Source organism: Phocoena sinus, chromosome 17 (genome assembly GCF_008692025.1).
Source record: "Phocoena sinus isolate mPhoSin1 chromosome 17, mPhoSin1.pri, whole genome shotgun sequence".
NCBI lineage: Eukaryota > Metazoa > Chordata > Mammalia > Artiodactyla > Phocoenidae > Phocoena > Phocoena sinus.
Window position 1 is genome coordinate 65,865,885 of NC_045779.1, and position 72,089 is coordinate 65,937,973.

General features: G+C 43.5%; 1 protein-coding gene across 3 annotated transcripts; it reads right to left on the reverse strand.

Annotated features, from left to right (window-relative positions):
* Positions 1–796: 796 nt before the first annotated feature.
* LRATD2 (LRAT domain containing 2) lies at positions 797–39,046 on the reverse strand. 3 transcript variants are annotated; one of them, XR_004346522.1, is made up of 6 exons: positions 38,600–39,046; positions 36,832–38,064; positions 10,146–10,224; positions 7,331–7,450; positions 6,548–6,639; positions 797–1,169 (listed from the first exon to the last, which is right to left on the reverse strand). XR_004346522.1 is itself a non-coding variant. In XM_032610393.1 (2 exons), exon 2 carries the CDS (start codon positions 37,966–37,968, stop codon positions 37,030–37,032), a length of 939 nt encoding a protein of 312 aa, XP_032466284.1. In that variant the 5' UTR covers positions 37,969–38,064; positions 38,600–39,046; the 3' UTR covers positions 33,364–37,029. The 3 variants fall into 3 exon arrangements, 1 of the variants encoding a protein (XP_032466284.1); XR_004346521.1 differs by lacking the exon at positions 6,548–6,639; XM_032610393.1 differs by lacking the exons at positions 797–1,169; positions 6,548–6,639; positions 7,331–7,450; positions 10,146–10,224 and having other exon boundaries at positions 33,364–38,064.
* Positions 39,047–72,089: the final 33,043 nt, after the last annotated feature.

Here is a 72,089-nt window from a genome sequence, read left to right on the forward strand (position 1 = left end):
GGTCTCTCCTCCTCTTCTTAACAAGGACGTGAATCCCATTATGGAGCCCATCTTCATGCCCTCATCTAAATCCAATTAACTCACAAAGGTGCCACCTCCAAATACCATCACACTGGGAATTAAGGCTTCAACATAGGAATTTTGGGGGGACACAAACCTCCAGTCCATAACATCCTGTGTCAGGAGCTCCAGAGACCCCTTCATCACAGTCAGTAACGTGCTCCCACCTGCAGAATTGCCCCAGGCTCTGCAACTGCTCATGTTTTTACTCAGGGGAGAAAAACAAAACACAATTTTGTTTCAATAAACTTTTAATTTTGGAATAATTCTAAATTGATAGAACAGTTGTAAAGATGGTATGGAGAATACCCATATACCCTTCATCCAGGGTCCACTATCATTACCATCTTATGTTACCATGGTACATTTATCAAAACTAAGGAACAAACATTGGTACACTGTTTTTTGTTTGTTTGTTTTTATTTATTTACTTACTTATTTTTGCCTGCATTGGGTCTTCATTGCTGCACGTGGGCTTTCTCTAGTTGCGGCGAGCGGGGGCTGCTCTTTGTTGCAGTGCACGGGTTTCTCACTGCGGTGTCTTCTCTTGTTGCGGATCACAGGCTCTAGGCGCACGGGCTTCAGTAGTTGTGGCTCACGGGCTTAGTTGCTCCGTGGCATGTGGGATCTTCCTGGACCAGGGCTCCAACCCATGTCTCCTGCGTTGGCAGGTGGATTCTTAACCACCGCACCACCAGGGAAGTCCCGGTACACTGTCTTTAACTAAACTCCAGACTTTCTTTGTATTTCACCAGTTTCTCCATTAATGCCCTTTTTCTGTTCCAAGACGAAATCTAGGGTAACACATTGTATGTAGTTGTCATGTGTCTTTAGTTTCCTCTGGCTTGTAACAGTATCTCAGACTTTCCTTGTTTTTGATGACCTTGAGAGCTTTGAGGAATATGGGTCAGGTATTTTGTAGAATGTCCCTCAATTTGGATTTGTCTGATGAAAAACAGTCTTTATTCTGCAATACATGCTGGGATTTTGATTCTGCTCTGACCACGTAACCCGTACATAAATAGGGCTCTGCTTCATTTTTGTGAAGACACACCTGCTTCATGCACAGAATTTCGGTACTTGGGTAATATTCCTCAGTGCCTCCAGCACTAAAAGATGTTGGATCCAAAGGAAAGAGCATAGATATTAGAACTATAAAAATCTAGATTCAAATCTTAGCTTCATATTTACCAACTTTGATCTTAGGCAAATCATTTAATTTCTGTGAGCTTCAGTTTATTGTTTTTAAAAATGAGAATAAAATACTGAGTTTGTGGTACTGCTGTGAAAACAAAATGAGCTATGTATATAGCACTTGGAATATTATATAGCACATGTGAGTGTTTAATAAACATCAGTTTCCTTCCCCCTACATTTCTTTTTTTTCAGTCACCCCAGAGCCTGCCTCTGAATATCACCTGTTGTCACTTGTTCATAATAAGAATATATGGAAAATGGAGATGGAGGTGACTACCCAGATTGCAATCCCCCCAAGTAGCCTCATCTGTGTGATTCATTTCTTTCTTATAGTAATGGACCCTGCCTTCCTGGTTGTAGGAGGGACATGTGACCCAAGTGGACCAATAATAGGGCCCCTCTTCCCTGACGGTACTGATTGGTCCAAGTTCAGCCAATCAGAGTCCTTCCCTGGGGTTTTCCCTACTGGAGTTAAGAAGAGAAAGGTCTCAGGACTTCCCTGGTGGACATGGAAGTGGATAAGACTCCAAGCTCCCAATGCAGGGGGCTCAGGTACGATCCCTGGTCAGGGAACTAGATCCTGCAGGCATGCCACAACTAAGAGCCCGCGTGCCGCAACTCAGACCTAGCACAGCCAAAATAAATAAATAAATATTTTTTTAAAAAAGAGAAATGTCTCTTTCCTCTTGGGTCTCGTAGTTTTAAGAATGAGCTGCTTGTAGCCATGCTTCCTGCCATGTGGAGACAGCCAGCCTGAGAGCAAGAAACCAGCATGCATGCAGAAGCAAGGCTGAGAGATGGAGAGAGCATTCTACAGAATTCTATCTAGTTGGTGGGTTGAGTGACCCCTGAGGTCAGTCCATCTCAGGCCTTTCTATAGTTTGGTGACTTGAGCAAATCAATGATCCTTTTTCCTTAAGCTACTTTGGGTTGTGATTTTATAATGTACAATTTAAAAGATCTTAATAGATTGCCTTTCTGGATTTTGCTGCCTACTTCCACCTCTTCTAAGTGCCTTGCTCTACTTCTTCTTTCCCTTCTTATACTTTCCTCCCTCCTTTTATGGCATGGTTGGCATCAAAGTTGCCTCCCTCCTTGGCTCTTTTCCCAACACTCACTCTAAAGTTAAACGTATAAATTACTCTGACTCAGACAGTCTATTAAAGGAGCAAGAATCAAAAGTTCTAGGAGCAGTCTGTGAGAATGTGCTGAAAAGAAATGAAGCCATACATAATGTCACATAGTTGTTCAGAACATAGACTCTGGAGTCCATCAGCTCCAGATTCATATCCTGCCTCTGTCACTTCCTAGTTGTACAACTTCAGGGAACCTACTTAACTTCTCTGAGCCTCAGTTTTCTCGTTTAATAAATGAGGATGAGATTACCTTTTCCATGCAGCCTTTGCGTGGATTCAACAAGATAACATATGTGTGATGCCAAGCACAGTGCCTGCCACATGGTTGATGCTTAACTTTAGAATACCAATTATTAATTATAATAATTAAAGTTTTCCTTAACTAAAATTTTCCTAAGTCACTTAAATCCACGAATTAATATTTGCCTCATGAAAGGTGGGATAGTCAGGCTTGGTGTCTATCCTGAGGTACTGCAATTTGAAACACACAGCACTGCTCATGAAGTGTTCTTGCCAAAAAAAAAAAACAAAAGCTGAATCTTAATCAAATCAGTCCTCAATAGCTTTATGTATAAAAAATAGGGCATGGAATAGAGAAACAACTTAAATGAAACTACAAGGAAGCAAACAGACACATCCAGAATGTGAGACATCTCTTTTTGGAAAGATGACTTGATCTCTGCAATGAGTCAATGGCGGGACGAAGAGAGAGAGAGAAAGATATTGAGAGTGAACTATGATTATCCTATTATTATACAATATTATACTCAATTGAGTGGTACTTGAAGGAGTACTGGCTTTATGGCTAGATGACCTGAGCTCACGTCCTACTTCAGCTACTGTCATTACACAAATAAACTTGGGCGAATCATCAAGGAGTAATAAGGAGTAATAATTCAACTGTTGATGCATGTGAGGTTTAAATGAGACAATATATACAAAATATTTAACATATATTTAATATTTAACATATTTAATATTTAATATTTAACATATTTAATATTTCCATGAAGACTAGCATACCTACATTTCTATGTTCTTTCATCCTTCATTTCTTCCTTGGTGATTCAGCTCTATCATTTAACTATTATACTCTTTAAAGGCAGGTTAGGTGAGTAGACTCACCTGGATTGAACAGGTGAGAAAACAGGTTGGGGCGTGAAAGGACTTGCAAAAATTCACTAGTAGGACACAAATAGAACCTTGCTAACGGACCATTCTTTAAGAAGACTAACTCTCTGGTTTTGCATACTTGGTGGGTGTGCTTGTTGGAGTACATGGAAGCCACCAGACTTTCTGTGTAATCAGCATGTCCTTTCCAGGCTGTATTTGTGTGGCAGGGGTTGAGGGGAACCATTCTTCTTTAACCTCTTCACAGCGAGCACTGCGGAGACTACACAGACTAAGAAAGCCAACTGGTGTTAGAGTCTTGGCCACAACACAGCCTTCCCTACCACGACTCCTTCGTTGTGTCACACTGCCTCTGGACACAGTTCTTTCATTGACCTTTGGGAAAGGAGTGAGAATCCCAGTAGCCAGGAAGAAAGGGAGGTTTGTTTGTTTTTTAATTTTTCCTTCTGAATTTTGCCTAAAATATACTGTGCAAAATTTACAGAATGTTTCAATAAACACTTTATGTTAGTGGCTCTTAAAATTTTAGAGGATGCATACAACCATGGGAATCTCCTGAAAGATACGGAAAATTTTCTGAAAAAAAAAAAGAAGCCCACAGAAGAGATAGATACAAATTTTGCCTAAATATCAGATGGTTCATGAACATTATCCACAGAACTTTGCAGAGATTGATGGGCTCCAGGCTGAGATTCCTGTCCTCATGGAAGTGAAAGGGTACCTCCTTCTCGGTGCCCCTCAGAATATCAGTGCTAACCAGAGGCTCAATGAATCCGAAGTGGCTCCTCTTCCAAGGAATCCAGGAGGAGGGGGAGGAAGATCACTTGGGTGAACGTTACTGAAGGTACTTTACGGGGAATTCTCAACAGAGCACTCCCGGCACATTTTCTTGCAGCAGAAAGCAATGTTCACTGATGCTGAGCATTTCGGGTAAGTTTGGTTCAAGTCCAACTTGGATTCATGATTGTGATTCATGTTAATTTGGATCATCATAATGCACGTGGACCAAGTACCTCTGTCAGCTGATGAATTTTATAAAAACATTAAAAAAAATGATTGGCTAACTCCTTGAAGGAAAGCTGTCTTATATTCCATGGCCCCTGATTTCAGCATCCTCTCCCCTCCCCTGCCCTCCAGGTTGCAAAGGAGATGACGAGCACAGGCTGGGAGCACAGTGAACACAAGGAGAGCTCCTGTCTGCAGCCTCCTTGTCAGAACACAGGTGGGTGTGCTTGTATCAGCGAGGCAGCTGGTACCGAGAGTGAGGGGGAGTCAGTCGTTCTTTCTATTAAATGCCATCTTAACCAATTTTACCACTAAACAGATAGATGTTGGTGGAATGAAGGGTGGGAGGTGTGGAGATGAGAGTAAAGGTATGGACCTCTGATGATGAGAAGGACGAAGCCAAAAGGATTCTAACTTTTACAGACTGAGAAAGGTTGACAGGGAAACATTTTTTTTTTAAATCACACCTAACCTAGAGAACTATTTAAGCTCCCGGCTCATGGCGCAGTGTTACCCAGGCTTAGGAAGACTCAGCCCTAACCTAAACCCCTGCAGCGAGAGCTTTTACCTCTGAGAGGACATGGTGGCGTGGCTTTTAGACCTTCCTTTAGAACAGTATATATGTAGGGGAGAGTGAGCCTGCCCTACTGTGTTGATTTAATAACAGAGGTCACCTGGCCACCCACACAGATTTCTCATCTGCTCTTTTCTCAAGTGGGAAGCTTAAGACCTATTTGTTGCTTAGATGGAGCTGACTGGAAATAAACTTGTTCAAATAATGGAGGTAGCAAACAAATATACAGGAACACCCCTATGGGAAGTTACTCCTTCCTTATCATGGTCACTGTCATCATATTGTCATGGTTACCTTGTTAGATAGATGTAAAAGTGTGCTGTGTATGAGTGTGTTTGGGTGTGTGTATACATACACACATATATATATATATAAACATACAGTATGTCAGCATTTTGTGTATAGTATGTGTGTGTGTATAGTGCGTGTGTGTATAACTTCCCAACAACCCTGCAAATGTATGAATTTTAAATTTTCATTTCATGGATCAGCATACTAAAGCTCACAAAGACTAGATCACCCCAAGGACTCTCACTCAATAGTCAACAAAGCCAGAATTATGTTCCTGATGTTATGGGCTCCCAAACCCCTCAGAATTCCATATTTTACTCTATTCACAATTATTTATTTAACAAGTGTTTGCTGATGTTGGCTACTAGGTGCCCAGAACCTTGCTTCATGGTAGGGATAACAAAATGAAAAGGCATTGCCTTCAGGAAGCTCACAGTCTAATAAAACATCATCTAGTAAAACATGTGGGAATTTGCTTTAACCACTAAAGCACTGTAAAAGTATTAGCTGCTTTTGTTGGATGAAAGCAAAGTCACTTTCATCTTTCACCCATTTCTTAAGGAGCTGTACCAACCTCACCTGTGACCTTTGCCACCCTTATCTCTCTTCCCCTTGGGCTGACCTCCAGGCTGTAGGCGAAATGTTTGCATCTGGTCTCTCTGTTCCTTTCTGCTGTTTCCCTGTTCCTGATTCCCTGGCTCTGTCTGTCCACCACGTGCCCTCTGCTTACATACCAGGTGGCCTTGCCTGGTCTGGTTCTGCCTGTTAGTGCCTGAGCCCAATTTCTTGAAGCTGTGACAAGTGACTTTCGGAGAGGAAGGAAAGGCAAGGACGAGGTCAGAAAGGCTCCTTAGAATGTTGAGGGAGAAGAGTCTGGCTCCAAGGGATTGCCCAAGAAAAGGGTCGAATAAATTTGTAGAGTGTAGTAGTCATAAGCAAGGACTTTGGAGTTGTATAAACTTTTTCTCACCAGTCTTTCTACCTATATAATTCGGGGCAAATTATTAATCACTCTCTGCCTTGGATTTTGTGGAGGTAACAATACAATAGGGTAACGCAAAGAAGTGATTGAATTACGAGAGCACAATAATTATCATTATCCAGTATTTTGGTCTTAATTCAAAAGTTCTGAAATAGCCATATGAATACCTACTGAGGTGTGGTCTCCATGGCTTTCATGCTGGATGTGTTCAGTTGACCCTCCCAGGTCCTCTCTGCATCTTCTCTGTGCCCCAAGAGACTGACCTGGAAAAGCCATCAATGGGGGACTTCCCTGGTGCTGCAGTGGTTAAGAATCTACCTGCCAATGCAGGGGACACGGGTTCGAGCCCTGATCCAGGAAGATCCCACATGCTGCGGAGCAACTAAGCCTGCGAGCCACAACTACTGAGCCCGCATGTCACAACTACTGAAGCTCACACACCTAGAGCCTGTGCTCTGCAACAAGAGAAGCCACCGCGATGAGAAGCCCATGCACTGCAATGAAGAGTAGCCCCCACTTGCCGCAACTAGAGAAAGCCTGCGTGCAGCAACGAGGACCCAATGCAAACAAAAATAAATAGATAAATAAAAATTAAATTAAAATTAGAAATTAAAAAAAGAAGCCATCAATGGGCTCCCTTGCCATTTGGCTTCTAATTGGCTTTGGCCAATTTTAAACACCAGCAGAAGAAACAGGGAGGGAGGAGAGTGAGGTGGGTGTTTATTCTCAGTCGCGCCTGGAACTGGCCACCTCTCTCCACCTTGGGTCTGGCTCAGGTCACGCAGCTTTCCCCATACAGGCCCCCTCTGTCCCTGCTCCATATACCACAGACCTTGGGGTGAGAAAGGAACCTTGCTCTTAATAGCCCTGGTATTGCTTCTTCCATCAGGGTTTCCTTATACACACTCACAGCATCGTAATCTCTCAATTGAACTCTCCTTGAGCATGACTAACCTGAAGGCGATGTCTTCTCCCAGGACCCTGACTGATCCTGGCTTCGTCACTCTGCCTTAGATGCTGCTTTCCCTGACAGAAGGTCAGGGTCCAATTCTGAAGCTCTTCTGGCTTGAGTCTCTGTAGAGAATGAAGTACTAGTTAAAATACATGATCCTGGAGTGGACAGCTCAGGCCCTGGAGGAATGGAGAGGAGTGTTGCAGAGACTTTAGCCCCAGAGATGAATAAAGCCTAAGGAAAGAGCCGATGATTGGAACTAGGAACCACCTACATCAATTCTCTTGCCTCCCAGAATCACCCACCACACCTTCCTCCCAGTCTGGCACCCCCAGGTTCCCTCCCAGGACTCCCAAGAGTAGATCCGGACCACACTGGATCTGGCAGGGGGGCAGGGTGCTACAAATGACCGAAGAAGAGCAGAACAGAGGTTCAACTTCACTAGAAACCTGCGGAAAGGAAACTAAATAACAATAACTGTTTAAAACAAAGGAGGAAAGCTTTCTAAAGCAGGGCACATTTTTATTTTATTTATTTTTTTTTTTTTGCGGTACGCGGGCCTCTCACTGCTGTGGCCCCTCCCGTTGCGGAGCACAGGCTCCGGACGCGCAGGCTCAGCGGCCATGGCTCACGGGCCCAACCGCTCCGCGGCATGTGGGATCTTCCCGGACCGGGGCACGAGCCCGTGTCCCCTGCATCGGCGGGCGGACTCTCAACCACTGCGAGCAGGGCACATTTTTAGATTCACAATTTTAATGCAAAGACTTCTGGTTTCAGCTCAGAGATAGAGAAAGCTGGAATGAACATTGCTCCAATCTTTACAACATGAAAAAAGATGGACAAGCTGCAAGTTAACAACTTTTCTTAAACCCATCAAAGAACTGAGGCTATGAAGCTAACCTGAAATCTGGGGAGAAATAGACATCTGTAGAGGAGACACAGGAACAAAGCATTTCCTCATTCACTAACCTGGGACAGATGCCATGTAAGCTGGTAGAAGATTCAGTTAAAATCATGTGTGTAAAATATATATATATATATATATATATATATACACATATATACATATATATAAAATCATACATGATTTATATGTTATGTAAAAAGATATAGAGGGACATATACATATATGAATAGAAATCCACATGCATGCACAAGGTGTGTTTATATGAATTTGAGTTAAGGGTAGTATAAATTATACCATGCTTATTTCATTCACAAAGTGAATTTAATCATTCTCATTTAATCCTTTGTTACCTCTACTCTTATGTTACTTTTCATTTTTAAATATTTCAAACCTCCAAAAAATTACAGAGAATAAGACAAACATCCATAGATCACCTGTTGCCCAGATTTAACCAATGCTGACATGAGCCACCTCCCACATTTGCTGCCCTTCTTCTGTCTGGATGAGGGTGACCCAGCTCCTGGGGCTCAGCAAACTCCAGGAGCCCAGGACAATGCCTGCTTCTCTTTGCTGTCCATGCCTATCTCTCCATGCCTGGAGAACTGTAACCCACCACGTTCTCCTCGGTTTAGCGATTCATCCCCTTCCTCTGCAAATGGGACTCAATGTGGTGAGAAACATCAAAGTTCAGTTTTGGTTTACTTGCAGCTGGTGAGTGTTTGTTTTGTGCATGAAAAAGCATCTGCTCTCAGCCTCGGCTTTGAAACAGAAACTGGCCTGTAACCAGGCTGAAACAGCATGCTCCCTGTTACACAAAGACCTTAATAATAAAAGAAAGCTCTGGGTTTTGTTAACCCATTTAATGTATCGTACCCTTTGTTTTCCCAGAAACACTGTGAGTGCGTGAAGTGACACTCGTATCACAGACAGGAAACAGAGCTGGAGAGGTTACAAGCTTACCCAGGCTTGCTTGCCCAGTACATGCAATAGGGGTCATTCATTTGTGTATCTGTCAGGCACCAAAACCTGCACTTGTTTTCAATGATGCAAGTACAGACTGCCTTTCATTTTACAATATCTAAATCGGTTGCATGTAGGCCTTTTCTATATTTGTGGCTGTATTCCAGATAACTGAGGTTGAGAGGTAAATGACCTCCATATTATTTAAATGGATGTTTCTGTAAGCAAAGCCTTTAATTCCTGGAGATGTATATATATATATATATATATATATATATATACACACATACATATGTATATTTTTTTAACTTAGATATTGAAATGGTACAGCAGAACTTCTTTACTATCTGTCTTAGGTCACTGCCATCGAAGCAGCACCTGAGACAGTGATTTGGGTGAATGTGATTCACTGAATTATATTCAGTGAATGTGGAGGGCTCTCAGGAGACAGGAAGTACAGGAAGAAGGATGGGCAGGGGAGGCAGCTAAGCAAATATGTGGTCTCAGCTGGATCCAGCCTCAGCCCGACCATGCAGAGAGCTCTGGAGCATGAAAGCCACCCAAGTTACTGCAACTTTGAGGCAAGGGGGCTGGCCTTTCTAGAAGGTGAGAACCACCTTCTCCCAGCAGCTGGGGAATTGGTACAGGGCCCAGGTAAAAGGAATCTGGAGAGGGAAACAATATCCCATCTCTGCTGCCCTCAGAAATTTGGAGGATTGATTAATGCAGTCTACAAACAGCCATGTGCACTGCTGTAGAAAGACACAGAATAATTAAAAGGGTTGAATTGGAACTAATGAAACCCCATCATCTTTTAAATGACTGGATATACTGAACCAGGAGATTAAGTATAGGAAGGTTGGAAAGCTGGTCTTAAATGGTTAATTTTTTCTACCACTTGCAAAACCATCAAATTCAAGTGAGAGTGAGTTTGTTCGATGCCTGGCTACCTTCAGAACCTTCTGCTGTTCCTTCTGATGACGTCTTCACTGCCCCACTGCCAGCCTCGAGACTGCTGATTTCAAGGCCCTTTGAAGAAAAAAAAAAATTCCATTTACTTTCTGCAGGAGATGACTGTCTGCTCCCCTTGAGCTGGGCCAGAGGGAGCATTCAGAATACATTGCTGGAAGTAAATGAAATTTTTCAGCTATTTAAATTGCAATTCACCCCTGAAAACTCCATTTTATCAAAACTCCTGGTTAATACTATTTTCTATGCTCAGGTATTCTTCCCAAATACACATGCAGGAGATACAGGAGCCCAGAGGGAGATTGTTTCAGAGACAAAGTCCCTTAAAGAAGCCTCAGGTACTAACATCCTCATTGCCATGTAACAAAACTCAAAGGACTGAACAGGTATGGGGTAGGGCAGAGGGCACTCTACCTAGAGTCTGAGGAATTAATTTGCCCCCCACTAGCTGTGTGTCCATGAGCAAATCATATAATCTCTCTGAGCCTTTTGGTTCACAGCTCTAAAATGGGATTAGGAACACCGTCCTTGCCTATCTCAGAGGGTTATTGTAAAGATTATATTAGATTAATTTATATGAAACAGTTCTAGACAAATGAAGTAGAGCTGGAAATGATATCTTTTGTAGCCAAATGCTTAAAAGCCCACAATTAAGCCTAACGAAGGCAGAATTCTAAGATGGCACCCAAGAATCTCACCTCCTAGTAAATATACTTTATATACTCGCCTTTCCTTGAGAATGTCCTGTGAATATGATAGGATATTCACTCCCATGATTAGGTTATATAAGACTCAAGCTTAACAGGCTGGAGAAATATTCTTCCTACTGGCTTTGAGAAAGTATGCTTCTAGGTCATGGTTTAGACCTAAAGGTGGCTTCCAGGAGCTGAGATGAATCAGCCAGCAGCAAAACAGGGACCTCAGTCCTACGACAACAATTTAAATTCTGCCAACAACCTGAATGAGTGTGAAAGAAGACCCTGGGCTCAGGAAGAGAACATATAGTCCAACCAAAACACTGACTTCTGCCTTGTAAGACCCAGTTACTCTGTGCCAGGACTTCTAACCTACAGAAACTATAACATAATACCTGGGGGTTGTTTTAGCTGCTAAGTGTGTGATACTCTGACATATAGCTATAAAAACCAAACATACAATCAACTGTTCTTAAAACGGCAGATTGAGGGCGACCTCGGAAATACACTCCTCCATAAAAGCAATGAGAACCCTGTATAACTGTCAAAATAAACTTTTTCAGAACTCTGAAAAATCACCAAAGGCTTGCAACAATCCAAGGAGTATTTATTCAAGAAAAATGGCTGAATCTCAGCAAGGACAGTGAGCCTTATGGCATTTTAACCTGTGCCCATCACCCTCTCCCTAGCTCTTCAGCAGCACTGAAAGCCAACAGGCTCACAACTACAATAGATGTGAAAAACAGCAGCTAAATTGTTACCGAAGGAAGTAAAATGGGTTTGGAGCACCCCAGAAGCCCCATTTCTAGAAAACTATCACTATTTGACCTGTCTGGCAGTTCCCTAAAAAGCTCCATTTTCAGGGATTGTCTTTATTTGACCTAATCAGAGCTTGCTTTTTGTGAAGAGCCCTACCCACAGACTATTTGTCAAATACAATTAATGGCAATTGTTTAATATCACAGCTACCTGAGGATACTTTAACAGTTGGCGCTAACCAGAAATTTTAAAAAGAACAACTGGATAATGAGATGCCCATAGGGGTCTTTGAAAAGCTCCAGCATATTCCTGGAAATCCAGAAACCCATGTGCATTTTCAGAACTGCATACATCTAGAGAAGACTCGATAAAGTCTACTCTCTCACCTACGGTTATCTTGAGTCTCTGTATGAGCAAGAAGTTTAGGATAAGTTGGAGTTGTAAACTGGCTGCTAGAGCACTTAAAACATATCACACACACACACACACACACACACACACACACACACACACACACACGCCTTAAAAATGCTGGGAGAAAAGCAGCTCATGCAGCTCAATATCAAAATAACGAACAACCCAATCCAAAAATGGGCAGAAGACCTAAATAGACATTTCTCCAAAGAAGATATACAGACTGCCAACACACACATGAAAGGATGCTCAACATCACTAATCATTAGAGAAATGCAAATCAAAACTAAAGTAAGGTATCACCTCAAACCAGTCAGAATGGCTATCATCAAACAATCTACAAACAATAAATGCTGGAGAGGGTGTGGAGAAAAGGGAACCCTCTTGCACTGTTGGTGGGAATGTGAATTGGTACAGCCACTATGGAGAACAGTATAGAGGTTCCTTAAAATAACTAAAAATAGAACTACCATATGACCCAGCAATCCCACTACTGGGCATATACCCTGAGAAAACCATAATTCAAAAAGAGACATGTGCCACAATGTTCATTGCAGCACTATTTACAATAGCCAGGTCATGGAAGCAACCTAAGTGTCCATCGACAGATGAATGGATAAAGAAGATGTGGCACATATATACAATGGAATATTACTCAGCCATAAAAAGAAATGAAACTGAGTTATTTATAGTGAGGGGGATGGACCTAGAGTCTGTCATACAAAGTGAAGTAAGTCAGAAAGAGAAAAACAAATACCGTATGCTTATATATATATATATATAATCTAAAAAAAAAAGAACCTAGGGGCAGGACAGGAATAAAGATGCAGACATACAGAGTGGACTTAAGGACATGGAAGGGGGAAGGGTAAGCTGGGACAAAGTGCGAAAGTGGCATGGACGTATATACACTACCAAATGTAAAACCGATAGCTAGTGGGAAGCAGCCATATAGCACAGGGAGATCAGCTCGGTGTTTTGTGACCACCTAGAGGGGTGGGATAGGGAGGGTGGGCGGGAGACGCAAGAGGGAGGGGATATGGGGATATATGTATACATATCGCTGATTCACTGTTATACAGCAGAAACTAACACAACATTGTAAAGCAATTATACCCCAATAAAGAAGTTAAAAAAAAAAAACGCTGGGAGATTATTAGTTCAAGGAACTTTAAGGAAATCTCTATCCAGTCATTACCTAAGCACTAAGCAAACTGAATAGAGACTTTGGTGGCCACAAATGACAAAAGAATACAGGTTTAACAGAATTAGTCCAAGAAAGTCACTAAAAAAAAACCAAACAGCAGCAACAACAACAAAGCACAAAGGTGAGAGAGAATCTTACTTCCAGAGTTGACACATTGTGCTATTTAAAATATCCAATTTTCAGAGTTACCATATGACCCAGCAATCCCACCCCTGGACATATACCCAGTAAAGATGAAAACTAATTCAAAAAGATACAGGGGGGCTTCCCTGGTGGCGCAGTGGTTGAGAGTCCACCTGCTGATGCAGGGGACACGGGTTCATGCCCCGGTCCGGGAAGATCCCACATCCCGCGGAGCGGCTGGGCCCGTGAGCCATGGCCGCTGAGCCTGCGCGTCCGGAGCCTGTTGCTCTGCAACGGGAGAGGCCACAACAGTGAGAGGCCTGCGTACCGCAAAAAAAAAAAAAAAAAAAAAAGATACAGGGACTTCCCTTGTGGTCCAGGGGCTAAGACTCCACACTCCCAAGTCAGGGGGCCCAGGTTCAATCCCTGATCAGGGAACTAGATCCTGCATGCCACAACTAAGACATGGCCCAGCCAAATAAATAAGTATTAAAAAAGAAAAAAAGATACATGTACCCCAGTGTTCATAGCAGCACTATTTACAATAGCCAAGACATGGAAGCAACCTAAATATCCATCAACAGAAGAATGGATAAAAAAGATGTGGTATATACATACAATGGAACATTACTCAGCCATAAAAAGAATGAAATAACGACATTTGCAGCAACAATGGATGGACCTGGAAATTATCATACTAAGTGAACTAAGACAGAAAAAGACAAATATCATATGATATCACTTACACATGGAATCTAAAAAAAATGATACAAATGAACTTATTTACAAAACAGAAATAGACTCACAGACATAGAAAACAAATTTATGGTTACCAAAAGGGAAAGGGGATGGAGGGATAAATTAGGAGTTTAGGATTAACAGATGCACACTACTATATATAAAAGAGATAAACAACAAGGACCTACTGTATGGTACAGGGAACTATATTCAATATCTTGTAATAACCTATAATGGAAAAGAATCTGAAAAAGAACAGACATATGTATACAGAGAGATGGATAGATGTATAACTGAATCATTTTGCTGTACACCTGAAACTAATAGAACATTGCTAATCAGCTATACTTCAATAAAAAATTGTTTGTTTTGATAAAAAGTCCAATTTTCAATAACAATAGCAAAAAATATAAGAAATACAAAGAAACAGGAACATATGGCCCAAAGGGAAAAAAATAGTTTACAGAAACTGTCCCTGAGAAAGCCCAGACGTTACTAGAAAGAAAGACAGATTTACTAGATAAAGACTTAAATCAGTTATCATAAGTATATTCAAAGAACTCAAAGAAACCATTTCTAAAGAATTAAAGTATGAGAAAAATGTGTCATCAAACAGAGACCATCAACTAAAAGATATAAAGTATGCCCAAATGCAGACTTGAGCAGGTGAAAGAATTAGTAAGCTTAAAGACAGGTCAATTAAGATTACTTGATATAAATAGAAAGTAATCAAAGGAAATAAACAGAGACCTATGGGACACAATTCTATGAGGCTTGCATTATCCTGATACCAAATCAAAGACATCACAAAAAAAGGAAACTACAGATCAATATCCCATGCTAACACAGACAAAAGATCCTCAAAAATTACTAACAAACTGAATTCACCAACATATAAAAAGGATCATATACCATGAATAAGATCATCTCAGGAATGAAAGGTTGGTTCAACATACAGAAAGAAATTAATATAACACACTATATCAATAGAATAAAGTTTAAAAATCACAGTGTCATCTCAATAGCTGAAAAAATAATTTGACAAAATCCAACACTCTTTCATGGTAAAAACACTCAATCTAAGAACAGAAAGAAACTTCCTCAAATGATGAGAGGCATCTATAAAAAAAACACAGCTAACATCTTAGATAACAGTGAAAGACTGAAAGTTTTTCCCCCTAAGTTTAGGAACAAGACAAGGTACCTGCTTCTTGCCATTTCTATTCAATATTGTTCTGGAAGTTCTTGCCAGAACATTTAAACAAGGAAAAGAGATAAAAGGCATCCAGACTGAAAAGGAAGAAGAAAACTATCCCTATTTGCAGATAGCATGACTTTGTTTATAGAAAAAAGTAAGGAGTTGACTAAAAAGATATTAAGACAAATAAATGAATTCAGCAAGATTACAAGATACAAAATCAGTATACAGAAATCAAGTATATTTCTGTATACTTACAATGAACTATCTGAAACTATAATTAAGAAAACAGTTCCATTTATAATAGCATCAAGAAGAATAGAATACTTAGTAAATTTAACAAAAGAAGTACAACACTTGTACACTAAAATCTACAAAACACCATTACAGTAAATTAATGAAGGCACAAATAAATGGAAAGATATCTCATGTTCACGGATTAGAAAAAATAATATTGTTAAAATGGTAATACTCCCAAATTTTATTTGCAGATTCATTGCAACCTCTGTCAAAAGCCCAGCTGGCTTTTTTGAAGAAATTGACAAGGTGATCTTAAAATGTATATGGGAATCCAAGGGCCCTGAAAAGTGAAAACAATCTTGAAATGAAAGTACACAGCTGGAGGAGTCACACTTCTTGATTTCAAAACTTATAACACAGCAACAGTAATCGAGACAGTGAGGAACTGGCTTAATGACAGGCATACAGATCAATGGAATAGAATTGAGAGTCCAGAAATAAACCCTTACATTTATGGTCAATTGACTTTTGACAAGAGTGCCAAGATAATACAGTGGGGAAAAGAACAGTGTTTTCAACAAATTGTGCTAGGACAACCGGATAACTACACGAAAAAGAATGAAACTAGTCAACACCATGTATAAAAGTTAACTCAAAATGGATGAGAAAAATATCAGACTACTCTTAGAAGGAAACCTAAGAGTAAGTCTTCATGGTCTCAGATTAAGCAATTCATTCTTAGGACACCAAAAGCATAAGAAATAAAAGAAAAAGATAGATAATTTGAACTTCATCAAAATTTAAAAGCTTTGGGCTTTGAAAGACACTATCAAATAGCAACATTATTCATCACAATTGCCAAAATGTGGAGGCAACCCAATGTCCATCAACTGTTGAATAGATAAACCCTGTCTATTTGTAAATAATGTTTTACTGGAACACAGTCATGGTCATTTGCTTACATATTATCTTTGGCTAGCTCCGTGCTACAATAGCGGAGTTCAGTAGTTGCGACAGAGACTGACCACATCACCTGCAAAAACTAAAACACTTACTGTCTGTCCCTTTTCAGAAAAAAAGTTCGCTTACCCTTACTCTGGGGTAATATGGTCATTTGCAAGGCATTTCAAAATAAAACAAATGAACAAACAAAAAGAGTAATAAACTCATATTTTTCTGAGTGCTTACTATGCCCCTAAACTCTAGTAGCCAAGAAGTAGTAGAGCACATACTTGCTTAGTCACTCTTCCTTGGACAAGTTACGTGAACTCTCTGAGCCTCCATGGCCTCATCTCTAAAACTAATGTAATAATATCTGCGTCATTGGGTTGCCATGGAGATTGAATGAGGTAAGATGTACTGTGATGGGATGAATTGTTCCCTTCAGAAAAGATATGCTGAAGTCCTAACCTTCAATATCTCAGAACGGGATTTTATTTGGAAATAAGGTCACTGTATCAATAGATGTAATCAGTTAAGATGAGGTTATACTGGAGTAAGGTAGGCCCTCCCTCCAATAGGATTGATGTCTTTATGAGAAGATGGCCATATGAAAACACAAACACACAGGGAAAATGCCATTTGACAATGGAGGCAGAGACTGGAGTTACCCTACCACAAGCCAAGGAACGCCTGGGCTACCAGAAGCTAGGAAGAAGCAAGAAAGAATCCTCCCCCAGAGGCTTCTAAGGGACTTTGGCCCTGTCAACACCTTGATTTCAGATGTCTAACCTCCAAAACTGTGAAAGAATACATTTCCATTGTTTTCAGCCACCCAGTTTGTGATATTTTGTTATGGCAACACTAGGAAACTAATGCACATTCGAAGCTCTTAAAACAATACCTAGCATACAGTAACTCCATAATTTATGCTAGAAATTATTCTCGATGGTTTACCTTGTTGTTTCTGTTAATCTTCAAAATAATTTTATAAGGGAGGTGTATTAATCTGCTCAGGGTAACATAATGAATGAAATACCATAGACTGGTGGTTTAAACAACAGAAATTTATTTATTTAGGCCGTGCTGCACAGTTTGCGGGATCTTAGATCCCAGACCAGGGATTGAACCCAGGGCCATGGTAGTGAAAGCACCAGGTCTTAACCACTGGACCATCCAGGAATTCCCAAACAACAGAAACTTATTTCTCACAGTTCTGGAAGCTAGAAGTCTATGATCAAGGTGCTAGTACGTCAGGTTCTGGTAAAGACCCACTTCCTGGTTTGCAGATGGACAACTTCTTGATGACTGCTCACATGGTGGAGAGAGACAGAGAGAGAGAGAGAGGAAGCAAGATTTCTGGTGTCTCTTCATATAAGGACACCAATCCCATCAAGGGGACTCCACCCTCACGACCTCATCTAAACCTAATTATCTCTAAAAGGCTCCACTTCCGAATACCAACACATTGGGGTAATGGGAACACAATTCAGTCCATAGTAATAAGTATTATTAACTCTCTTTTATAGGTATGAAAACTGGCCTCAGTGAGATTAATACAGAAGAAAAAATATAAAAGGGTAATGTTATTAAAAGGAGATTCCTGTATATGTGTGAATTCCTCGTGGGCATTTTCACATACAACCGTGTAGTTTCCATAGCAACTGTGGTATTATAGACCCTGAAATCAGAGAGCCTGAGTTCATTTTCACCTTCTGCCATTTACCAACTCTGGGACCTTAGGCAAGTTACTTAATGACTAGGAGTCTCAATAGCCTTCCCTGCAAAATGAATGGCTCCTAACCTCGTGGAGTGTGAGCATTAAATGACAAAATGCCTGTCAAGAGTGTCCCAGAGTGCCTGGCACAAAGTAGACATCAAATACGAGTTAAAACTTCAAAGATAAATATACAAAGATGTTTGGTGGAGCTGTGATTGTTAGAACAGATTTGGACAACTTCGATATCCAACAATAAGTTAAATAAACTATCATTCATTCATACTGAGACGCTATACAAGCATAAAACAGAATAAGATAGATATACGTTGACTTCCTGGGTTCTTTTTCCTGTCCCTACCTACTGTGTGACTTTAGGCAAGTGCTTTAACCTCTCCGTGCCTCAGTTTCCCCAGCTAAAAAATGAAAATAAAAGCAGTACCTATTTCACAGAGTTGTCATGAAGGTTAAATAACATACAGTCTATATAAGATGCTTAAAATATTCTGAGGCACATAGCAAGCACATGCTAAATATTAACCATTATTATAATTCCATGTGTATGGAAGGAAGGAAGGCTAATGACTCATTTATAGAAAAAGATACAAGAATCTGCTACTAATTGTTATTTCTTGGGAGTAAGGATGGGAAGTAGGAAGGAGAAGGGCTTCAACCTTCTCTTTACCCCTTCTGTACCATTGGAAACAAACCAACCCCACAATTATTAGCCGTCTCTTATCCTTCCCTCTTTCTCCAGTAATGAAGAGTGGACCTGATGGTGCCTGAGCACTTTCTTTTACTGCCAGGCAGGGCTGCTCTTCAGCTGGGACTTGTGAGCACAGCAGATAAAAGATTTCCATCCTGGTTGGTCAACAGTCTCATCCTTGCCCCCATGATCCCACAAGGTAAAGGTTCACTCCTGGCCTGCTGGGGCCCTCCGGGAGCCTTTGGGGTGCTGATTCACAGTGACCCTGGTTTCTTTAGGGTCCTGTGGTCTAGGTTAGGAGATATTTTGGCTCTCACTCCTGGTGCCAGGCACAGAGCTTGGGGCTGTGCACCTACTGTATCTGCCTCTAAATAACTCTTCAAGGTACTTATTCTCATTTACCAAATGATGAAACCAAGGTTACCTAGTACGTGATCTGCCCAATAGCACACAGCTCATTAAGTGGCGTCTCTCTGGCTCCTTTCACTATGTGTCTTTGCTTTCATTGGCTCACATTCCCTCTCTAAAAGTATCTGTATGCTCTGCTTCAACAAGTTCTTTTCAAAAAGTTTATTTTACCAGCGTTGTAGTTCTGCTTTGTCTCAGCTGGTTTAACAGTTTCAGGAACAGAGCAGAGTGATCAACTCTGTGAATAATTAACGAGTTGAGTTTGATCTCTGGCCTAAAACTGACTGCTCAACTTATTTGCCCTGAACAAAAAGACAAGGAAAATTCCCCTATATTGGCACTGTTCAATGCCTGGAGAGAAAGGGAAGCCAGAAGAATCATTCTCACTCTGGCCCCCTCTAAGAGATGTAGTCCCAGGTCCAAGGTCACAGGAGCTGAACCACACTTAGTGACTGGGACTTGACTCCATGGAGACTGGACATGGTTTTGGAAATTGAATAGTTTCAGTTCAAGTCATTATGTGTGACCCTGGGCAAAGTTACCCCTCTCCCCTGGCTTCCTTTGTCATTTGTAAACAGGAGTCATAGTATTTATAGGCAGTAAGCTAATATTCTACAGAAACTAATATTTTTCAGAAGTTATCAACCAATCACAATGCTGCACGTAGAGCTGCAGCAGGGTGCTGGAGGCCCCGGCTCCACAAGCAGCTACCTGTTATTGGACTGTAGGAATATCCATGGTGGCCCCAGGGCAGTGGCCAGGTGGTCAGGAAGATGACAGTGCTACTGTGGTGAGAGGTGGGTTTCAAGGAAGCAGCTGTTTATCAACTGATATGGAAGTGTTTCAATATTTCAACAACAGGTACAGCTGTAGAATGAACATGGGTCCTTTGCAATGTGAGTATACATTTCCAGGGGAATTTACTCTGTGCTTGGTACTATGGCTAAACTTACCAATGATTCCATATAATCTTCACAAACACTCTGGAAAGTGCTACTTCAAGCCCCTTTTTTCAGATAAGGAAATTCTAACACTCTATAAAGTGACAATGGTTGGTAAGTGGTAGAACAGTGATCCGAATTCAAGCTGACCTGTGGCAGAGCCAGACTTGTATGCACAATGGGAGAGAGAAGGAAATCCTGGGCAATAATCCACAACTGAACTTGAGAACATGGGTAGGAAAGGATGAATAAGAGAGCTGGGCTGTAGGACAATTCAAATGAGGAATAAAAACGCTGCAAGACACACAGAGTCCTTGGGCAAAAATGACATTAAAAAACATTTATCTGAGAAACAAGAAGAACTACAATCCTGCAACCTGTGGAATAAAAACCACATGCACAGAAACACAGACAAGATAAAAAGGCAGAGGGCTATGTACCAGATGAAGGAACAAGATAAAACCCCAGAAAAACAACTAAATGAAGTGGAGATAGGCAACCTTCCAGAAAAAGAATTCAGAATAATGATAGTGAAGATGATCCAGGACCTCGGGAAAAGAATGGAGGCAAAGATCAAGAAGATGCAAGAGATGTTTAACAAAGACCTAGAAGAATTAAAGAACAAACAGAGATGAACAATACAATAACTGAAATGAAAACTACACTAGAAGGAATCAATAGCAGAATAACTGAGGCAGAAGAACGGATAAATGCCCTGGAAGACAGAATGGTGGAATTCACTGCTGTGGAACAAAATAAAGAAAAAAGGATGAAAAGAAATGAAGACAGCCTAAGAGACCTCTGGGATAACATTAAACACAAGAACATTCGCATTGTAGGGGGTCCCAGAAGGAGAAGAGAGGGAGAAAGGACCAGAGAAAATATTTGAGGAGATTATAGTCAAAAACTTCCCTAACATGGGAAAGGAAATAGCCACCCAAGTCCAGGAAGTGCAGAGAGTTCCATACAGGATAAACCCAAGGAGAAACACACCGAGACACATAGTAATCAAATTGGCAAAAATTAAAGAGAAAAAAATTATTAAAAGCAGCAAGGGAAAAATGACAACATACAAGGGAACTCCCATAAGGTTAACAGCTGATTTCTCAGCAGAAACTCTACAAGCCAGACGGGAATGGCATGATATACTTAAAGCGATGAAAGGGAAGAACCTACAACCAAGATGACTCTACCCAGCAAGGATCTCATTCAGATTCGATGGTGAAATCAAAAGCTTTACAGACAAGCAAAAGCTAAGAGAATTCAGCACCACCAAACAGCTCTAAAACAAATGCTAAAGGAACTTCTCTAAGTGGGAAACACAAGAGAAGAAAAGGACCTACAAAAACACACCCAAAACAATTCAGAAAATGGTCATAGGAACATGCATATCGATAATTAACTTAAACGTGAATGGATTAAATGCTCCAACCAAACGACACAGGCTTGCAGAATGGAAACAAAAACAAGACCCATCTATATGCTGTCTACAAGAGACCCACTTAAGACCTAGGGACATATACAGACTGAAAGTGAGGGGACGGAAAAAGATACTGCATGCAAATGGAAATAAAAAGAAAGCTGGAGTAACAATACTTGTATCAGAGAAAACAGACTTGAAAATAAAGAATGTTACAAGAGACAAGGAAGGACACTACATAATGATAAAGAGACCGATCTAAGAAGAAGATATAACAATTATAAATATATATGCACCCAACATAGGAGCACCTCAATACATAAGGCAACTGCTAACAGCTCTAAAAGAGGAAATCGACAGTAACACAATAATAGTGGGGGACTTTAACACCTCATGTACACCAGTGGACAGATCATACAAACAGAAAATTAATAAGAAAACACAAGCTTTAAATGACACAATAGACCAGAGAGATTTAAGTGATATTTATAGGATATTCCATCCAAAAACAGCAGATTACACTTTCTTCTCAAGTGAGCATGGAACATTCCCCAGGATAGATCACATCTTGGGTCACAAATGAAGCCTCAGTAAATTTAAGAATATTGAAATCATATCAAGCACCTTTTCTGACCACAACACTAGGAGATTAGAAATCAATTACAGGGAAAACAATGTAAGAAACACAAACACACAGAGGTTAAACAATACGTTACGAAAAAACCAAGAGATCACTGAAGAAATCAAAGAGGAAATCAAAAAATACCTAGAGACAAATGACAATGAAAACACGACGATCCAAAACCTATGGGATGCAAGCAAAAGCAGTTCTAAGAGGGAAGTTTATAGCTATACAAGCCCACCTCAGGAAACAAGAAAAATCTCAAGTAAACAATCTAACCTTACACCTAAAGAAACTGGAGAAAGAAGAACAAACAAAACCCAAAGTTAGCAGAAGGAAACAAATCATAAAGATCAGAGCAGAAATAAATGAAATAGAAACAAAGAAAACAATAGCAAAGATCAATAAAACTAAAAGCTGGTTCTATGACAAGATAAAGAAAATTGATAAACCATTAGCCAGACTCATCAAGAAAAAGAGGGAGAGGACTCAAATCAATAAAATTAGAAATGAAAAAGGAGAAAGTACAACATACACCACAGAAATACAAAGCATCCTAAGAGACTACCAAGCAACTCTATGCCAATCAACTGGACAACCTGGAAGAAATGGGCAAATTCTTGGAAAGGTATTACCTTTGAAGACTGAACCAGGAAGAAAGAGAAAATATGAACAGACCAATCACAAGTAATGAAATAGAAACTGTGATTAAAAATCTTCCAACAATCAAAAGTCCAGGACCAGGTGGCTTCACAGTTGAATTCTATCAAACATTTAGAGAAAAGCTAACACCCATCCTTCTCAAACGCTTCCAAAAAATTGCAGAGGAACACTTCCAAACTCATTCTATGTGGCCACCATCACCCTGATACCAAAACCAGACAAAGATACTACAAAAAAAGAAAATTACAGACCAATATCACTGATAAATATAGATGCAAAAATCCTCAACAAAATACTAGCAAACAGAATCCAACAATACATTAAAAGGATCATACACCATGATCAAGTGCGATTTATCCCAGGGATACAAGGATTCTTCAATATACGCAAATCAGTCAATGTGTTACACCAATTAACAAACTGAAGAATAAAAACCATATGATCATCTCAATAGATGCAGAAAAAGCTTCTGACATAATTCAACACCCATTTATGATAAAAACTCTCCAGAAAGTGGGCATGGTAGGAACCTACTTCAACATAATAAAAGCCATATATGACAAACCCACAGCAAGCATCATTCTCAATAGGGAAAAGCTGAAAGCATTTCCTCTAAGATCAGGAACAAGACAAGGATGTCCACTCTCACCACAGTTCTTCAACATAGTTTTGGAAGTCCTAGCCACGGCAATCAGAGAAGAAAAAGAAATAAAAGGAATACAAATTGGAAAAGAAGAAGTAAAACTGTCACTGTTTGCAGATGACATGATACTATACATAGAGAATCCTAAAGATGCCAGCAGAAAACTACCAGAGCTAATCAATGAATTTGGTAACATTGCAGGATACAAAATTAATGCACAGAAATCTCTTGCATTCCTATACATGAATGATGAAAAATCTGAAAGAGAAATTAAGGAAACACTCCCATTTACCATTGCAACAAAAAGAATAAAATACCTAGGAATAAACCTACCTAGGGAGACAAAAGACCTGTATGCAGAAAACTATAAGACACTGATGAAAGAAATTAAAGATGATACCAACAGATGGAGAGGTATACCACGTTCTTGGATTGGAAGAATCAATATTGTGAAAATGACTATACTACACAAAGCAATCTACAGATTCAATGCAATCCCTATCAAATTACCAATGGCAGTTTTTACAGAACTAGAACAAAAAAATCTTAAAATTTGTATGGAGACCCAAACGACCCCGAATAGCCAAAGCAGTCTTGAGGTAAAAAAAACAGAGCTGCAGGAATCAGACTCTCTGACTTCAGACTATACTACAAAGCTACAGAAATCAAGATAGTATGGGGGGCTTCCCTGGTGGCGCAGTGGTTGAGAGTCCGCCTGCCGATGCAGGGGACGCGGGCTCGTGCCCCGGTCCGGGAAGATCCCACATGCCGCGGAGCGGCTGGGCCCGTGAGCCATGGCCGCTAAGCCTGCGCGTCCGGATCCTGTGCTCCGCAACGGGAGAGGTCACAACAGTGAGAGGCCCGCGTGCCACAAAAAAAAAAAAAAAAAGATAGTATGGTACCGGCACAAAAAGAGAAGTACAGATCAATTAATGGAACAAGATAGAAAGCCCAGAGATAAACCCACGCACCCATGGTCAACTAATCTATGACAAAGGAGGCAAGGATATACAATGGAGAAAAGACAGTCTCTTCAATAAGTGGTGCTGGGAAAACTGGATAGCTACATGTAAAAGAATGAAATTAGAACACTCCCTAACACCATACACAAAAATGAACTCAAAATGGATTAGAGACCTAAATGTAAGACTAGACACTATAAAACTCTTAGAGGAAAACATAGGAAGAACACTCTTTGCGATAAATCATAGCAAGATCTTTTTTGATCCACCTCCCAGAGTAATGGAAATAAAAACAGAAATAGGGCTTCCCTGGTGGCGCAGTGGTTGGGAGTCCGCCTGCCGATGCAGAGGACGTGGGTTCGTGCCCCGGTCTGGGAGGATCCCACGTGCCGCGGAGCGGCTGGGCCCGTGGGCCATGGCCGCTGGGCCTGCGCGTCGGGAGCCTGTGCTCCGCAACGGGGGAGGCCGCGGCAGTGAGAGGCCCGCGTAACACAAAAAAAAAAAAAAAAAAAAACAGAAATAAACAAATAGAACCTAATGAAACTTTAAAGCTTTTGCACAGCAAAGGAAACCATAACAAGATGAAAAGACAACCCTCGGAATGGGAGAAAATATTTGCAAATGAACTAACGGACAAAGGATTAATCTCCAAAATATATAAACAGTTCATGCAGCTCAATATTAAAAAATCAAACAATCCAATCCAAAAATGGGCAGAAGATCTAAATAGATCTTTCTCCAAAGAAGACATACAGATGGCCAAGAAGCACATGAAAAGCTGCTCAACATCACTAATTATTAGAGAAATGCAAATCAAAACTACAATGAGGCTTCACCTCACACCAGTTAGGAGGGGCATCATCAGAAAATCTACAAACAACAAATGTTGGAGAGGGTGTGGAGAAAGGGAAACCCTCTTGCACTGTTGGTGGGAATGTAAAATGATACAGCTACTATGGAGAACAGTATGGAGGTTCCTTAAAAAACTAAAAATAGAATTACCATATGACCCAGGAATCCCACTACTGGACATATACCCAGAGAAAACCATAATTCAAAAAGACACATGCACCACAATGTTCACTGCAGCACTATTTACAATAGCCAGGGCATGGAAGCAACCTAAATGCCCATCGACAGAAGAATGGATAAAGAAGAAATGGTACATATATACAACGGAATATTACTCAGCCATAAAAAGGAACGAAATTGGGTCATTCGTTGAGACGTGGATGCATCTGTCATACAGAGTGAAGTAAGTCAGAAAGAGAAAAACAAATATTGTATATTAATGCATATATGTGGAACCTAGAAAATGGTACAGATGAACCGGTTTGCAAGGCAGAAATGGAGACACAGAAGTAGAGAAAAAAACATATGGATACCAAGGGGGAAAGCGGCAGGGGGTGGGGGTCATGGAGGGATGAATTGGGATTGACATGTATACACAGATGTGTATAAAATAGATGACTAATAAGAACCTGCTGTATAAAAAATAAATTTTAAAAAAACTGGGAGAATATATGCAGATAAACATAAATGAATGTTTACAGAAAAAAGTCTAGAAGGAACACACAATACACTTAATACCAATAACCCTTTGTTAAAGGTCGAACAGGGTGAGAAAAGGCAGTGGAGGATATCCTTCACTTTCACTATGTATACTTTGGTATTTGAACTTCTTTTATATTAAGCACATATTTTTTGTTTTGTTTTGACTTTTGCGGTACGCGGGCCTCTCGCTGTTGTGGCCTCTCCCGTTGCGAAGCACAGACTCCAGACGCGCAGGCTCAGTGGCCATGGCTCACCAGCCCAGCCGCTCCGCGGCATGTGGGATCTTCCCGGACTGGGACACGAACCTGTGTGCCCTGCATCGGCAGGCAGACTCTCAACCACTGCGCCACCAGGGAAGCCCTAAGCACATATTTTTTAAAATATTAAGTTAGGAATTCCCTGGTGGTCCAGTGGTTAGGACTCAGTGCCTCTACTGCCAGGGGCCCACGGTTCGATCCCAGGTCGGGGAACTAAGATCCTGCAAGCCGTGTGGCACAGCTAATAAAGTAAAATAAGATATAAAGTGATAAAATTACATTAATAAAAATACCCATAGGCTTAAAGGGCAGGTAGAGAGAGACATTAACTATGGAGGTAAGAAAGTGATCGTAGCTTTGTGATGATACCAAAGTCCAGAGCTTCAATTCTTTGGTTGTCAGGTTGGGTAGAAACCAGAGTCAAATGCACTTGGGTTGTTGATATGTATATGTGTGTGTGTGTGTGTGTGTGTGTGTGTGTGTGTGTGTACACACATATTTATGATTTTCTCCCAAATACCTGGGGCCAGATGGTGTTAACCATTACGAAACCAGATGCTGCACCACCTCTGACCATCTTAACTCTGATTAAGCTTGTTTGGCTTAACCTGCTCCAATCTGAAATTCATCTGTGAGATTTTGGGATTGAGTCATGAACACTGGGCGAAACAGAAAAAGAGAAAATAGATAATGACAGCAACAAATCCCTGAGCATACACCTTCCTGCCAGGACCACTTCTGGGTGATTTATATATATTACCACTTACTCCATAACCCTGCTTGGTAGGTGACATATTATACCCACTTTACCAATGAATACAATGCAGCCTCCCAAGCCAGGGGAGGTCATCTGTCCAGGTGGTGTAGCAAGGGAGGTGCTGCGGTGTCAGCCCAGGCTTAATTCCAACCATAGGCAATGTTTTCCCCAGTGCCTCTCAGCTCCCTCAAAACACAGAGAAAGCAGCCTCAATCCTCACCATGTTGGAACTGCTTGGCTATGCCCAAAGTCAGCTGGATAATGGTGTTAAAGGTAAGAGAACACTTTGACTTAATATCCTTTCAGAGTTTTCGATAATGTTCCCTAGTTAGCTGAAATCTATATCAGCACTATGAAAAAGAAAAAAGGAATTGCTAAGCAATTTATAGTATTTGTCCTCAAAACCCCCTCCCCCCATCACCCACCCCAGCCACATACAAAGACAGATGTGTGTCTTACTCCTAAAATACAGGATTGATGAGATGGGAGCAGGATTATGTCAGAATTTTTCTCTGATAATACCTCCCCTTACCTGCTTAAGTCTACCCAGGAAGCCTATCCTGGACCCTTCCCCACCCCACTATGTAAGGTTAGCCGCCAGACCCCCTGCCCCTCCAGTGCCACCATAATTCCTGATGCCTACCTATCCTCCAACCATCACACTTTAATCACAAGGTATTGCATTCATTGTTTGCCTGTTTTCCTCAGCGGAATGTGGGCAGGCACGCGTAGCATAGGGACCCTGCGGCATTCCTATTTCTAGCCCTAGCGAGTAGCACATTGCCCGGTAGGCCCCAATAAATACTTAAAGAATGAATGAACACAGTTCTAGCCAGGAATGTCCGTCGGGAGGGCAAAGAAAGCAGAAGGGCCCAGCAGAGAAGTGTCTCTTAAGGTTTGATAAGAGAAGCTGAAAATAGTCCAATTCTTAGCTTGGGAAGGGAAAGAAATAAAGAACATGTCTTGTGTAAAACTCCTTTGTATTATACTATAATGGTGGATGCATTTCTCAAAACCAATGAATGTACAACGCAAAGAGTGAAAACTAGTGTAAACTATGGTTGATAATGACGAGCCAATGTTGGTTCATCCATTGTAACAAAGGCGCCACTCTGATACCCATGTTGATGGAAGGGGAGGCTGTGTGGTTAGGAGGGGGGTTATAAGGGAATTCTGTGCTTTCCACTCAATTTTTCTGTAAATCTAAAACTACTCTAAAAAAATTAAGTCTATTAGTATTTTTTAAAGTAGTAAAATAGATGTCAGCGCAAAGAACTGTCACCATGTGATGTTTTATGGCTTTATGAACAACCTTGCTCTTTCTCAAATACAAAAAGAAATAGACCCCATTAAAATAAAGTAAAATAAATCACGCCTATCTATTGAAGATAAAGGAGAATTCTCTCATGGGTATGATGTATTGGCCAAGAGTAGAGCCAGGTAGCAAAGAGAAATGTACTCGAGTGTGTGTGGCAGGGGGGAATGGGGGGAGGAATCAGTGTTCGAAAAGCAAAATTAAAAACAAAAATTCTAAGCACTTTTTCCAAAATAAAGGAGACATGGATTAATTTATTTCTATCATCATCTTTTTCCTTATTCATGGCCCAGATTTGGACTTCTAACATGCAAGATCATAAAAAAATTTGCCAATTCTCAAAAAAAATTCTGTGTACAGTTCCTACTTTTCACAATAAAAGCAATCCCTGAAATTCCATCATATTATTACTATCACTAACTTTTTTACATTTTACATATTCATTTCTTATATGAATGAGGCAAGGTTTAGGGTTATGGCCAAGGAATCAGTATTAATTAGTATTAATTAATTACAAGTAGAGCAACTAATATAACCATCTCAAAGTTGCACTTGGAATTTTGTCATAGACTCCAGCTCGAGTTGGGTGCTCCACACACAGAAACGTAGATCCAGGGTCCTAGAGGGTAAAGGGACTTCCTCAAGGTCATATATTCTCTTTTTTTTTTAAATATAAATTTATTTATTTATTTTTGGCTGCGTTGGGTCTTCATTGCTGCCTGCAGGCTTTCTCTAGTTGCGGCGAGCGGGGGCTACTCTTTGTTGCGGTGCGCAGGTTTCTCATTGCGGTGGCTTTTCTTGTTGTGGAGCATGGGCTCTAGGGGTGCAGGCTTCAGTATTTGTGGCACGCAGGCTCAGTAGTTGTGGCTCACGGGCTCTAGAGCACAGGCTTAGTAGTTGTGGCACACGGGCTTAGTTGCTCCACGGCATGTGGGATCTTCCTGGACCAGGGCTCGAACCCATGTCCCCTGCATTGGCAGGCAGATTCTTAACCACTGCGCCACCAGGGAAGTCCAGGGTCATATATTCTTAACAGAGCCATTTGTGGCAGAGCCAACCAATACGGCCACCATGCCACACCTAAGTGTCCCATATGTGCTTGATTTACTTTGTCTCATGTAAGCCAGTGAACGCCTCTATGTTGGAGGCACTAATTTTTAAATAAGTCAAGGTAGCTTAAAAAAGTTACTAACTTGGCAAGGTCACATAGCAGGTCAGCTGGAAGCAGGCCTGTGTGACCTGACCTCAGCCTGGAGAGGTAAAAAGAGTCACAAAAGGGCAGAGAGAAGAGGGGCAGTTTGAGGAGGGATTGTCACAGTGCCCAGCCACAGGGAAGGGGGCATAATTATGGCTTGGCCAATTTTACCCTAGTCCTGTCACTATTACACAGGATGGATAAGGACGTAAAACTCCTCATGGCTGAGAGTTGCCTTTCCTCTTTTTCCTGCCTCTTTTTGCATCCCAGAGTCACTTGCTCCAGAGTTGCTGCAACAAGAGTGAAAATACGTGTGTTACTCAGATCTGCTGCACGCCAAAAGTTGGAGCAGGACAAGGTGCTATGCATTCTCCCAGGGTAAGGAGAAGGGGGGAGGAGCCAAAGGGTGGAAGTGGTCAGATGATTTCTCAGTGGAGGAACCATGGCCTAGGGCTTGGAAGGCCAGCATTCCTGTCCCTGGCCAGAAGCAGTCGATTATTAGCTACGTGTCCATGTACGTATCACCTCATTTCTCTAAACCTGTTTCCTCAACTCTTAAATGAAGATATTAGTATCTGTCCAGAAAGGCTATTGTGATGATTAAAATAGGACAGCGTAGGCAAGGTGACCTCATCATTGTCAATATTACTATCTATTGCAATAATCCCCTCTTGGCTCTCCAGCACCTAGCACCTTAGAAGTTCACAGGAAATAACTTGTTGAATTAATGAGTAAACATATAAAATGTAGAAACAAGTTAAATGGTTCTTCTACTAAAGATCAAAGCTCAAGAAACATTTCAAGCACTACAGCAGGAACTCAACAACTTACATATTAACTAGAGTTATTTAGCTAAGAAATTCTCTAAGACTAAAGGGAAGACTTCTCTCTCCCAGACAGTAACTTTATTTTGAATAAGGCTTTTGAACACCTATAATATCCAGATTTTCTTTAGTTAATCTCAGTAGCTAATGATCTGGGGCTTTATGTGCATTGTTTCATTTTGGACTCAAAAACAACCATGTGAAGTTGATACTATTTACTATGTTATATTACATGTTCATATATTATGTTATTTTAGAAATATACTGATATTCAGAATTGAATTGACCAATGCAATAAGCCACATTGCACATAGGAAGAAATAAAGTTTCAAGCAGGGCGTCTACTTTCTCCACAGTTTACCAGCAGGGCCAGAGTAGAGAAACCCAGGTAGTTTGACTGTCAAGCCTTAACTGCTATTTGATTCTGTGGGCCTAGGACCAGACCCTCTACCTCCAGTTTAGCCCAACAACTGAGAATCCTCAAAGTTATGAGGTTAAAAAGAAGGCAAGGAATGTTGATAATCAAACCTTGGGAGTTAATTACATTGTTGCACAAGTTTCCCAAAAGAGCAGTGAGCTAATCTTTTGAGTCATTTATGGCCACACTAGACGAGGCATGAGAGACTGTATCATAGCAGCAGCTTGTGTTAGCCAACTGTATAAAAGAACCTCTGTTTCAATCATGGCTCCAAGGCTATGGCGCGCAGGCTATAAAACCTGTTGCTCCCGCTTACCTCTGTCCCTCTCAAGCCTAGCCTGGCCGCTTCTCCTTTCACTTGCACTGGGCAAAGGCCCGAATTCACACACATCATTACCTGGCTGGCAATATAAGCCATCAGTAGCATGAGAAGTACAGCCTCTAGCTCTGGAAGGGGGGAGGGCAGTCACATTTGCTCTCCCTGTTCAATCCATCCTAAAAACCACTGTGACTTCACCTCTTCAAACCACAGTCCTGACATCACCTTGAGTTAATAGGGCTTTCTAGACCAACAAATCCCAACCTCCAATTTCATTCACTCACTCAAACTTTGAGAGTATCTCTGCCTGTTCCTGTGTTAAGTGTCAGATACAATGAATTAGACAACAGTTTGCAGAAGGGAACCCCAGGGAGAAATGGCTACCACTGGAGCATTAAGCAAAGGCATTTTGAGAGCACTCAACGTTCATTCATTCACTCCCCAGCCTTCCTCCCTGAATTAATGTAATCAGTATCCACTCTGAAGCACCTGGCTTTCTCTAACCCTTCCGAAGTTCAGCATAAATGCATCTTCAGGGAAGCCTACTGACTCAGTGATGGAGAGAGAGCCTCTCCCTACACCCTGCGCATTTCTTTCACTGCACCTATCACACCTCTAAATTCCTTCTTGTGAAGATTTTGGTAGTAAGCAGTTATCTGTCTTATCAATTAGAAAGTAAGTCACATGAGGACGGACACTGTGGATCTGGTTTACCTTAGGCAATGGAATTTAGGAGACTCCCCATTAAATACTTCATGAATATTAGTTATATTAGTTACATCCTTTCCTCTATCATCGTTGCACCTTCAGGGCTTTGATCTGATTTCTCCAATTAAACCTACACATATCTGCTTTATTTGAATACCGATCAACCATCAGCACTTCACAGGACCACCTTTCATTATATTTGTTCTACATGTATGAGTGAAATTTGATTTCCCCTTAGAAACAAGCTCAGGGGTAGAGATTATCTAAGGCTTCTGCTCGTCTCTAAACTTTTTATGTTCTAGTATCTCGTCTAGGGCTCAGCATCCTCTAGCCCTTCATACTCAGTACCTTGCTGTGATTGCAAATCACAGACACTAACCTTTCTTGCATCTACTGTGCAGATAAAATTGTTTAATAAGCAGTTTTTCCAGGAAACTCAGTAAAGGGAAATAAAAGCCCTTTTGCACACATTTTGGGCCTGTTCATTTTGGAGGTCCTTTTAAACACTTCCAAACATGTCATTTTCCTACATTAAGCAAACTCAGTCCATTTAGGAGAAAGAGGAACAGCGGCCTCCACCAAAATCACCCCAAAATATATGCACATTCTATATTAGGCTCACTTCCCTCTACTTTCCTGTGCAATGAGAACCATGGTAAATTAAGGACAACCACTATAGGGAAAAATGGTCTCACTGCTGCTTGAGCTCTCGATAACCTTCAGCATTCAACACTCTTCCTATTTAAAATCCTCACGGGAGCCTGTTGATGGAGCCCAGGTTTTTGAGCCTCACAGGACTGGCAGTGACTTCAGGTGCTGGTCTAAGGAGTGCTGGTGGCCTCCCACACGCCAGTCCCAGAGGCCACATCTGCTCCTGTACCTACTGCTGGCACCTGCATCCTTTATCATGTCAGCAGTGCCACTTGATCACATGGGCCTGTTTTCTGTAATTAAATCACTCAGCGAGCCCATTCCCTTTGTCTGGGATTCTGAAACCACCTAAGACGCAACATGGGTTACTGATCTTATTACCAAACCTCCCCAGTACAGACTCCAAAATGTGAGTGTGGATTCTGGCAACGTTTGCACTGATCCTGAAAAAAATCAATGGGTATTGAAAATGTATGTTCACAAGATGTTATTCATGAACATGGAGCCTAGAAGCAACAGGTGATTAATTCCCACACAGTAAATGCAGGGAGGGTTTTCAGTCACTAAATGAATTCATCAAAATGTTTACTGAGTAATGTAAAGATGAAACACACTTAATATTTCAGAAAAATTGCAGTTAAGCTGAGGAGCCTGGATTTGGACCAAAAATGGCAGAAAGTATACAAATGGAAAAAACCCATATATAAATAGAGTTAACTCTAATGAATGGTTTATTGGAAACCCTCAGAGCATTTGTCAAAAGGACTTGACAGATTCTATTGTAATAAGACATAGTGAAGAGGAAATGGTTTAAAAGATGTCATCAATCTTTTATTTAACTAAGCACTTGCCCTTCATTTTGAAGGAAATGATACAATTTCAAATCTGAACCTCCTTCTCAAGAAGTGGTGTGAGAACATAACATTGATTTAACATACAATCTTCAACAAAAATAAAGTTTACACAATTCACTAGGAAAATAAAATACATGAAATTTATCAAGTTAGTCATGTAATTCTCCATGGGTCACAAGTATCTCTAAGAACAAAACATAATGAAAAGCTGAATAAACCAGTCAAGTTTATAGTTACCCTGATTAAAAAAAAAAAATTCACAAATAAAATGTAACTTTCCAAACAAATCCTTTCAATGATGATCACACTAGATTTTATTTTAATTTACAAAAAAACAGTGGTTAGACAATCACATAATATCAAGAGTCTTCAACACAGTGGATTCCATTTTGTTAAGAGAAAAAAATAGAAAACAAGTAATCCTTAAATTTTTCTTCACTCTCCATAGCATATGTTGTAGAAAATTAAAGTTTTGCTTCCAAAAATATGTTTCCATGTGTTTATGGTGTTGTCGACTGGTGCTCTTAGGGCCAGAAGCAGCAAAGACATGAGAAATTTAACTACTGAAATGTCATTTTTCATAAAAACTAAAAATTTCCTTAAAGGTCTGGAGTAAAGTCTTCTGCCAGGCTTGTTAGTGCTATAAAGTCATTTTTTAATTAAATGTAGAATAAAACTATGAGTTCTTTCAATATAAAAAGTTGTGTAGCTGAAGTTGTAGGCTCCTTTGCCATACATAAGCAGTCTCAATAAAATATTTGCTCAAGTAAGAAAATATAATTTGTCTGATTACATTTAGCATCCGTTCCAGTTGGGTGTCCTGCTTATCCCTGCCAGAGCTTCTAAAGAACATTAGAATCAATATTCCTTGCCTTCAAAGAGCATCCATAATTCACAGTACAAAACAGTTCTAGAATCTTAGTCCTAAGGAGAAACAAAAATTATTAAATATATATATATATTTTTTAAAGTGCCAGATGTAGCCATTGCCTGGACATTAAAAACTCTTATCCACAACACCGCCATCTTCGAGAAAGATGCCAACAGTTGATTCAGTCCCCTTTCCTTGCAACCTTCAGTGGCTGGCATGATGACCCTAATAAAACTTACAACAGAATCACTGTTCCGAAGCATTACGTACTTCACATCTCTGGTACCCTGTAAAAACACGTGATAAAGCAGCATCTGGAGTAGATCTTTCCTCTTCTAGATCATGTTCAAGCCCTGTTATCAAAAACCTCTTCTCTAGAGGGAGAATGCTACTACTGATATGGATTTTATAGGAGTTCTTCCTTCAAGTTGAGGTTTCTCACAAAGCTGTTTGTAACAGAGTCACTCGGTGTGACCAATGACATTCACTTTCCATTGAGGGGTGAAGGAGGGAGACAGAGACCGAGCAGTGGAAAAGAGAGCTGGCTGGCTAGCCCAGAGCTGCTAGACAGTGCCGCTCTGTTCTTCTCTCTTGCTGTCTGCACAATGTCATTACATTCAACTTTCCCTTGATGGTGTTAAACATAAAAGACAATCCAAATCTAGAAGGCTCTCCTAAATGTCTTTACCCGCGTTTACCCTGCTCCGCTTTTCCATGAGCAAAAGAATACAAACGCAAAGCTGCGAGATTATTAAACAAGAAAACTAGATCAACATTTCCAACAGGAGACTGACGCTTCTCCAAATTCCTGGACCAGGGCTGAGTGTGGTTCATCTTTAATATTGACAGGACCTGTTTGGAGATTCCTGTTAAAACAGGGAACATAGCTAATGCCCTTGTAATGAAATAATTTCATGTTGAGGTGCTATAAATGTCTAGGCTTTTAAAAATTATGGCCTCAAATTCCCACGTTTAAAAAAAGTACATGTACAAGGAAATCCTTCAAGTTTTGTTGCCTTGATTTAAATATCTCCAGGCAGGAGGCCTGAGGATGGCCACCACTGTGGAACACTCAAGTATGAGTCTACTCCAGCTGTAAGAATTGGGTCACAAAATGACTTGTTCAGCGTAATCTATAATGATTCCCAAGAGAAAAAAAAAGAAACTTCACTCAACTTTTGAGACAGCATTAGCCATGCCACTGTACAGCAGAGGGTTCTGAAATCAAGGGCACGTATCATTAAAGAGCTCACATGAAAACAAAGGACAGACTGTACACATTTTTTAAAGCCTCAGAGTAAAGCAAACACAGCAGCAGATTCAAATAGTATCAGCCATCCTACTTCGGACAGATCCCACAATCACCAATCCATGCTTTAGGACTGTCACCAGATCTGGCGCTGACTACACCAGGTTGCATTTATTTATGATTGCTGTCACCCCCTCTTCATTGAGAAGCATTCTGAAGGGGTGTTCTCCAAGCGACAAGAAGACTGCAGCAATATAACAAGACTTTACACTTTGAATTAAACTGCATCGAGTGTGGCTACCAAAATAAACAGCTATCACTGAAATATGCCTCAAGCCTAAGATTTTACCACTAGCAAAACAAAACTGAGTGAGGGGGATGAGGCAATGAAGGGAAAAAAAAAATTCACAGGACCACCACACCAAAGCCTTAAATTAAAAAAAAAAAAAGTTACCTTCACTATTCAGGAAGAGAGTCAGGTGGGGAAATGGACAGGAAACTGACTGATTCCTGCCAGAGCAACCCTGTTTGGCTGTTTCTGTAGTGGACACCTTATGGGGTGACAGCAGCCAACCTCCCGTGTGACCTGGGGATGAACATGGCCAAGCAGGCTTAATTAGATCAGAGACACAAAGGGCTATTCCCTCCTTTGATAACAAATACCACAGCTGTAAGTGCCTACAATAGCAAGCGAGAAACAAAGGCAGCAAAACAGAACCAAAATTGAATCCTTCCTTTAGCTGGCCCCTGACAATGATTTACATGTAACCTGGGAAGTGGCGATGGCCCAGGAGACTCAGCTGGAAGCCAGCTCCAGAAGACAAATCGCTTGGAGATGGGGAGGGGGCAAGTAGCAAAATCTTTGTTTTGTAGCCCAAGTTTACTCAACTACTTCTTACACTTCACAGGGGGCTGCTTGATTTCAGTCTGCGGCTCCCAGACCTGGTCCTGGTTTTACCAGCCTTGCACCCCAGAAAAACCACAAGATAAATCACCCCAGCTTCCCGAATCCCTCACACTTCTCTTTGGAGGTAGCACCACCACAAACCTGCTCTGGCTTCACTACAGGGCATCCTCCAAGCCCATGGCAGGAGGGGAAGCGGTCGGAAGGCAACAGCAGGCATTGGTACTCTGAACTTTTCTCCAACCCTAAGTGCATAAGAGGCGTCGATTTTTGGACCCAAGTCCAGCAGGGATTAAGTGTCTGGCAAGTCCACAGTGTGCCTCACCTCGGGAAAGGAAGACAGATTGAGCCGGCGGGCAAGAAGCCCAGAAGCGCCCCCGGCCAAAGTGCTCCTACCTGCTCCCTCTTCCTCCTCCGTCCAAGATAATAAACTCAAGCCACAGCTGGCTGCGCTTTTCGCCAACTCTCCGTTTTCCAAATGGCCCAGGAGCCCAGATGGGGCCCAGAAGGTGGTGGAGGAGGGAGTGAGAGGAGGGAGGGAGCAGCGGCTGCTACAAACAGCTCCCTCACACAGCTCCGCTCTCAGCTCGCCGGTCAGCGAACCACCGCCTCTCGGGCCCCCTCCTCCCGGGCGGGCGCGGGGGGGCGCCCGGGAGGCGGCGTAGTCCGCGCGGCGTCGCTGTCGCTTACGTCCGGCTCGGCGGGGTGCAGGTGCGTGGCGAGCTCCTGCAGCACCGCGGCGCGCCCGATCTGGTCGTTGCGCCGCTTCTCCATGATCAGGTCCTCCAAGCTCTGGAACTCGAGCGTGTGGCTACGCTGCGCAGAGAGCTGGATCTGCAGCCGGTAGGGCTGCTTACCGATGCGCAGCTCGCCGCCGATCTTGAATTCGCGCTTGCCGTAGCGGCACCAGGCGGCGAAGCTCTCCGAGTTGCGCCAGCTCAGCTCGCGCTCCTTGGCGCCCACGTGCGCCAGCGCGTTGCGCACCACGGCGCTGGGGCTCAGCGGCTTGTAGCGGTATAGCTCGTTTACTACGCGGCCGCGCCGGCCCTGGCTCGCGTCCGTCAGGAAGCTGTTGCTCACCTCCAGCCGGTGCAAGTGCACCACCTGGAAGTTGCCCACGTAGACAGCCCAGTGCGGGTACTGCGCCTGCGACACGAACTCCACCAGGTCGCCAGGCCTGCACTTGTTGAGCAGGTTCTCGGGCGTGTAGGTGCTCAGCGCCGCGGAGCCCGGCGCGAAGCTTTTCTGGTAGATGCACTCGTCGCGGTAGAACACGGAGCACTCCACCTCGTGCAGCCGCGGGTCATAGGGCTGCGGCGAGGTCAGCGGCAGCCCGTCCCCGCCGTCAGGCAAACCGCCGCCACCACCATCCGGCCCCTGGGGCGGCGGCTGCGGCTCCACGTCCTCGTCGTCATTGGAGAAGATGTAGGAGACCCCGATGCGGGGCCCGTCGTCTCGGTCCACGCCCGTCGGGTCGGCAGTGGGAACTTCCTTATAACTTAGGTGGGTCAGTTTCTCCACCTGGTTGCCCATCACGCTGCGGACACACGTTCACACCGCCGTGAGAGGAGAAAGCGAAACCACCACTAGGGTCATTGGCACAGGTCCCCGGACAGGGGCTCAGACCACCTGTTGGGAGAGGAAGGCAAGGAAGCCATGTAGGAGCCCTTCCGTGAAACGTGCGATTTGTTCTTAAGAGGAGGAAGAAAGGTTGGGTGTCGGGCACTTGAAGCCATTTTACGGGGAGTCTCAGATGTGGCGAGCTTTTCCTCACTTTTCTGCCTCCAGGGTCACGGTCGCAGGAGGCCGGGCAACTCCAGCTCTCCCCCGCCCCCAGCCCTTCACCTCGCCCAGGCAAAAGCCCATTGCATCAGCGACTCCTACCGCTTCCGCCAGCGCCCTACCTGCCAATCCCAAGCAGGAGGGAGAAAGGAAAAGAAACTTTAATTCCCCTTTCCTAGCCCCCTCCTTTCACCTCAGGGTCCTAAGTTACCCCAGAGACGGCCCCATATCAATCGCTGAGGAAACCGGCTAGGACCCCGCAGCGCGGCCCGGGCAGGTGAGCCGCCCTACCAGGTTCACCTGCGGTGCTTTCTCCTCCCGTCTTGCCCGCCCCTCCCCCCGCGCGCCCGCCCTCTAGCTCGGGTTACCTGCGCAAACTCACCCGCCTAGAGGTGGAGGCCGTGGGGAATTGGGAGGGGGCCCCCGCCGCACCCTGAGACTTCTAGGGCGAGTTTGCAAGTGTGGGCTCCGCAGTCTCTCCTCTCCGGGCGCCAGCGGCTGCGAGGCTGGTCATGGGGGAGCAGCGCATGTCTTGCCCCCGCGGCTACGCAGCGCCTCAAGACTTGAAGGTGGGGAGCGGCGCCTCTTCACACAGCACCCCTTCCCTCTGCCTGGGGCCGCTTCTCCCCTTCAACCTGCTCTTGGGGGAGGTGGGGCTCCTTAGAAGGAGGAGTAGGAAGCAGCCTTGGTGCCCCACGGCGGCAGCTCCCGCTCGGTCCGGGCGAGCAACAAGCACCGGAGCGGGAGACGGGATTGTAGATCCGGCTCCGGGCTCCCAGGGCGGGAGAGCAGCCGCTGGCATTTAAAGAGACAGGCGCTCGCTCCCGGAGCCCGGGTCTTTCCTGCACGGCGCTGAGCCTCAGGCATCCCCGCCTCCGCCCCGCCCACACGGGCCACGGGGCTCCACCCAGGCCACGCCCCCGCACCGGAGCGGGTTTAAATCCCGCCGGTAAATAACCGATGGGTCGACGGGACTGGCGGTCTTCGCGCCTAACCAGTAGGATCTTTGCTTACCTTCTTAGAGCAAGACCTTGTTGTGAAGTCCTCGCTGCTTGCTCAGGTCGTATTTTTCGGAGCTGTGAGCTTCAAAATGGAGTTGGAAAGCAAACGCCACCTGCCAGTGTAGAAAGGAGAGAGGGATTAAGAGTTCGGTGTTTGTTCCGTTTCCCCTTCGTCTCTTCATCCCCAGAGTACCTGGAGAGGGAGGAACAGTCGTTAGAAAGCAAACAAACTTTTGCTTCTTTCTTTTCTTTCCTAGAACCGATTTCTTACCAAAGGTCCCAGAAGAGAATTTTGTGCTAGGACAGCTGGAGAAGTGCTTCCGTTTAGAGGTATTACCAGAATAAGCCCTGTGAAACTTTCAGATAGGAAAAAAAATTCACAGAAAGGAAACAGTATAAAACAGAATGAAGACTTAGTTGCTGACTTGGTTCCAAGACCCGGGCTCTTAATAATGTCCCTCGAAGTTAGTACAAAGTTGATTTCATAACCTCCATTGTTGTTTTGAGAGTTACCAGTTCATACATGGGATAGTGAAAGAAAGCATTCACCTCTGCTTGTTTATTTTGGGGGTAGAGGATGTAGGAATTGCCTAATTGTCTTTAAGAACATATTAGCAGAGGCCCTCTGTGGATATATTTCCTTCCTGCTGACTTACAGAAGAAGTGACAGGAGACTAGTATTGCCTATTAACCTCCACTACAAGAGGACAGTTCCTGCCTCTCCCCTCTTTGTTGGTTTTGTTTCTTGTACCTACGGTGGAAGCTAACAAAGTGGTTTTTCTTTTCTTTTTTTTCTTTTTTTTCTTTTTTTAAATAATGGATTGGAGTCGGGGTGGAGGGATGACAATAAACAAGCTTAGACTTTCACTGGAACACTGGAACACCCAAAGTAATTCTTGGTGGAATTAAGAATGCAACTCAAGACCTCCTCTACCCTGTTTTCCATCACTGTTTCTTTTCACTCAGTTTTTCCAGGTAACACTATTATTCAGTGTGTATACTGACCAGTGGAAACAGGAATATACTAACACCACTGTGATCTTTTTTAGTTTGAGGGGGAAAAAAAATTAATCTACTTACATACTTTTGAGCCCCAACAATCAATATTGGCAGGGCTGTGATGGAAGTTAGTCCTTCAGGAAGTCTAAGATCACAGTATAAGTTAGATCAAAAGAGACTTCTGTATGTCTGCTGTATAGATTAAGTATTTTCTGACCAGCCTCAGGCACGTGTGACCAGGTGAGTCTCCTCCCTGGACTTTTTGATAGCACGTGCTCTGGGAGCTGCTGTTTAACCTGACTAGTATTTGCCACTAGCATGTGAGCTCATGTAGACGCCCATTTTACAGGGAGGGAGGGGGTTTAGACTGAAAGAGGCAATGGCAAGTCATCCCATGTCTGTCAGGCTGGGGAACCTCTGCTACCATCAGCTGTGGTAGGCCACTTTGCCCCTAGGTGGTACTGGGTAGTTTGCCTGGTGATGGGAGAATCCATAGAAGGACACAGTAGTATGACAGTTTGCTGCCAGCACTCTGAGGCACAGATCTAATGAGTAAGGAAACAACACCTTGTTGTCCAGGTGTCTAGCCTATTGGCTTTATGAGCTCTGTTCAGGTACCCGGTTGTGACTCAACAACAGTTCTTGAACTGACCAACTATAAAGTCTCAGAGGGAACAGGCTCTGAGTCATTTTTATATCCCAATGCCTGGCACTCAGTAAGTACTCAATAAATGCTTGATGGACGCCTTAGGGGAATTCTTGGACATATCAATGACCTGTCTCCTGTGTAACTTCTTCCATGAATGCCTGTTTAGGGCCCAGCCTCCATCTGATCCCCCAGGGCTCTTGGTCATAGTTTACAGAATGGCTCCCAAACATGCTTTGCTCATCTCAATGCTTGTTTAATAAATTTAAATTAACTGTCAATAATTTGGAGACTTGGGAAATCTCACATAAAAATTCAGATGTTTAGATTCACTTGGAAGTACTAATGTATGAGACCACTGGGCCCACATTCCAGGATGGCAACAAAAAGCTAGAGCTGAGCAGTGGTTGCCTCGGAGATGAGATGTAGCCTCCAGTTGGCCCCAGTCCCTGTCCTACCCACCTCACTTACTAGTTCCTTGACTGGCCCTGGGAGACTCTGTGTTGGCCACCTCTGCCATCAAATTTCTACATTATACATTGTATCACTTGATAATATGTAAGTCAGCACTTGATCACATAGCATCTGGTATTATTCTTTAATTCATATATTTAAAATGTCTTCTAAAGAGAGCTTGATTCACAACTTCTTTATCCATTCATCTGTCAGTGGACATTTCGGTTGTTTCCATGACCTGGCTATCGTAAATAGTGCTGCAATGAACAGTGGGGTGCGTGTGTCTCTTTAAATTACGGTTTTCTCAGGGTATATGCCCAGTAGTGGGATTGCTGGGTCATATGGTAGTTCTGTTTTTAGTTTTTTAAGTAACCTCTATACTGTTCTCCAAAGTGGTTGTATTAATTTACATTCCCACCAACAGTGCAAGAGGGTTCCCTTCTCTCCACACCCTCTCCAGCATTTATTGTTTGTAGATTTTTTTTGATGATGGCCATTCTGACCAGTGTGAGGTGATACCTCATGGTGGTACATATATACAATGGAATATTACTCAGCCATAAAAAGGAATGGAATTGGGTCAGTTGTAGAGACATGGATGGACCTAGAGACTATCATACATAATGAAGTAAGTCAGAAAGAGAAAAATACCGTATGCTAACACATATATATATGGAATCTTAAAAAGTAGTACTGATGAACCTAGTGGTAGGGCAGAAATAAAGACGCAGATGCAGAGAACGGACTTGAGGACACAGTGGGGGAAAGGGAAGCTGAGCTGAAGTAAGAGAGTAGCATTGACATATGTACACTACCAAATGTAAAATGGATGGCTATTGGGAAGCTGCTGCATAGTACAGGGAGATCAGTTGGATGTTTTGTGAAGACCTAGAGGGATGGGATAGGGAGGGTGGGAGGGAGGCTCAAGAGGGAGGAGATATGGGGATATATGTATATGTATAGCTGATTCACTTTGTTGTACAGCAGAAATGAACACAACATTGTAAAGCAATTATACTCCAGTAAAGATGGGAAAAAAAAGAAAAACAAATATTGTATATTAACACATATATGTGGAATCTAGAAAAATAGTACAGATGAACCTATTTCCAGGGCAGGAATAGAGACGCAGATGTAGAGAACAGATGTGTGGACTCCTGGGGTGGGGAGGGGAGGGGGGGATGAATTGCAAGATTAGGTTTGACATACACTACCATGTGTAAAATAGCTAACTAGTGGGAACCTGCAGTATAGCACAGGGAGCTCAGTTCGATGTTCTGTGATGACCTAGATGGGCGGGATGGGGGGTATGCGAGGGAGGTCCAAGAGGGAGGGGATATATGTACACATATAGCTGATTCACCTCGTTGTACAGCAGAAACTAACACAACATTGTAAAATAATTACACTCCAATAAAAAAAATAATAGTAAAGAGAGCTTGGTTCAAAATATATTTCTTGAAGACCTGCTAGGTACTTGTTAGTCTTAAACACCACACATTTATTCTACAAGTACAACAGGCACTGTGTTAGGTTTTGTAGGTATTCATGTCCCCATGAAATATATAGACTCCTTTAAGACAGTGTGACATGTCCTACAGGAAGGGAAAGTAGAGGATGCTGAGGGGAAGTTTCAAGACATGTTGATACAAAGGTGAACGTTAAAGTGCCTGCCATCAGGGGCTTGGACTAGTGGGGGTGACACAACTCTACAATTAACAATGACATCTACCATTGAGTGAGCTTCTAATTCTGTTATAAAAGACAATTAAGTTTAGAGAGGCTAAGTGACTTCTTCCAGCTGGTAAGATCTCACAGGTCTGCATGACTTCAAGGCCTGTGCTCATAACCACTTTGTTTTAAATAGAGACAAATACATTCTTCAATATTTAACAAATATTTGAGTGTCTGGGTTTACTGGGCTCCAGAGATAAAAAGCCACGGACTCAGCAGACAAAGCCCTTTCTCTTAATGGCTTTTATGTGTTGACAGGAGGAGACAATTGACAAGTTTAAGTAACTGTATATTCCTTTCTGAAAGTGATAAGGGCTATAAAGAAATAGACTAGGGTAATGGGGTTTAATAACTGTGGCTACAGAGAGGGTGGCAGGGGTGAGTTGGCCTACTTTGGATAAAATGGTCAGAGATGGGCTCCTAAAGAAGTGAAACTTGGGCTGAGACTTGAAGGATGAGAAGGAGGTGGCCTTGGCATTCCCTCCACAGGGAACACCAAGAGCAAAGGCCTGAGGTGAGAAGGAATTGGAGTGTTTAGGAAAAAGGGGGGATAAAATGTTGCGACTAGAGCACAGTCAGTGAGAAGGTATGTGATAAGGGGGTGCAGTTAGAGCCATGGGAAAGCTTTGGGGGTTTAGGGTTGTCACTCTGGCTGCCCTATGGGAAATGGACTGTAAAGGGATGAGAGAGGAAGCAGGTCCTATAAATGACCAGGCCATAGGGAAGAAAGGCCTTCCCTGCAGATGGAGCCTCGTGAACAAGGGATAAAGCCACCAAGGCACCTTCCCCAAGAGCAGCCATTAGATTCAATTCAAACGTTAGATTTGAATTCTCAGCCATACTGTAGCTTCATCCTCCCCCAGCAGTGACCCAAGGGTCACATTCCACATACCTCCTTGGAGGAGGCACTCAATAAAAACAAGTTGTGTTGAATGCCAGTTAATTGCTCTCACAGTATTCCTGTCCAGAGCAGAGGGGAATAATCGAGAAGAGATGTTTCTACCTGACAAGGCATTGGCCCCCAACTCTGCAGGTGTAGTGGAGATCTCGGTTTAAATGGCTCGACCCAAGAATGTACAAAAGAGAATCAGGAGAGCAGAGTTGTCTGCTCAGGCAGTCTAACTCTGCCTGTTCCCAGGGCTGGGCCCCAGGCTCACGGCAACGGCAGATAGCTGAGTGAGTTTGCTGGAAAACAGGTTCCTCCACAACTTCCTTATGTTGGGAAACTTCCAGACTTCCCCGTGCCTGTTACCCACAGCTGGGGTTCTGTTGAGACATAGAAAGTGAGTGTTAGCAGAATGAAAACCCATGACCTGGGTTGGCGTCTTGTTTGCCAGGTTCATGACCTTGGAGCCATCTCTTACTTGCTCTGGGCCTCCTTTTCCAAACTCTAAAGTGGGGCTCGTGATACTATTTGCCTCGCTTGGGAATCGTCATGTGAGACAGTGTATGTGGAAGCACCTCGAAAATCCTGAAGACTGTGTAGATGCCACGTGTTATTTACACCTACCAAACCCTAGGTTAGGGCCGTGTTAGAGCCAGATGATGGTTTTAATATGGGAAGCCAAAGAATAACCATTTGTTACGGGCTCAGCTTACTAAATCTCCATACCAATCCCGTTTCTTTACACTTCCCAGATAAGGATACAAAGGCTCAGGAGTATGAATCTTATGGATTATGAGTGGGAGAAGCTGGATTCAAATCCAAATCTGGCTGGCTCCAAGTCCATACTTTTCACGCCATGTCAAGCGGCCTCAGGAGTACCAGCATGTGTGTTGTTCATCCAGACACTGGCCAGTCTGAGGACCAGGGGGCTGCTTTGTCTTCTGGATGTAGAGTGACCAACTTGTCACAGTTTTCCCAGGACGATCCTGGTTTCACACTGAAAGTCCTATGTCCTAGGCAAACTGGGACACTTGGCTGCCCTACCTTGGTGGCTCCCTAACCTGGTCATTGCTTTTTCTGCCCCTGAGCGGATTGGGGATATTGCTGGGGGTGGAGCAGGGAAGGGGGAGGGGAGAAAGGAAAGTCAGGTGTTCTAGTCCAGACCTCACTCTCATAAAGGGTTGCCATCTCCAGACGAGGTTATGCAAACAGCAGCAGCTAGGCAAACTGGGTTATCCAGTAAAAGAGACAATAAATATTACATGCTTTTGGCATTCATTCTTTTTATTCCTCTTTTTTTACTTGGATTCTTTCCAGGAGGTGAGGGCAGGGCCTGTCTCTCCTTTGAGAGGACAGGCCTGCAGCTGCGCCCTCTCTCTTCACCCTCCCAGCCTGTCTTGGGCTTTAAAACCTGCAGAAACAGTTTTGCACTTTGGCTGAATGATTCCTCCATCTTCAGATTAAGGAAGGGAGCACAGAGGCTGCTGAGTGTCATCCTTTTCCTTGGCTTCTGCATTTTATTTCCTTTTCCCCTCAGATCCCCAGAACAGGCTCTCTCAAGCAGGCTGGGCAAGAGCTGGTCTTCCCTGTGGTTTGGTATGTGGAGGAGATGCCCTGAGAAGTGGTCTGGGGCTGTCACCCACCCCAGACCTTCAGCTCTCCATGCATTAATCCTGTGCCTAAATTGTGAGGAAGCTTTTAACCCTTTCCTGGAAGAGGGATCACCAGTTGGAAAACACCAAGGCTTGTGCCTCCTGGAAGCTGGCTGTTTTAGGAGACCCCTGACATTATATTGTTGGTGTTGAACCAGAGTTTGATTTGTGCCGGGGAGTCTGAGCTTGTAGCTGGGCTCCTGCAGAAGCCTCATGAAAGATGCATTTCACCAGGTGGTTCCAGGGGAGAGACTAGCTTAAATTACAGCTCTACAAATCCAAATATTGGCATATCTGCAAATCCAAATGTAGGAATTTCAAAAAAAATCTAAATTCTAAGAATCTTATTTTGCACTTCTTGTGCAAGAAGGGGAGGATGAGCTATTCAGAGAAGAGACAAGGCTGTCAATAACGAGAGAGAAGCTTCGGCAGAGCAAACCCAACCTCCTTTTCTTTCCTTGGCCATTCTTCATGCTTCCAGGGAAGAAGAGCTCCGACAAGAGAGAGGAAGACGGTGTTCAGCGCAGCTTTCTGCAGGACAGATTAGGGGGACCACCCACCCAGTAACTGGGGCATTGGGCTCACTAAATCTGGTTGGTCAATTTCTGTCTGTTTTCCCCAAACCACTTCTAGGCCTGGGACCAAGGGACCCTGATGAAGGACTCACCCCCCTATAGTCTATTCACAACACAGCAGCCCCCAGCAACCCTCTGAGACAGCGAGCCTAGCCAGGTCTGCTCAAAACTCTATGGCTCCCTGTCTCCCTTGGAGCAAAGCCAAAGTCCTGAAGCTAAATCCAGCCTCTTACCCCAACACCAAATTAAATCTCGGAGACAGAGTTTTGGGTGAAGTAGAGAAGAATTAGCTTTATTGCTTTGCCAGGCAAAGGGGGTCACAGCAGACTAATGCCCTTGAAACTGTGTGTCCCAACCCAGAGGGGGTAGTGAGGAGTTTTATAGGAGTGGTTCAAAGAGGGTGTGATCAGCTGGTGGACATTCTCCTGATGGTTTGGTGGGGAGGTTTGGAGGGAGTCGGCACCATCAACCTTCTGGTTCCAGCCAGTCTGGGGTCTCCTGCTTGTGGGCAGCAGACTGTCCTTAACCATTAACTGTTAACTTCTCCCACATGGTGGGGGTTTCAGTATCTGCGAAACAGCTTAAAGATGTTGTTGTGTGCATCCCTTGATGGGGAACCAGGACCTCATCCCAAGGCTGCACTATGGTTTCTCTTCACTGTTTGTTCCTCCCCTGTCTCTGCATCCCCTCCTTTCCCTAATTAACTACTACTTGAACCTGCCCATTGGAACTCAGGGAGGGTCATGGAGGCTGAATAAAGCCTGTTTCCTGTCATCAGAGAAGTGGGGGACACAGAAAGGCTTTGGCCCAGGAGCCGCACAGGGTCCTGCTCTGTATCAGTCCCTAAAATAGCCCCACAGCCCTGCCTGCCTCCTTCATTCCCTGTCTGATGCCCCATCGCTCACACCTCCAGATGCACTGTCCCCTTGCTCTGCCTCCCCCGTGGTTGGCATGCTTCTCCCCCATGTCCTCAACATTTGCTGTTCCTTCTGTTTGGAACGCTTTTCCCCAGGTATCTTCATGGTGTGCTCTTTAGTCTTGACTCAGATGTTAGCTTCTTGGTGAGCTTTCCCCAGGAGCCCTATTCAGAATTTCAAATGTCCTCCCATACATACTGTCAACTGAAAAAGAAAAATGCACAACCTGCAAGTTGAGAATTATGTTTTATTCCTCAGGCTTGCTGAGAACTTAAGTCTGGGCGGTAGCCGCTCAGATAGCTCTGAGGGATGGCTACAAAAATGGTAAAGGAAGAACCAAGATAGGAGCTTTTGCAACAGAAACCAGGTAGTCAGAACATCAAAAGATTACTGTTAAAGAAAAACCAGACATCTCAAGTTAATGAAGTTAGCATTTTTCTATGTATGGGAAGATGCAAGAGTCTGGGCTCATTGAAATCATTCCTTTGATGTGCACCTTAACTATCCAGGGCCAGTATCTTTTTTCTTTTTTTTCCATCCCGAATCCCCTCAGGGTGGAGTCAGGGTGACTGCAGTGGCTGATGGCTTGATGGCTGAAACACCCTTTGTTTACTGATATGGCAGGTGACATTTGTCATCCACAATACCCTTTATCCTCTTTCCTGCTCTATTTCTCTATCACTTATTCAACTCACTTATCACCTTTTAGTATTCTATACTTTATTAATTTATTTTTGTTTATTATCTCTCCCAGTTAGACGATACACGCTATGAAATCAGGGATCCTTGTCTTGTTTACTGGGTTCTCCCGACCTCCTAGAACAGTGCTAGGCTCAATACATTGTAGTTAAATTAATAAGCGAAAAGGCTTTCTGTGGGTCATCTCTAGTCATCCTCACAACAGCTTTAATGGTGCAGGAATATTGTCAATTTACAGATGAGAAAGTGAATTCTAAAATGTACTAAATGCTTAGGGTACACCAGGTACTGTATTAAGCAGTTGAGTTTCAGGGGGGTTAAGAAATTGGGCCCAGGTAACACAGCTAAGTTCACCATGAAATTCTATCTCTGTACTGTCCGACATGGTAGCCAGTACTCACATGTGGCTATTAAGCATCTGAACTGAAACGTGTCATAAATGTAAAATGCACATCGATTTCCAGGAATGAGTACAAAAAAGGTAAAAGATCTTACTAATGTTTCCATACTGATTACATGTTGAAATTATAACATCTTAAATCTATTGGGCTGAACAAAATATATTATTAAAATTAATATCTCCTGTTTCTTTTTACTTTTTTTAATGTGGCCGCTTTACAAATTTAAATTACATGTGTGGCTTGCATTTGGCTCTTCTAGCTGTTTCCATGACACCTTATGTCTCTGTCTTCAGTATATTACCTCTTGGACCCTTGAGGGCAAGAGTGAAATGAGTTTGTCTTTCCTATGAGGATAAGAGCAAAGATATGCAGAAGGCATCAACAAGTCTCAAAAGGATTAACATACCTGTTATATACTGCTTGTGTCCCCCCCAAATTTATATGTAAAAGCCCTAACCCCAAATGTGATGGTATTTGGAGGTGTAGGGCCTTTGGGAGATAATTGGGATTAGAATGAGGTCATGAGGATGAAGCCTCCGTGGTGGGATTAGTGCCCTTATAAGAAGAGGAACAGATACCAGAGCTTCCTTTCTCTGACTTGTGAGGACACAGTGAGAAAGTGGCCATCTACTAGCCAGGAAGAAGGCCTTACCAGAACCTGACATAACCAGCACCCTGATCTTGGAATCCTAGGCTCTAGAACTGTAGGAAAATACATTTCTGTTGTTTAAGCCACCAGTTTGTGGTATTTAGTTATGGTAGCCCAAGCTGCCCGAGACAGTACCTAAAGATGAATGCCTGTCTCCAGAGGACAGTAAATCTCCAGAGGAAGCAAATGGGCTAAAGTAGCCTCCAGGGTTATGTGTTTTAAGCAACTTCTGTTAAAGCAGATAGCCCCCTGCACAAAATTGAGAGTGGGGTCTGTGAAGAAGGAATTCCCAGTCTGATGGAGGTGGACGAGGCTGGCTGTCACAGAGCCAGAATTCCACCCCTAGCATTACCGAGCATCTTCTACTCCCTTTTACTCCCTGCCAAACGAGCAACCTTCTAAGAGGCTTTCTTCTGCCCCTATAGACGTGCTTACAAAGATGACATATTGACCTAGTAATTACAGTTCTTTTTGCCATTCAGTAAGCTGAGGGGGCTGGTTTTATGTGTCTGAATCCGTGGGCTGAGTCCATTTTCAGTGGATTGGCAGAGTTGGGTTTCTGAACCTTTGATCTTGAGGATCTCACCTCAGATGACAGAGAATTCATAAAGGTGGTACTAAACAAAGAAACAAGATAGTAGCAGCTAATATTTATTGAATGCTTACTGTCTCCAGTACCACCCTAAGAGCTTTATATGTATTCACTCCTCTAATTCTTACCTGTGAGGTAGGCATTATTATCATTATCCTCATTTTACAGGCGAGAAAGCAGAGGTATAGTAAATTTAAGGATCTTGCCCATGGCAACACCACTAGTGATTTGCAGAGCCAAGATTCATATACAGGACAGTGCCATGGAGTAGGGGTAACCTCCTGCTACCCACCTTGCCCAGACAGGAACCCATATGGCTGAGTTCCTCTGTCTTCATGCTCCACACTCCTCCTGGTCCCATCTGTGGGTGATGAAACCATCGCCTTTGCATGCATTCATAAGTCTGAGTCTTCACCATCTTTCTAGGCTTATCTGCCAGTTTCTCAATCGCCCTGTATGCCTCGGCCACACCAGTCCTTGGTTTCTGTTCATCTCACTCTTCACAAAGCTAAATTCCTCACATTCTTTCTGCTTCCAATCAAGTCAAGTCCTTAGAGAGCGAGCTTTGTTAGCTAGCCTTTTACCCACCTCACTCTTCCTCTTGCTTCCTACAAACGCCTATTACAGTAGTGATGGTATTTGCTTGTCATTGCCTGCCTGTCTCTTCAGGAGTCCAGACTTTGACATGTCACTGTCACACCCTCAGTGTCCAATGTCATATCCTACACACAGTAGATTCTTAACAAATATGTACTGAGTAAGTCAGTCCTTCTTTGGATTAGCCTGATATTCCTCATTCTGTATGTGTCAAGAGAAACAGCTCTTCAAAGAGTGATTTTTGAGTTTCAGGTATGTGCTCAGGTTTGCAAAGCTAAGGTGCTAAGTGGAACCAGGAGGAAGCTTGATGGAGTAAAAGTGGGTCAAGGAAGAGAAATGAAAAAACAAAACACAAGAGGAGGAAAAAAGAAAGGGCCTGTTACGCCTAGTAAGGAGAACAAATAAGGTTCGCTAAAGTTCATTGCATGAGGGGTTGATTTCCAGTTGACTGAATGAGTTATCTGACTGGAGTGGAGTAAAGAGTGGGATGGAGCTCTGTCTTTACATGGTGAGGACTTACCTTCCATCTAGCCCTGCCCCTGGGCCCTGTGGCTGGAGCTGAATGTGCACCAGTGCACCTGGCAGTCAGCTGCTGTGCCTGGCAGTCCAGTTCCAGGAATCCTTACTGAACACCTACTACGTTATGTCACCCACCCTTCCTACTTGCTGAACAAAGGGACTGAAACCTGATCTTTGCCCTCTGGGAGCTCACAGACCCATCACCCCAACTAGCACCTCCTGAACAACTTAGTAGATGATCAGTAAACATTTTTGAAGTATTTGGATTAATGACTGCATAGAATAGGGCCTTTGCCTTAAGAGTCTTAAAAGCAGTTGGGAATGTCAGGCAAAGGATATTTATTTAGAGACTGAGCCAACAATATAACTACAGAAGCTATGTTGACCTAGCTTTTGCAAATCGGAGGGGCTATAACCACTCTGCACATACCTATTGTAGGGGAGGAAAAAAAGTTTTTGCTTTATGTATCTTAGGTTCATTGGCTGGGGCCCTCAAATCAGACTGACAAAAGACAGATTAACAAGAGAAAAATAAATAGAAGTTTATTCATGTGTGTATCATGTACACATGGGAGCACTCTTGTGATAAGTAGATAAAGGGATATTAGAGCTTGGGCTTGTATAGCATCTTAGCCAAGAATGATAATTTTGTAGAGAAGTGACAAGACAAAGGGAAAGGACTTTGAGCTTCTAGAGGCAGAAAATTGTGAGAATGCAAATATGTGGGGAAACTAATGGGGGATAAAAGCTAGTTGGTAAGGTTTGTTCATGTTGACCCTTTCTGGGTGCCATCTTGTCTCCAATGATAAGGTTGTTATGCCCCTCCTGGTACAGAAGTGAAGGAGAGGGAATTCCCTGGTAGTCCAGTGGTTAGGACTTGGTGCTTTCACTGCCAGGGCCCGGGTTCAATCCCTAGTCTGGGAACTAAGATCCCACAAGCCAAAAAAAAAAAAAGAAGTGGGGAAGGGGACACCTTAACAAGGGAAATTTATGTTCTGTTTTTAGGTAACTAGGGGGAAGGTGGAGAACTTTTCTTATATCTTCTTCTCAATTGCCTTCAATTCAAAATAATCGTTGTACCAAAGTGGCCTATTTTGAGGTAGCATATTCTGCTACTCTTCACTACGAACCAGCAAAAAGATGAGGTCCTATCTCTGAGACGGCAGGAGGATTTATTCTGTGCCTGGTACTGTGCTAACTACTTGTAATCATTACCTGGTTAGCATTCCTCACAACTTCACAGGGCAGGTACTATTATTATCCTAATACCCATTTTAGAGCTGGGGAAGGTGAAGTGTCAGAAGTGACTTGTTCCTATCACAGAGCTGGCCAGTCATCCCGGCAACTGGATGTGGACCCAGGCAGGTCTGAACCGAAACCCCACCGGACATGGCTCCTTTGCACTCTGACCATCGATGTCACAAACAATAGGACAGAGCTTCTTGGTGAGGCAAAATGCAGCCATTAACTGTTTCCTTTTCCTCTTCCTCCTCCTTTAAGTGGGGCATGCTTCACCCAGAGCAGTTAGTCCAAGGGTTTCAAACAGGTTTCTTAGGATTTAGCATATGCCCATACTGATTGCAGAAGCAGACTGATGAAGATGTCCCCACTGGGAAGAGGATCCTGGACTTCCCATGTAAGGATGGCCCAGGGAGAAGGAAAAAGAAACAACCTGGGGACCCTGACTAATTTGACGAATGTATTACTGTGGGAGGGCCTGGGTCATTAGAGCTTTGGGGACGTGCCAACTAAGATAAATAAATTGGATTTCAGTGTGCTGTACCAAATCACTACGTCCCTGCAGACACTTAAACACAACAGTAACCTGGGCATGAAGTTTGCCACTTTGGCAAGGTCACAAAGATTCTGTTTCCCACCAGGGCAATTTTCCCGCACCTAGGGATTTACTAATTCCTGTCCCCATTGTCAGGGACTAGATCAACTCTTACCAAGACAGTCCTCAGCCCTTTTCCTTCCTTATCCTCAAGCCCCAGGGGCTTTTGCCTCCTGAGTCATTATGTAAATGACTTACAGGCAGAATCTAAAGCCATTAACCAGGAACCCTCCCACCTTGACCATCTCTAGTTAACTGGATTCCTGCTTAACTGAAGGTTAAATAAAACGTGCCTTGTTTAAGGGCTTGTTATTGAAAATCTTTTTAAACTGCATTAGTTCACTCACCTGCCTAAGTTTCTGGAGCAGAATGAAAATCATCACAGTTTTGCTTCATGCTCAGACATCTTGCAGTGCCTTGGGGCACTATTCTTCCTAAACTGTTAGGATTAAAATTTCACTGTAGCTGTCGACTTTTGCGAGAAATGGGGCTCTAACTGTTCTAAGTTGAAGAAGAAATTTTAGTTTAATTTTGTTGAGAGAAGTACAGCATGTTGCTTACCCAGTGCTTAGCAGAGTATCAGGGCATTTTCTCAAAAATTCTGATAAGTCGATGAATGTCTGATATGAATTTATTTCTTGCTGTTGTTTTTTTCCCCCCTAATAATAATTGTATCTACTCTTTATTGATTGCTAGGGATGGTTCCAGGTGTTGTGCTAAGCACTTTGTGTGCTTTATATCATTGCATCCCTGCTACACAGTGGGTGGGTTTTACCTCACAGATCAGCCTCAGAGAGTTTGAATGACTTGGCCGAGATTCCAAAACTAGGAAGGGGGGCTTCCCTGGTGGCCCAGTGGTTGAGAGTCCGCTTGCCGATGCAGGGGACGCGGGTTCGTGCCCCGGTCCGGGAAGATCCCACATGCCATGGAGTGGCTAGGCCCGTGAGCCACGGCCGCTGGGCCTGCGCTTCCGGAGCCTGTGCTCCGCAATGGGAGAGGCCACAACAGTGAGAGGCCCGCGTACCGCAAAAAAAAAAAAAAAACAAACAAAAACACTAGGAAGGGACGAACTAGAATCCACATTACTTGCAGAGTTTTATGGATGGTAGTCTCTATCTGCATGAGGCTAGATAGGCAGGAATGCCCCTAAAACCATAAGGAAATGGAACCTATGTGAAATGAGCATAGAGAGGGGACAGACAGATATACACAGATATCCTCACCTACACCCACAGACACACACATACCCTGGTCCTAGACACCCCATCGGTTAGGAAGCCAGGACAGTGTAGTAGTTTAGAGAAGTGATTTTCAAATTATCTGCAAAAAAGGGCCAGGCTGTTTGTTTTGTTTATAACTTCCAACTTTTTGTGAGCTGATACCTTTGTAAAATAACATAGATATAAATTATTAGAAGAATGAAGAATATAATACAATGATATAGAAGCCCACTTTTTAAATTATTATTATTACACTCAGCAGACATAAAATAACTGCCAAATAGTTATAAAATTTCTACCAGCTCACTCCCAATTTCCATTCTTCCTCTGTGGACAGGTAACAAGCAGTTGGGGGACCAGCAGAGGTACTCACTCTTCACTTTTCAGGGCTGAATCAGGCCAACCCTTGCTTCTCCAAGGGTGGTTACCAACAGGCAGTATGGGCCTCACGCCGGAGGGAGCTGAGGTTGCTGGAAATGCAGGATCTCAGACGCCACCTCTGATTGGCTGAACCAGGATCTGGAGTTTAACAGGATCACCAGGTGATTCTGGTGAGTGTTAAGGCTTGGGAAGCCCTGATTTAGAACAAAGGCTCTGAAGTCAGACCACCCACGCTAATCAAGCTCTATCTCTTACACCTGTGTGCCCTTGAGCACCTCACTTAACCCTGTGCTTCAGTTCCCTAGTTTTAACAGTATACTCCTCTTCTGGGCTGTGGTGATCCCTGCAATGTAGTGCACCTGGAGGGATAAGGGCAAATGAGAGACCGCTCAGTGCAGCTTAGCACTCTGGAAGGTAAGGACGCCATAGCTACTGTTGTTACTGCTAACGATTTTTTTTTTTTTTTTCTTGCGGTACACGGGCTTCTCACTGTTGTGGCCTCTCCTGTTGCGGAGCACAGGCTCCGGACGCGCAGGCTCAGCGGCCATGGCTCACAGGCCTAGTGCACGAACCCGCTTCCCCTGCATTGGGAGGTGGACTCTCAACCACTGCGCCACCAGGGAGAGAAGCCCCCATTGCTAACAATTTTTTGTTTGTTTGTTTTTTGCCGTACGCGGGCTTCTCACTGTTGTGGCCTCTCCTGTTGCGGAGCACAGGCTCCGGACGCGCAGGCTCCGCGGCCATGGCTCACAGGCCTAGTGCACGAACCCGCGTCCCCTGCATTGGGAGGTGGACTCTCAACCACTGCGCCACCAGGGAGAGAAGCCCCCATTGCTAACAATTTTTTGTTTGTTTGTTTTTTGCCGTACGCGGGCCTCTCACTGTTGTGGCCTCTCCCGTTGCGGAGCACAGGCTCCGGACGCGCAGGCTCAGCGGCCATGGCTCACGGGCCTAGCCGCTCCGCAGCATGCAGGATCTTCCCGGACCGGGGCACGAACCCACGTTCCCTGCGTTGGCAGGCGGACTCTCAACCAGTGCGCCACCAGGGAAGCCCCCATTGCTAACAATTTTTTAAAAACATTTTCTTAGGCCATACTGTTGTCCTTGAGACATGAGCACCCAGGCCAAGGATATTTACTTTAGTGTTTGATGTTTAATTAGCAGTCAGCTGTATGGAAAGTTTCCCCTCCCCGTTCCTGATCCTGGTCATTTGGCTTTGGGACTTACTGATGCTACTTAAGCCCCTTGGACAGGTTCCTCACCCCACTCATGATCATCTGTTGGTACTAACCATCCTGAACGGGGTGAGTCTACAGGAGGACCTGGAAGCTGGTAAGTTCTGGTTTCCCAGTCTGTTAAGGACTTTTCTTACCAGGGCTTGGTGGAGAGGAGGGGAGGGAGCTACTGCAGTTCAGCTGGGAGAGAAGACACATGCCCTTGTTGATGTGGTTTCGGTGACAGCAGTGACTCTGGTTGCTCTCTTTCTTTTCTTCTGTCTACAGATAAAAGCCAGCATGTCCTCTAGTGAGACTGACAATTTTGTGAGCACAGAGCCAGGAAAAGGCAGCAAACCAAAGTGAACAGTCAGCTAAGTAGAGTTTGCTGGAGATTTACGCAGAAACCTACCCACAGAAGCAGGGCTGATGGATTTATAACAGGGGCGGGATAATTTGTTCTTGTGTGCGAAGATAAGGGTAAACAAATTTCATGCTGTGATGTAAGCCCCTATCTGCAGAAGTCAGGAGAGATTCCCTGCCCTGTTGCTGAATCGTGTGCTTGACAAATTATCCTCAGAAGCTTATTTTAAGAGACTTTATCTGGAGGTCTCACTGGGACCCAAATATGAAAGGTGGAAGGACATGCCTGGGGGCAGAGGAGGGGGGACTCTTCTGTCCCTGCACATCTGGAAGCTCAGAAATGAAAGTGGCACGGGGCTATAGTATTTGGAAAATCCTGGAGAGGAGCTGGGATGGAAGCGAGTAACTGTGTGATCCTTGGGCCTGATTGAGGAAATATGCCAGGAAACATGTTCCCATTTCAGCCCATCTTGCCCTTGGTCCAGCAGTCATACCCACCCTAGACCTGCCTCTGCCCTTTATTTTGTCAACAGCAGGTAGATAAAGTGCTCTCAGTTTCCAGAGCTTCTCATCACACTTCCTGGGAAGGAAGCCCTTACTGAGCTCTAGGAACTGGCTGGTTGCCTCCACCACACCTCTAGAGGACAAAGGCAGAGTCTTGATAATCTTTGTATCCCTTATGTGTAAGTTTTCTATATGTGCTAAAAATGTTTGCAGAAATAAGAAAGAAAGCTGGAGCTCTGAGGGTGAACTTCTTTAAGAAATACAGGAATGTAACTTAAATTTTGCAAAATTATCATCCTATAATATTTACTATTTGGTGTTCTGCCATTTAAAAAATAATTCTAATTAATCTATAAGTAATTATTATTATCCCACTTTACAGATATTGAAACTGAGGGTCCAGAGCCAAGAAAACACAGCTCTCATGTAATGAAGCCAGGATTCAAACCTACTACCGTTAGATGTCCAACCCCACTTTGCCCAAGCTGATGCTAGAGTCACCATCCCAGGCCCTCCATGTTCCTTTGGGGACTTCCCTGAGCCTAGGCCTGGGCCCCATGTTTCCCATTTGTAAAACTGGGGGAGGGATGGACTAGGATCCCACAAGCTGCTTGTCAGTGGGTGTCAGAAGTGCAGGAGAAGAAGGTGAGCAGCCCGGGACGCTGGACTTTAAGGCTTGAGCGATGTCAAGTGGGAGTCCCCAGTAAATTGAGATGTTGCCACACAGACTTGGGCATGAGAAAAACTAACAGAGAGCCAGTCACTATCACAAGGGCTTCAAGGGGCAAATTCAATCCAAGTATCAGAAGTCCAGTCTAAGACTGATGAGTGACCAGGCTGGTGGGAGAGAAAACAGGTTGATCCCCAAAGATGTGTGTGGCCACAGTTGTGTGGAGAGTAAGGCCAGATACACATGCACACATATGTGCACACCCGCACATGGATACAGCCATCAAGAGAGCATCTGTGTGCAGCCAGAGATACAAGAGACAGGATAAGATTCTTTTATGTTGCAGGTAATATCTCCCCGACTCTCAGGCTTCCCCTACGTAGGACATTGCAGATTATTAAAGTCTCTTATTAGTCATACTTTCCATATTCCTGGTGCAGACAGTATGTATAATATATTACATTTTATGGAAAACAAAAGATGATATAGGTAATATATATATATATTCATGTTTTTTCCCATGATTTTTCCACATATAGACTATTTCTGTAAGTTTACCCAAAAAGCTTATAAGCATGGTTGCCTCTGAGTAGGGATCTAAGGGCCAGAGTTGGGAAAGAGAGTAACTTTGCATTACATTCCCTTTTATAATATTTGAACCTTTTAATCATAGATATGGATTCCTTATTCAAAACAATAAACTGTTAAAAAAAACCACACACACAAAAACAATGTTCCGGTGTCTGTCTTACACTCTGATGTTTCTGAATTGGTTCCTGTGAGTGAATGATTGTTTCTGAATGTGATTAATTCTGAGAGTATTTATGATATGGTTGGAGGCTGTTTATGGTTCAATGGAGAAGAGCGGATTGATGGAAGACCCTTGGAGGTGAAGAGGATGGAAACGCCCTAGAGGAGGGAAATTCCTCCAGCCCCAGCCAGGAAAGGCCATATTAACCACCAGGGAGTGATGAGTGTCAGTAATTCCAGTAAATCAGTTAAGAAATAAGCTGGACTCTTTGTCTCAACACCTAGCTGAAGTGGGAGTAGCTAGGAGTATGGGGAGGTTTGAACTGAATTTAAGGAACTTATATATATATATATTTTTTTTTTTTTTGAAAATAAGATGACTGTACACACCAGACATTTCTTGCTGGACTGACCTGTGGCTGCATAACTGAGATGCAGACTTTAAAAGAACTAGCTGACTTTGTTTAGTACTGCATGGAGCCAGACAGTGAGTAGGCATTTTGCTGGTCTCATCTCATTTAATCTTTAAATAATCCTAACAAGTAATATCCCATTTTACCTGTGAAGAAATTAAGACCCCAGGCATTTAGGGGTTATTCAACTGGCCCAAGATGTCACAGCTGTTGATAATAGGGCAGAGTCACAATGTGGATACAAGTACTCTTTGATTCCAGACCTCTGGCTCTACCCAGCACTGCCTGGAAGAAAAGGAGACAGGGCTTAATTACCTACAAGAAACTGGCAAATAATTATGCTAAGGTAGCAGGCTTTCAGACACTGGCTAGATCAGAATCTCCTGCAGAGCTTGTTAAAACTCTTATTGCTAACCCCATCCCCATGGTTCAGATTCAGTAGGTTTGGGCTAAGGCCTGTGAATTTGTGTTTCTAACAAGTTCTCAGGGGATGCTGATACTCTGGTCTGGGGGCTCCACTTTGAGAACTACTGCCATAAAGTAAAGAGATTAGAAAAGGGGCTCTTAAAGCTTATTTGGTGATTTTAGTGTCAAACATGGGAATAGGGCAATTACGTGCTGTTTATATTTCTTGTAATTATTTCCTTTGTGTTTTTGTTTGGATTTTAATAAAATACTTTTTGGAAATATCCACCTATCTCATCTATTTTAAGGGGAAAAAGGGAAATGACTTTGTGTCTACAGGCAAATCAGAGAGTAAAGGGGACCATTTACCTTAAGGTTTGGAGTTCAGACATGGCCAGAGGACTCCTCAGAGGAAAGGCCCAATCACTAGTCAGGACTCTTCTGGTCACAAGTGACAAAAATCTAACTTCACTCATTTAAAATTGTATTTGGTTGTGTGTAACAGAAGCTCACTTTACACAGGTGTCTTGGAACCAAGTTTCTGATTTTGTTGTACAATAACACTTTTGGAGTTAGGTGGTCACTGGCATTGCTTTAGAAGGTCAACAATATCAGGTCTGACATCTCTTTTTATTTTCTTTTTTTACTCATGACTCATTTGCTCAATTTTTTTTTACTCGCTTACTCAAAGTGGCTGCTGTGGCCCCAGTCATCACATCTGTGTTCTAGTGAGAAAGAAGGTGGAGGGCTTCCCTGGTGGCGCAGTGGTTGAGAGTCCGCCTGCCAATGCAGGGGACATGGGTTCGTGCCTCGGTCTGGGAAGATCCCACATGCCATGGAGCGGCTGGGCCCGTGAGCCATGGCCGCTGAGCCTGCGCGTCCGGAGCCTGTGCTCCGCAACGGGAGAGGCCACAACAGTGAGAGGCCTGCGTACCGCAAAAAAAAAAAAAAAAAAAAGGAAGGTGGAGAATGGAAGGGGTGTGGTCCATCTCATCAGTTGTTCATATCCTTCTTTAAGGCTTCAGCTGTGTCACATAACCATATCTAGCTGCAAGAGAAATGGATAGAGTGAATGGTTAGTTGGGTACATTGCCTCCCTACACAAAATGAGGATTTTGTAGTCAAAGGAAAAGAAGTGATTGGATATTAGGAAAGCACTTAATAATCATGCACAGCAAATTGGGCAGAATGGGGAATACATTACCTTTATGAGAAAAGCAAGAATGGAGTGGCTTCAAGAAGGCTGTATGAGTTAGCTTTTGCTTCATAACAAACCACTCCAAAACCTAGTGACTTTAAATTTAAAGTTTAAGTTCAGACAAATATCTATTTGATGATGAATCTGTGGATTGACGACTTGGACTGGGCTCATCGGGGAGACTCATCTCTGCTCCATGTGGTGTCACCTGGACACAGTGTTACTGCTGTGCCCTTAGCTAGGTGGCTGGGATGTTTGGGACACCTGGGATTTTCTTTCTACATGGTTTCTTGCCCTACATTCACCTTCTTCACGTGGTGGTAGAACAGTTTCAGAGAGCAGCAAATTATTTTTTTTTGAGAAACAAACCCTCAAAAACTTGGTGAAATAAATCACCACCACTTCATTTGCTCATCTGTGAGCTATGAGTCATCGTTTTGGACTGGGCTCAGCTTGATGGTTCTTCTGATGATCTCTGGTGTCTCACATGTGGCGTGACTGGGACCAAATGGTTTATGATGGTCTTCTTTATGGCTGGCAATTGTTTCTGGCTATTGGCTGGGCCATCTGTCTCCAGCAGGCTAGCCTGGGCTTCTTCACATGGTGACTGAGTTCTGAAAGCTGCAAGAGAAAGGGTAGGTCCCAACGTATAGGTGCTTTTTAAGCCTGTGCTTGCATTGCATTTGCTGATGTCCTACTGGCCAAAGCAAGTCACTTGGTCAAGACCTGAATCAGTGCGGAATGGGACTGTGCAAGGTTGTGTATACAAGGAGGCAAGGCTTACTGGGGCCCATTACTGTGTCACAATCTACCACATATACCCTAGACCAAGGACTTGAATGTCTGCAGGGTACTCCTTATCATGTCTTTGCCTTTCTCTGCATGTCATCTTCATTCCTTTACACAAACTACTTCCCCTAAGTCTGGAATCCAGGAATCACTTCTTCAGCTTCCCACCTAAAGGGAAACAGGTCTTTTCCTCTTTAATTCTATTCTGAAAATAGCTAGGAAGAACTTTGATTGGTCTGCTGTGGGTCAGATGCTCACCTCAAGGCTAAGCAATTGGGATACGATCATTGGCAGCTTCCAACAGACCCTCATATTTGGAGAGGGGTTGCAGAAGGAGCAATTTTAGAGACACCATTCTAAAAGTGAATTGAGATCCCTTCTGGAATAATGGAGATATAGTGGCCAGAAAAGACAAATAGATGTGCAGTGCTGGGGACCATTGAACAGAAAACCTCACAGGCTCTCTTTTTAGAAGTTTTATTTTTTTTTGGTTTATTTGTTTTGTTAGGTGGTTGGGAGAGTCTGGATTTAATAAGAACTTAAGCTAGTTTGAAAATCAGTTTCTATTGTTTTCCAAAACATTACCTTATTAAACCAATCTACACATTTTCCTTACTTTCTTTGAAAAAAATGCAGCTTAACATCCATGGCTGGCCCCCATGGGAAGGTTTCTAACTGAGTGTTCTTTGTGGCAAATATACAATAGAGATTACATTACTTGTCACTCACCTCCCTCTGAGATTGTGTTGGGAAAACAGCACACAGAAAGCAAAAGAAGAAAGAATTGCGTCCTTAATTGGCACATCAGTCACATCAATGAGGGTCTATTTTTTTCCTCCAATCCTGTTAGGAATTTAAGAGCATATGCTAACAAAGTTCCACATCGGGATCTGTGAATATATGGGATTTGGGGCAAACAAATCACTGGGATCACCTCCGCCGTGCAGGGGTCTCTGATGGAGGCATTCCACCTGAGTGTCACTGAGGGTCCCCAGCATGAGCGGAGTGTAAGGGCCCACTCTCGCTTTTTAATTGGATCGAAGGAAAGCTAAGAGAGGCAACCACTGAAAGTGCAGGAGAGTGGAGGAATGCTGGCCTTTGGGGAAAGCTACCCAGTTTCCACAAATAGTAGAGATTCCTGAAAGGCTTTGAGAGAGGCTCTGCTGGGTAGCCATGGCGATGCTGTGCTTCTCGCCTCCCTGCTGCCAAAGAGCGAGTTTGTTCCTCTTTCCCAGGAGCCTTAGCTGGGGCAGCCGTGGCTTATTTCAGGAACCTTCTAGACACAGCTCCTGCTCAGAAGCACTTCATTACTTGGTGGAACCTGCTCCTCCCTGTCTTGGTGCCCTGCGGTGTTTCACAGGCACCCCTTCTGCCCAGCGAACATTTGCCGGTAATTGTGGTGCCACCACTTTTATTTAACCTGCTCTGGTTTGCTTCAAGGGGTTATTTAGTTCTCTTTTCGATTCTTTGTTGGCAGTTAGCGTGTGTTTATCAGCAGGATTGCTGAGGAGTCTCGGCTGTGACTTTGGAATATGAAAACAGTCTGGCTTCACATATAGCCAGTTCAAAATTAATGTTCCCTTCTCCCTGCATTCCTTGGCTATCTCATCTCCCCTACGTACTGGTCCTGAATGGGAATTTATGGGAGATGGTTGGGCCCAAACAGGGATTTCTCATTGAATGCAGTGGACAAGCCAAAATGAGAAAAGTTTAAATCAGGTATGTTGTGCAGAGGTCCATGAGAAGACTCAAGAAGAATCCATGGGTTTCAAGGTTGGGCTACAGAGCCAGGAGCTAGTTCAAGCTACTCAGGGTACATTTATGGTGCCAGGAGTGGAGGTGGGAGCTGGGGGGTGGGGGAGGGAAATGAGAAGTTTTCAAATGACTCAGGGACCCAAGAGAAGGAAAATGAGACCTGAGATGTGTTTGTGGATATAAAGTGGAGGGGGGGGCTACACCCCCTACTTGAGCCAATGCCCCTCTATTCTTATATTTTCCATATTGAGTGACCAGCTAAGATGCATAATTTTTTAAATTAGCAAACTCTACATTTTTAGAGCAGCTTTCGATACACAGAAACATTAAGAACAAAGTACAGAGTTCCCATAAACCCCCTTTCCTCCCCCTCCTCAGCTTCCTCTATGATTAACATCTTGCATTAGTGATACATTTGTTGCAACTGATGGACCAATATTGATACATTAACTAAAGTCCATAGTTTACCTTAGAGTTTACTCCTTGTTGTACACTCTGTGGTTTTGCCAAACTCATAATGTCATGTATCCACCATCACAGTATCACGAATAGAATAGTTTTACTGCCCTAAAAATGCTCTGTGCTCTGTCTATTCATCCCTCCCCTGAAACTCTGGAAACCAATGAGCTTTTTACTGACTCCATATTTTTGTCTTTTCCAGAATGTCATATAATTGCAACCGTTTAGCCCATAGACACCAACCCAAGGAGCTGGACAAGTATCTCCAAGGAATGCAGGAAGGTAAGTGTTAATGAAGCTGTATTTCTTGCTTGCTACATCTGTTTTACCAACTTTTCTGCAAAACATGTTTTGAGCAGTCATGATGCTCCAAACATAGGAGGTATAAAATTAAATGAAATATGGTGTCTGCCTTTGTGGGTGAGGCTGATGGGTCAACATATAATTGGATAATACACTCTGATGACAGTCCTTGCAGGGTGCTCTGGGGGCATCCATGTGTCTCTTCATCCCACAATATATATTGAGTGCCTGCTGTGTTCCGGGTGTTGTGCTGGGCTGGAGACACAGAGATGAAAGAGGCACACGATCTGCCTACAAGGATCTCACTTTCCAGTGCAGGGGTGACCTGTAAACACGATTCAGGGCAGCGAGGGCCAAGATGGAGACAAGAGATAACAGAACTCCTTGGAAGAAGGCATGGTTGAGAGTCTTTGCTTAAACTCTTTTTTTTTTTTATGCTTTAGGCAGAGGAAGTAGACTTCTTATTTTATCATAAAACCATTTATGGAAATGTGTATACGTAACTACTTTAGCTAAAAAATTCTCTCTGTTTAATCTGAAGCCTGAGATGATAAATTCCTCACTCTGCAGAGGAAGCCTCAGTATTGCAGCATTAAATATAGATCATTGAGCTTCCTGAGGTGGAAGATGGAAGCCAGCATGCGGAGGGCAGTCCTGCTTAGATGAAAATGACATCCTCAGTTAGTTCCCGCTATGAATTCTCCTGGGGTCTAGTGAATGAATTAGATGCTCAGGGGCAAAAGTAGCCTTGCTTTTTCTTTTGGATGAAGAATCAATCATTGCCTGTCCTGGTCTGGTTGGCTGTTTTAAATAAGACTCTGCCCCAATGGGAGCCTCTCATGGTTTGGCCAGGACAATTAGAGAAAGGCCAAAGGCGCCCTGGAGTGTGATTCCCAGCCGAGAGTTGAATGTGAGTGAGATCTGACAGCTCCACACGGCCTCTCTGCACCAGCAGACGTTTTCTGCCCAGGACAAGGAGACCTAACGAGTATGTTCATCTTTCACCCCCAGTTCACATTTGCTAGCCCCCTGCCTGATAAAGAAGTTGACAGGTATTCAAGCTGCCTGTACCATGTAGTTCTGCCTGCTGCAGGTTTCCATGAGGTGTTGCTTGAGGCTGCATCTCCCAGGCTTCCCAGCTGGGCTGCCTTGTCCAGAACTGTTTGTTGCTGCTACAGTACAGCAGTTAAGAACACGGGCTCTGGATTTAGACAGTTTTGGTTTTGAAATCCAATTCTGCCACTGACTAGCTATGAGGTGGACACGTTGCTTTACCCCTCTAGACCTACCTGTAAAATGATAATAATAATAGTATCTGTGTATCAGGATCCCAACAGGAAATAGGTACTGCACTCAGATAAGGATCATTCAAACAGGACTTGTTCACAAAAGGAGAAATCATAGATGTGGGAAAGGTTTAGGGAACCACCCTAGATAATGAGGGAACCCAGGTTAACAGCACAGAGCTAAGCCACTAGGAAAGAGGGGAGAAAGAAGGAACAGGAACCAAAATGGGGCAGTGGTTCTTAATAAAAGTCTCTGAGGGCTCCCCCAGTGGCGCAGTGGTTGAGAGTCCGCCTGCCGATGCAAGGGACACGGGTTCGATCCCCAGTCCGGGAGGATCCCACGTGCCGTGGAGTGGCTGGGCCCGTGAGCCATGGCCGCTGAGCCTGCACGTCTGGAGCCTGTGCTCCGCAACAGGAGAGGCCACAACAATCAGAGGCCCACGTACCGCAAAAAAAAAAAAAAAGGTCTCTGAGAAAAGTTATGACCTTAGTCCACCGGAAATGACTTTACGGAAGGCAGCGGGCAATCTGACTTGACTTTCCTTCCTTTCTCCAAAATTCTGCTCTCCTAAGGCTCCCTGCTGGCCAAACACAGCTAGAAGCTGGAGGACATGAGAGGAGGCAATATAATCTGTACAGACCAGCCTGCCAGGGCAGAGAGCAAAATGGAGGAGAGTGGGGATGGCTGTGTAGGTCAAACATCCTGCACAAACTCGTTCACGGCGTGGCTCAGCTGATTAAACAATGAAATGGCATTAAGGGCTATCACAGTTCTGGGCATCAAGTGTTTAATGAAAGTTAGCTAAGATTATCAGTATTTCTCTTTTCTAGGTCAAAAGTGAAATAGTTGTCAATGATTGAGGGCTGAGCACATGAAGTAGGACCTGTCTGGAGTAATAGAGGGTTATACACGTGGTCCCCACCCAAGCCCACGTAATAAGTCTGTGCTTCCTTTGCTATAAAAGGAAAGTTAAGTTTTTTGTTTGTTTGTTTTGCGGTACGCGGGCCTCTCACTGTTGTGGCCTCTCCCGTCGCGGAGCACAGGCTCCAGACGCGCAGGCTCAGCGGCCATGGCTTACGGGCCCAGCCGCTCCACGGCATGTGGGACCTTCCCGGACCGGGGGCCGAACCTGTGTCCCCTGCATCGGCAGACAGATTCCCAACCACTGCGCCACCAGGGAAGCCCAAAAGTTAAGTTTTGTTTCTCCTCTCTGAGGAATGCTCAAATACTTCTTGCACCCTGTTCCACTTTCTGCACTCCTATCATCTTGTCTTTGCCATTTCTGGTAGCATATGGCCATGCTATAATGAAGAAAATGTGATTTAAGCTACTAGTCACTAAAGTAGTGGTTCTTGAAAGAGTAAGGGTTCTTTGGGTTATTGGAGGGGTGGGAAATGGGGCCTCAACTTACCAAGATGCTCCCTGTCAGGGGGTGCCCTCTCTGCAGGTAGCATCTGAGATTTAATACCAGCAAACACTTGCAAAGAATTTTGGATTCCAGACACTGTTTTACTACACGTCCTACATGCATCTTCATGAACCCTCACAGTCGCCCTTTGAGGTATTGTTACCCTCACTTTACCGATGAAGAAACTGAGGCACCAAAAGTTTCAACTTTTTAACCTAAGTTCTCAAAGGTCCAAGTAGCAGAGCCAGAAATTGAATCCAGTCTGACTGCAGAGTCTCTGTTTTTCTCTACACTGGCTGTGTTGGCATTCCTGCCTCATAGTACGTGTTCAGGAAGTACTTATTGAATTAACTGGAGTAAATGCACAGAGCTATAGAAAGTTTAGAAAGTTTTAACTCCATGGACTATACACCCTTGTTTGAAGGAAAGGCTGATGTAATGAATTTATGTCCATGAGGCACAGGAAAAAGCTAGATTTAGCACTTTAAAGTCATTCTGTTCTTTTATATAAAATTACTTATGTAGGATCCATTTTGGCATGCAGATCATTACCTAACATGGTATAAATACACACACTCACACACAAACTACACACACCATGTCTTTCCCAGGTGGGGACAAGCTGGGATAACTTAGAGAGCGAGATCCGACTCATCGACTCATCGCTCTGGAAATTCCAAGAGCTCACATTTAGAATGTTGCCTTTGGTGGGAAGCAGCTCATAGCCGCATAGAGGAGTGAGATACATGTTATCATGGCCGTTGGGCTTGACTGTAGTTTAACCTCAAGGTCACTGGGAGGCCAGAGTGGAACAAAGGAAAGAATGTTGGCCCCTGAGTCAGCTGAGCCTCCAGGCACACTGGCCTCCCTCTGCTGGCCTGCCCGTCAGTCAGCGCCGTGGCAGTCTGTACCAGCCTTTAGCAACGCAGCCATGTTCTTCCCACAGGAAGGGAACCCACCCCCTCCCGGGCAGGAAAGCAGGGCCCCTCCCTGCTGGGCCCTCGTTCCTTCTTGCCCTCACAGCCCATCTCCCCACTCATACAAAAGACTTTTTCAGAAACTGGTTACCTAGACTTGAACTTTTCAACAAGGCTTTTTGTTTCGTTTTGTTCTTTCTTTAAGCTCCACAGCTAAAATACCAGATCCTGCTGTTGCTAAGATTAAGGATTTTCTTCCCGTTTTCTCCCTCAGCTCAGTTTCCGTTGACTGGGAAGGACCAAGAGATGGATTACTGTTCCCTTGCCAAAGGCAGAGAGGGTGCTTGAGCTCCTGGGGCTTACACTGGGATTTGACGTTACTCGGGCTTGTGCTAATCATTCTTAGTTATTCCTCATGCTCTCCTAAAAGTGACACACAATTGTGTCAGTAACTAAGCCCTCCCGAACAAAACCACTCAGCCCTAAGTGTACACAGGAGAACCAGGAATTGGAGTAAAAGGTCATTTAACATGAATATTTATATATTGTACATAGTGTGTTCCATGATTCACTCAGCTTATTTTCATTTTATGCATTTTCTTCCCACTTGCAGTCTTTATTTATTACAAAGTTGAGGCTGTTAGCAAAATAACACTTGGGGTGGGTTTTCTTTTTCCCTTAAAAAATTTTTTTTTCCTGCTTTCTACTTTATCTCTGGGAAGGTGTGCCAGTATAGCAACAAAACTGGTCACTGCTGCCAAACCCCAAGAGACTGATGGCATATTGTTCTGAGCTGAGCATCTTTGCCAGGCTTTTACCACTGAGGGCTGAGCACAGTGGCTGTGTGAGCCATGTGGTTACTGAGCTGCAGCAGCTCACGTCAGTCACCATCTAGGGACAGGAATCACCCATTCCTCTGACTTTTGATGTGGAATTGCAGGTACCAAGATGGCTTGAGGGTTCACTGGGTGCCTGTAGTCTGGAGCTGGAAAGACTTGGGTTTATGGACCAGCACTGCCACTCACTTGCTCTGTGACACTGGGCAAATCACTTTAACATTCTGAGCCTCCGTTTCCTCTTCTACAAAATGAGCATAATAACAGAACCTTCTTGGTAAAGGTAGGCACATGTTAAAATGTATAAAATGTGTGTACACACTCGGTTTGACATATGACAAGTTCCAAACAAATGTTAGCTCTAATTACGCACACATGATCCTAACAGTAGCCCAGGAGGTGATGAGGAAATGCAAACCCTAGGGGATTAACTCCCTTTCCTAACACAGGCATCTAAAGCATTTTGTTATCCAGTCCATGTTTGTTTCCTTCCGAAGCTCGTGATCTATTCATGATGGAACACATCTCAACACCCCTTCCCTCTTTTTATCAGAGGTATTTGAAGTCTGGAAAATTTGGCCTTTTGGGGCCTTGACCTGGATACGAATGATAAGAACAAGTAAAAAAGATTCAGGTTTTCCTCCTACCAGTGCCTGTGTTGAGTTAGAAATGTCATCCGAATGTTTTGATTCAGGGCTGAGTTCCATCCTTGTGGGAGCTACAATTCCCAGCACTCCTAAACTTCGTGGCTGCCATCATGGTCTTGACAAATGGTTTACCAAGAGGTGCATCCCCCAGTTCCAGGGGAATATCCTGTCCAGTTCTGAATGTCATTTTCCAAGAAAAACAGACACACACTTGGGCATGCCAGGAGGAAGGCCACCAGGATGGTGAGGGTTGTGAGAATATACTAAGAGCAACAGTTGCTAGATCTCAGATGAAGAGGCCTGATGCATGGGAAACAGATTACCTTTACCTTTGAGGCTTCGGATGGAAGGTCTTGGGCAACAGGTAGGAGTTACTGGGAGATAGATTTGGGTTCAACTGGAGAGAAAAAGTTTCAAGCCTGAAAACAGTTCAGCAATAGAATTATCTGTGATGAAGAGCTGAGTTTCTCATCCCTTAGAAGGGATGTGCCCAGTGGACTTAGAAGCAACTTTTAACAATGTTATTCTAAGGATTTATGCATAGACAAGAAGATAGCTAAGGTCCCTTCCAGCCCAAAGATCCCATCATTGTGAAGTATCTGTCTGCAGATTTGCAAAAGGCTTTCCTACATCTATTTTCTTTCATTCATATGCAGTTGATCAGTTGACCAACAAATAGCTTTGTGCTTCCTACTGTATGACATTAGGTACCAAGTATGCATCAGAAAACATCTTGCTCTCAAGTACCTTATAGTCTTGTGGGGTAAATGGACAAGAAAACAGACATTTGTAACAGAGTGTGGTAAGGGTTATAAGAGGAAGCACAGGGAGCTGGGGATGAGAGAAGGCTTCCTGTTGGAAAGGACCACCAGGATGGGACCTGCAGGAGCTGGCTAGGTGAATAGTGGGAAGACAGAGCAGGAAAGGCATTAGCATGAGCAAAAGCCTAAAAAACAAGGCAGGGTGAGGGAGTTGTGAACAGTTCCGTTTGGCTGGAACAGAGTCCATAGAGATGAAAGTAGGGACAAAAAGAGATGAGACTCGAGAAAGAAGTGGTAGATGGTAAAAATGGCCACAGATTCTTTTCCTCCTATTAATAGGGGAAGTCTATTTTCCCGTCTCTGAGTTGACTGTGGGACTTGCTTTGGCCCATGAAAAATGAACAAATGTGACACAAGAAGAAGCTTGAAAAATGTTTGTACATGGAAGCTTTTTGCTACTCTTGGAACCTTACAATGACATTTTTTTTTTTTTTTTTTTTTTTGCGGTATGCGGGCCTCTCACTGTTGTGGCCTCTCCCATTGTGGAGCACAGGCTCCGGACGCGCAGGTTCAGTGGCTGTGGCTCACGGGCCCAGCCGCTCCACGGCATGTGGGATCTTTCCGGACCGGGGCACGAACCCGCGTCCCCTGCATCGGCAGGCAGACTCTCAACCACTCTGCCACCAGGGAAGCCCAACAATGACATTTTAACAAGTCCAGGGTATCCTCATGGATGATGAGAGATGCTTGCCACAGTTTCTTGGTCACCCCAGCTATCTTCAGAAACAGAGTCACACAGCTGACCTGCAGTTGCCCATGGATGGATAAGTGAGCTGCTGATACTGGCTCAAAGCACCACAGAGTCATGAGCTAAATCAATGGCTTTTGTTTTCATCCATTAAGTTATTATTATTAGGTAAAAGCTAATTGATGTGTCAGTCAGAGAGATTTATAAATCATGTTAAGGAATTTAGATTTGAATCGGAGAATGCCAAGGGTTCTTCAAAGAGTTTAAGCCATGAAAGTGGTAGTATCAGATTTGTGTTTCAGAAAAATCACTGTTGGACCCAGCCAATGAGATCATGTGTAGTTAAGCATCTTGCAAATTGTGAAGCAGGGTGCAAATACAGTTGATGAGTAAAAAGAGTAAGGATGCATGGGACACAATTTCAAGGCAAACCCTTCAAATCAAACCCTCTGAAAACATCTAGCCATGGTGCATCTGGCTACAAATGATCTCCCAAGCAAGTAGCTTGCTGCTGGTAGCCAGCCCTGGGCCTAGAAGAAGAGCTGGACAAAGCAAGGTGGCACGGGGGAAGGGCAGGATGTGCTAAGACCATAGGAAACTCACTTTTCTCAAAGATGACCTGGATCAGCAGTTCTTCAGGCTAATTTGGTTCCGGGATCAAAGACCTGGGTCAAGGGGCCTCAGGAAAACCTTTCAGGAGATTATCATAAGGAGATAATCAGAGAATCGCACAAAGGTTGGTGAGTTTTTTCTTTGTAGCATTACTTATAATGTCAAAAGTTTAACACTATAAATGTCTAACAAGAGGAAAATAATGATGTTATTATAAAACTATGTGGTTGAAAACTATGCAAATGTTAAAGTAAAATTTTCTTTTTTTTTCCCATATTTTTTTTTTTAATTTTTTTAAAACATCTTTATTGGGGTATAATTGCTTTACAATGGTGTGTTAGTTTCTGCTTTATAACAAAGTGAATCAGCTATACATATACATATGTTCCCATATGTCTTCCCTCTTGCGTCTCCCTCCCTCCCACTAAAGTAAAATTTTCAAAAATTATGGCACAGAAGAAGTTCACAATATAAAAAAGATGTATAAAGAATGCAACAGACAGTTTTTCACTAATATTCATTCTGGCCTTTTACCTTAATAATAGAACTCCTGATTTTTAACCGGACACATGGCCACCCAGCTAGAAACCGTTTCTCAGCATCCCTGGATTCTGAGTGTGACCATGTAGCTGATTCTGGACGATGGAATGTGACCAGGAGTGATGCATGCCATTTCCATATTGTTCCCTAAGTATTTTTGGACTAGAGTTCCTTTTGCCTGTTCCCTTTCCTAAAGGATCAGTTGCAGATGTGACGATGGGAGCTAGAAAATACACCTGAGACCCAGAGCCTGTCCAGGGAGTAACCTGTCTGCTGTGTTGATGAAACTCCTGCCCAGCATGAATGCCTGACCAAAGCTCAGGTGACTCACGAGCTGCTGTATGTTTGAGGGACACTCATCTGAAGGTCACTGATCAGGTGCACAGGTGGGCAACTTGGAAAAGTCACACACTCAGCCAGAGGCAGAGTCCTGCCAAGCCAAACCTTCATCCTTGCAGCCTGGCACCTTATCTCTTAGATTAACTGTAGTGTTGTGAGGACTGCAAGGGACGTGAGGAGCTAAGGGAAGAAGGACTGTCACGGGGGTGCAGGTGGGTGTATATAAAGTGTGAATCACCTTGGGGTATTCATTTGGGGTCATTTCTCCATTGGCCTATTTCTACTGACTCTGGGTCCTACTCCCTTTCCGCTATGGGTTGAACTGTGCCCCTACCCCACCACATTCTCCTGTAGAGATCCTAACCCCCAATACCTCAGGATGTGACCTTATATCTTTTCTTTTTTTTTTTTTTGCAGATGTAATCCAGTTAAGATGAGGTCATTAGGGTGGGCTCCACTCCAATATGACCGGTGTCCTTATTAGAAGGCACATAGACACATACAGAGAAAATGGCCATGTGACAATGAAGGCAGGGGTTGAAGTGCTACAGCTGGCAGTCAGGAATCACTCAAGATTGCCAGAAAACCTCCAGAAGCCAGCAAGAGTCAAGGAATGATCCCCCTACACAAGACTTCAGAGAGAGCACGGCCCTCCTGACATCCTGATTTCAGACTCTAGACTCCAGAACTATAAGATAATATATTTCTGTGGTTTTAAGTTACCCAGTTTACGGTATTTTGTCATGGCAGCCCTAGGAAACAAATATACTCTTTTTGGCCAGCCCGACTCTCAGAAATGGTCAAAGCTGGCAGAGCTGTCCAAACAGCAGGGCACCTATAGGATTCTAATCCCTTACACAGAGTTCTGGGAGGGAGCAGCTGGGCAGGCTGGGGCCCTGATTTACAGGGTTTCCTTTAGATTAAAACCAGAATGCACCAGACATGAAAAATTGCAAGCCTTATTACTTAACACTGACTCCTACCAGCGTTATGAGGGAAAGAAACAGATCAGGGGTATCTGGAAGATCTTCCTGGGAGGCTGAGCCCCAGACCATGAGTCATATTCTCCTAGTTTCCTTTTTTGGTATAATTCTTTTTCTGGGACAAAACTCTGCCCAGATTTTACTCAGACCTCCTAAGAAGGTAAAGGTAACTAAACACATGTGAGTATCATGCACTTTTCTCATTTAAATATC

Coding starts and splice junctions, on each gene's coding strand:
- LRATD2 (XM_032610393.1), bottom strand. CDS start 37,968: ATGGGCAACCAGGTGGAGAAACTGACCCACCTAAGTTATAAGGAAGTT.